This window comes from Onychomys torridus, chromosome 4 (genome assembly GCF_903995425.1).
Source record: "Onychomys torridus chromosome 4, mOncTor1.1, whole genome shotgun sequence".
Taxonomy (NCBI): Eukaryota; Metazoa; Chordata; class Mammalia; order Rodentia; family Cricetidae; genus Onychomys; species Onychomys torridus.
In genome coordinates this window covers 60,620,451-60,692,539 of record NC_050446.1, presented here as the reverse complement: position 1 = coordinate 60,692,539, position 72,089 = coordinate 60,620,451, and positions in this window count along the sequence as shown.

The following is a 72,089-nucleotide window of genomic DNA, read 5'->3' as shown; positions in this document are numbered from 1 at the left end:
TTTGTTAAACATATGATTAGAAGCATGGAATAAAAATGACATTTTATAGCCTGTCTGCTAGACATGGCATGTGATTAACTCCTAGCTAGTGCAATGTGAATGAAAATGGTGTGCAAAACATCAAATCACAGCCAGAACATGAGAAGCCTTTTCTTATGGCAGCACATAGGCTTGCTGATGAGCAATCTTGAGCATGGGGATGACAATGATAACCATGTTAAACTTAACTCACACAAACTTGTCAGAGGTGAGTTGGGTTCTAGGATATTTTCCAGGCCACTGACTATACCATGGGCATATTTTTTAAAAACAAATAATTAAACAAAATTATTTTACATCCTGAACGTCCCTCCTCTCCTCCCAGTACCTCCCCCAATCCTCACTCTGTTCCCACCGCCCAATCCACTCCTCCATCATCTATCAACTAATGGAAACAGATCCAGACCCACAGCCAAACACTAGGTGAAGTTTGGGGAATCCAACAGAAAAGGAGGAGAAAGGATTGTAGGAACCAGAAGGGTTAAGGACACCACAAGAAAACTCACAGGATCAACTATCTTGGGCTCATAGGAGCTCACGGAGACTGAATCAACAACCAGGGAGCCTGCACGGGACTGACCTAGGCACTCTGCATATATGTTACAGTTGTGTATCTTGGTCCTCTTGTGGGACTCCTAACAGTGGGAACAGGGGTTGTCTCAGACTCTTTTTCCATGAGTATCTTAAAACTGGCTGTGATTTGGAGTATTTGCCATAAAAATTTGCAAAATGGCTCAAATCAGGGCTCTGTTTTTTTTCTTTTCTTTCTGTGAGTCACTTGAACTGTATATCCACAGCAACAACATATAGGTAGAACAAAAGGACAAGAAATAATTTGGGTCCTTATATGACATTGACTCCTTGGACTTAATCCATTGTAGGAGTGAGATATAAATTGTAAGCTTTTCAAGCCATTTGTGGTGGTTTGAATAAGACTGGCTCCCATAGGCTCATATATTTGAATGTTTAGTGACCAGGGAGTGGAACTGTTTGAAAGGGTTACAAGGATTAGGAGGTGTGTGGCCTTGTAGGAAGTAGGAACTTCACTGGGAGTTGAAGTTTCCAAGGTTCATGCCTGCCTGGGCTGTCTCTGCCTCTCTCTGCCTAGCGATCAGGATGCAGCTCTGAGCTACTGCTCCAGAACCTGCCTGCATGCTGCCATGCTCCTTGCCATGATGATAATGAAGTAAATCTCTGAAACTGTAAGCAAGCCCCCAATTAATGCTTTCTTTCATAAGAGTTGCCTTGGCCATAGCAATAGAACAATGACTAAGACATCATTCCATTTGAACATTTCTTAGAGTTGTTGCTGAGTATATAAGAAGTAACAGTAAAGCCGGGCGGTGGTAGCACATGCCTTTAATCCCAGCACTCTGGAGGCAGAGGCAAGCGGATCTCTGTGAGTTCGAGGCCAGTCTGATCTACAGATCGAGATCCAGAATAGGCTCCAAAGCTACACAGAGAAACCCTGTCTCGAAAAACCAAAAAATGTAATTTGTGTAATTTAGCAAGAAAATTAATTTGAGATCTTTCTAGAACACTAAACAAAAATAAACCACAAGGTGGATATGTAATTGTAGCCATAAGAAAGATAAGACAGAATAAATTCATGAGAAACAAATTATTTGCACTGAAATGTTTCATTACTACAATGGAATACCTAAGGATGGGTAATATTTTATTTTTTGTTTTAATTTTAGTTTGAAATGCTGTCTTATTTATTTATGGAGATTATATTTACATAATTCTCCCTTCCCTTCCAATTCATGGACTCATTTTCCTTTAAGTGTTGTTAAATACACATATGTATGTGTATATACATATATATTCCTAAATATATAAATGCAACCTGCTGAGTCTGTATAACATTACTTGTACATACATGTTTTCAGGGATGGCCATTTGGTATTGGTAAGCCAATTAATGTACTCTTCCCTAAGGAAGACTGTTGCTCCCACTCAGCATTCTTCAGTTTCCTGTAGTTCTTTGTGTAGAGATAAGGCCTCTTAGGATTTTCTTGGCTATTTCAGTGAGGCTATCACTGTTTTCCTTGTTCAGTTCATATTTAGGCAGTCTTGTGGGTGAGACTTTAAGCGGGTAGCTTCTAACATTACTAGAAGACACAGTCTTGCTACAAACTCACTGGCACTCTGGCTCTTACAGTCTTTATGCCCACTCTTCTGCAATGTTCCCTGAGCCTTGGGTGTGGAATTTTTTTTGTAGAGGTATCATTGGGACTGGGCTTTACAACTATGCATTTTGATTGGTTGTTATTTTTATGTAATCTCCCTTTGTTGCCAAGAGAAATTTGAATTTAGCTCAGTGGTAGAGTGTTTGCCTAGCAAGCGCAAGACTCTGGGTTCGATCCTCAGCTCAAAAAAAAAAATTTCTTTGATGTGGTAGGGAGTGGAAACTACCCATCTGTGGGTGTAAGGACAAATATTTAGAGTGTATTTAGGGATTTTAATAAAGTAGTGGTTGTAGGTTCTCCTCTAAGATTCATGACTTCACTAGCCGTGAGTAGTTGGCTAGGTTTCCTGTACCAGGCATGATTACCTTCTTGTTGAAAAGTCTTTAAGTCCAATTGGAAAGCTGTTGGTTACTGCCATGGTATGCATGCCACTACTGTACTCTTAGCACCACCATGCTATGCTGGTCACTGTTTATGTGGCATAGGTATCATAGCCAGATAGGACCATTGGTTGTTTTCTCTCTCTTGGATACTTGCAGAATACCATGAAAGCTAGTCTTCAGGGAGAATGCTTTCAGGTCAGTTCCAGCTCAGGGGCCTCTGTACCCTGTGTCTGAAGAGTTTGGTGTCTTCAGCAGTAGGGGCTTACCTCCTACCTCTAGTGGGCAACCAAGAGAAATAGCAGTAATCTATAACATTTTGGGAACCTCTTGGACAACCTTGACCAACAACTCAAAAGGAGACTTTTCATGCCTGGTGTTGAGGCTTTTGTTAGATGGTCTTTGGCTCTTGGAGGGAGTATTGTTAGCCCAGATGATTTAAATATATGCATGTTTATTTATACACAGTATTAGGTATTGCAGTTTATTTTTTTAGGTAGATAGTTAACATGACTATGACTTTTTCAGACACCCTTACTATTCTTTCATCTCCTTTCTCCTTCCTCTGTATTTATGTCCTTCTCCTTCCTTAATTAGGTCCTCCCTCCCATTTTTCCCATTTCCTTCATCAGATTACTTGTATCCTGCTATTGCCTCTCTATCTCTAACATCCCAATAATGGTCTCTTTTTACTTTCTTTCCTGGTTTCTGTAGCTAATTGAGGATAAGTACCGACATCTTAAGATTTGGAGCTCCAAGCCTTAGGTGAGAGAAAACTTGACATTTGTCTTTCTGGGTATAAGTTACCTCACTCAACATGATGTTTTCTAATTCTAGGATGGATAATATTTTAAAAAGAGGTTTATTTTGGCTAATAGTTTGAGTCAAAGGACAAGGAGCCAAATTTGTTGACATCTTTCTTGCTATCAGAGTCTGGAGGTGGCTCATAATCTTATTACATGGCAAGAAATAGGAAAAAGGTATGTGTGCCTTTTCTGATTGCTCCCTCTGTGGCTCATTATAATGAAAACCTTGGGACTAATAAGATGTCTCAGTAGGTAAAAGCACTTGCCCCCAAGTCCTGAGGTTGAGTTTTCATCCCTAGAACCCATACAGTGGAAGGAAAGAACTGACTTCCTCAAGTTGTCCTCTGACCTCCACAGTCATATTGCAGTTTGTGTGGAGATGCACACTGTCTTAGGCTTTCTATTGCTATAATGAAACACCATGACCAAAAAGCAAGTTGAGGAAGACAGGATTTATTTGGCTTATACTTCAGTATTGCTATTCATTACTGAAGGAGGTCAGGACAGGAACTCAAACAGGGCAGGATCCTAGAGGCAGGAGCTAATGCACAGACCATGGAGGTGAGCTGCTTACTGACTTGCTCATTTTGGCTTGCTCAGCCTGCTTTCTTATAGAACCCAGGACAACCACCTCAGGGATGGCCCCATCCACCATGGGTTGGGTACCCCTCCCCACTGATCACTAAATGAGAAAGTATCTTACAGCTGGATCTCAAGGAGGCATTTCCTCAGCTGAGGCTCCTTCCTCTGATGACTCTCGCTTGTGTCAAGTTGACACATGAAAATGCCCAGCACACATGTGCACACAAAACAAATAATTTTTTTTTGTTAGAAAGTTAGCAATTACCCAAAGGAAAAGTGTCCATATCAAAAGATGTATAGTCCACATAAGCAGAGCTTTAATTAGTTGAATTTAAGAGAATTTGAATATCAAAATAAAGATCTAAACAGATTATAAATCACTGAATAAAAGACATTGTATCCTCCCAACTTTAATTCATTGATTTCCTTTAATTCATTTAATTCCTTTTCCTTATAATTTATAATGCCAACCCACACTTTAGAAGAAATGAGGGAATTAAAAGTCACACTGGGCAACATTCTAATGATCACTAATTCAGTTGAGAAGACTCAATGGTGCTAAAACAAATCTGCAAAATTTTCATGTGGAACCAACAATGTAACGTTTCACATAGTCTCGTTCCCCTAAAATAGTTCTAGATTACATGGAGAGAAACAATACAGAGAGAAATCTGGCAAACCTTTGCGCTAAGAAATGCTTGTATGACCCCAAACCCATGTGTTGAAATCCTGTGTGCCTGTGTGATTGTGGAGAAGGTAAGCTTCCAAAGGCCTCTCATATCATGAGACTAGAGCCTTTGGGAACACAGCTGATCCCCTTAGAGGAAGCCAGAGTCCTGGCATCACTGCTCTCCACCTTGTGAAGTTGCAACCAGAAGATGGCCATGTGCAAACAAGGAACTGGATCCATGCCAGCCACTTATCTGCCAGAAATTTTATCTTGGACTTCCCAGCCTCCAGGACTGAAAGGAAATAAAATATGTATGCAAATTTTTCAGTTGTGTTTCCCAGCTCACTCTGAAATAATTGAGTTATGGTTATCTAGAAAAATATTCCTTTAGTGGGAATCAGATGCCATACATTCTTAATGAGAAAGAATCTTGTTAGGCAACTTACAAATAGGTCAAAAAAGAGGGTTTATTTTATTCCTATTCTTTTTCTATAAGCTTGAAATTAGTCTTTAAAATAAGTAGAGAATATACATTCAAAATTTTTACAAGTAAAATGGAAATCTAGAAAATATGTTGCTGAATTATTGTCAAAATATCACACAAGAAATTTATTCCTAGTAACAGAGTCTTTTCTTGTTAAAAGGATCAGGGGCTTGCATTTTCCTGACATACATACATGGCTAACACAAACAGAGCTAATCTCTTTCAGAAGTGAGGATAGTAGTGACAGTTGTGGTGGGAGAAGGTGAAGTTAATTCAAAGGTACAGTGGAGATTGGCTCAGACTCAATACAATCACCATATAAATCCTAAGAATATTTTTCATAGAAAGAGAACAATGCATCAAATTCATACGGAATTACAAGGTCCTCAAACAGACAAGTCATTCTTGAAAAAAATGAAGTCAAAAGAGTCATAGTCCTCTACTTCATTCCTTAAAAGAAAGTGTTGATAATTTTTTTGTGTTTTCATTTTCTTACTATTGGCATGACAGACACCATTACCAAGATATCATGGAGGAAGGCTGCTTGCTCACAGGATCATGCTCAGCTAGCTGACATAGCATCATAAGCACCCACCTAGGGATGGCACCACTTACAGTGGGCTTAGCACTCTCACATCAAACTATGAAGACAATTCCCCACAGATATGCCTACAGGCCCATGGAATCGACACAATTTCTAAAAGAGATTCTCCTCTCAGTTGACTTTAGGTTGGGCCATGATAACAACTGAGTCACTTGACAACTATGCTGTAAGGACAGACATGTACACAAATACCACAGAGAGCCTCGTAATAAATAAACTCCATTTCTCCTACGCGCACACACACACACACACACACACACACACACACACACACACACACACATGAATATTCCCTATGTGCGGACATGTCATACCCTGAGACACCTCAGGATTCTGCCTGTAAGAAAGTCATGGCCATTGCGGGTTGGGGACTTAGCTCAGTGGTAGAGCACTTGCCTGGCAAGCGCAAGGCTCCAGGTTCGATCCTCAGCTCAAAAAAAAAAAAAAAGAAAAAAGAAAGGAGAGAAAGTTATGGCCACTAGTCCTTAAAGCACATTGTGAGCCAAATCAAGCTTCCTTTATTTTTAAAGTTATAAATAATGATGATGATGGTAGTAATAATAATGATAATGATAAATGGAGCATGGTGGGCTATCTATCACTTCTGAAACAGCCCGACACAGGGTGGTGAGAACCGCCCCATCTGTTTTAATACAGCAGTTGAAAGGCTTTTTATGCAATCAATGTGGTAAAGAGATAATCTCCAATAATCACTGCAAAGAATTCTAACACACATGCTAAATATATTACTTTGTAATAAACTATTTAAAAATTTATTCCTAAGGAGAAATCTAACTATTATGAAGGTCATGTGGTATTCTCAGAAAGAGTGTGAAATCTGTTTTGAAGTGAAGGCATATTGAAAAAAATCATTAATTGCTCTGATGATTTTTTTCTTTCAGTCCTCTCCCCAGAATACTTACTTTTTGATAAGAAAGATCAAGGATGTGTGTGTGTGTGTGTGTGTGTGTGTGTGTGTGTGTGTGTGTAAGAAAATCACAGTAACCATCTGTTGAGTTAAGTAACTATTTGGACTTCTTAACATGAGGATTTCTCCATATCTCAAACACATAAAAACATGGCTTAGAGAGAGACACTCCATTGTTGGAAAGCCAGCAGTGAAATAATGGAGTGTTCTTTCCTTTGGCATCCCAAGGAGCAGAGTGTCCTTCACACTTCTTCAAGAATGAGGCTTCTATGATCATTGTTCAAGGTCTGAGAGACATGAATACATAAATTTTCTCCCTGTTACTTAAGTACTCAGCAGCCAGGACCAATAGGACAGAAAGTCACCAGCTTTCTTCACAAAGTTTTCTAACAGAAATGTCCTGTCTGGCCATAAGTAATGCTTAAACTCCCAGTCAGAAACTCCCAGCATTTGAAAATGAAGATTGTTTCCAGTAAGCCACAATGAACTGGATTTGTACTGGTGTTTAAAAGCAATAAAACATTAACAGGGGTTGGTCAGCCACATTTTAATGCAGCTGTGGGAACACAGGAAATGAGGCTGGGGAGGTATATCCTGATGGATAATTAAGGAGGAAAAGCCCTGAGCACTCCATTCAAAAGGACAGATACGGGGTGGTGCTTCAGAGACAGTCGGGGTTCTGGGAACCTGGGGTGGCATTGTGCTTACAGAATGGTGGTGGTGCTTACAAAATAATGATAGAGAAAGGCAGAAGGAAGAGGCAGCAGCCATCTAACCAAGGTCTTCGAGTGCTTCAATTGGCCTAGAAGCAATTCTGTACAACATGTGGATCTCCAAAGTATACTTCCTTCATGAAAGGAGAGGTGTTCTATCCAAATTGTCCACACCTAGGAGGGATTTCCTCTGTGGATTCCATGAAGCTATCTATGTCAAGGCCAGGAAATTAGAAGAATAAAACTTGGAACGAATACAGATAAACTCTAGAGAGCTTATTTGTCATGAGAAACATTAAGTTTGAACATATCAAAACAAAAAAGTTTGCGTAGCATATTCTGCATTGAGCTGGAATTAAATACTCTGAACTAGAAAGAAAACAGGCCATGCCATGCAGACTTCAGTGCTCTGGTGGTCTTCTGTTGAATACTGCAAGACCTGAACATAACACATTCCCTGGGGGTTTATGTCAAACATGTGATCTCTGTGGGGGTGGCAAAAGAGTAAATACTGTGTTCTTGATATTTCAAGTGGGAACAAGGTCTCTATTGGAACTGAACTAGTGGCCATGAGTGCTGTATGCTGGTAAAGAGCCCATCTGTGAACAACCAACCTGTAATTCTCCCACACTTGGAAGCTAAGAAAGTTTGAGCCAGGTTAGTAATTGGATGAGAGATGGCATGGGTGCACTGGCTGCCATGATGCTGTTGTGCCGCCCAGGCCCTGCCTGTGATACTGAGATCAAAGCTCTGAAGATCACGAGCCAAAATAAATCTTTTTTTCCCCATTAGATTGTTTCTCCTAAGTATTTTATATCAGCAACATTAAGTTTGAAAAACACAAATATGAATGACTTCACATAAATATCACCACCAGAAACTCCATCTCTGAGACTATTACTGGGGATTAAGTTCCAAAACATGAGTGCTATCTGGACAGAGACTTTCATTCGCTAATAGGAAGAAATTAGGCTAAGTTTGTCCCAGCCCATGGACTGTAATAAAATCAGACAAATATCCTTGTGAGAAGAATTAGCAAGTGTTTCAGTTACTTTTCCCATTGCTATGCCAAAATAGGCTGACAAAGGAAGAAGCAGGGAGTGTACTGGACAGTTTCATGTCAGCTTGGCAGAAGCTAAAGTCATCTGTACAGGAGGGAACCTCAATTGAGAAGATGCCTCTGTAAGAGCAGACTGTAGGCAAGCCTGTAGGGCATTTTCTTGATAGTGATTGATAGAGGAGGGCCCAGACCATGGTGGGTGGTGCCATCCCTGGGCTGGTGGAAGAAAGCAGGCTGAGCAAGCCATAAGGTGCAAGCTAGTAAGTAGCACTCCTCCAGGACCTCTGAATCAGTTCCTTCCTCCAGGTTCCTGCCCTGTTTGAGTTCTGGTTCTAACTTCCACCATTGATGAACAGTGATGTGGAAGTGTAAGACAAATAAACCCTTTCCTCCTCAAGTTGCTTTGGTCATGGTGTTTCATCCCAGCAATAGTAACCCTAACTAGAGCAGGGAGAAAGGTTTGTTCTGGCTTATAGTTCCTGGGAGATACAGTTTATCATGGAGGGAAGGTATGGTGGTAGGAACAGAAAGCTAGATGGTCATATTGCATCTTTACTCAAGCAGAGAGTTAACAGGAAGCCAGGCCAGGCTATAAAGCCTCAAGGCCCACCCACCCCCAGTGAACCATTTCCTCTAGTGAGACTCCACCTAATAAAGATTCCAGAATGTTCCCAAACAATGCTGCCAGCAAGGGGCCAAGAGTGCAAACACATTCACCTATGATGGGCAATTCCTATTCAAACCGCAGCTTGAAGTCTACTGCAGATATATGTGCAAAAAGAAAAGGCCATTGTAAGGATATGGAGAAATACGGACAACTATAAGCCAACAGGAGAGGTCTGGGGAAAGATAACCCACAACTGTTTCAACCAGTAAGTTTGAAAAGTGCAAAGCAACTGGATATTTGAAGATACAGAGAACTGACATTACAATTTTTTTAAATTATTTTTTAAATTAAATTTTATTTTTTTTATGTGTTTTAATTTTATAAATCAGCCATGGGTTCCCCTGTCCTCCCACCTCCCATCCCCACCCCCACCTTCCCCCCATCCCCTTGCCTCCATTCCCATCTCCTCCAGGGCCAAGACTACCCTGGGAATTCATTTAAACCTGATGGATTCAGTACAGGCAGGTCCAGTCCCCTCCTTCCAGACTGAGCAAAGTGTCCCTGTGTAAGCCCAAGGTTCCAAACAGCCAGCTCATGCACTAAGGACAGGTCCTGGTCCCACTGCCTGGGTGCCTCCCAAACAGATCAAGCTATTCAATTGTCTCACTTATCCAGAGGGCCTGATCCAGCTGGGGGCTCCACAGCTGTTGGTTCATAATTCATGTGCTTCCATTCGTTTGGCTATTTGTCCCTGTAATTTTTGCAAAGAACTGACATTACAATTTGTGTCCCCAAACATCTGGAAGTGGAATTTTTTTTCTGTGAAGGACATCAGTGGATTCCCCACTTATGTCCTATTACTTCATGGATGTGGAAGACACAGGTTACAGATGACAACATGCTGTCCTCAAAATCTTCACAGACTACAAGGGAACACAAAAAATAAATAGGAAAAAACTTAGAGAAACGAGTGTCGGATAACTCTTTGACAATATCAAATGAAATAACATGTACAGTTTGCATCCCAGGATGAAAAATGACAAAAGAGAAAAAAATATTTGAAAATATAGTGGTTGAGGACATTCTCAAATTAGCAAAAAACAATATTTCATAGTCCAGAGAGATCTACAGAATTCTAATCAAAAGCTTGATATGACTTAAAAAGAATTCAGTAGTATAGAAACTAGAAATAAAACAGCCAATTATACCCCAAGCAAGATGAGGAGGTAGAGCTGACACACTTGAGAATCGCGAGAGAAAGACCCACGATTTTTGAGCCAAATTTAAAACGAAGTTTAATTACATACTGGCCAGGATGATGCACTCTGGCCAGGACCATTCTGGGGCTCTCAGGAAATAGCAACAAGTCACATTTTGCAGAGGCTTAAAAAGGGCACCGTATTTCCCATCAAATCCAATTGGAGGCAAGTATACATCTTGACTTGTTTCCTGACTATGCACCTCCTGCCCACATTCCATCAAGTGTGCATCAGGTGCAAATACACTTGCTTAGGGGAACGAAAACATGTGGCTTGTTATTTCCCAAGAACCACAGCCCCCAGTGCTGTGGATATCACTCTGTATGCTGTGAATGTGTTGCTCTGATTGGTTAATAAATAAAATGTTATTTGGCCAGTAGCCAGGCAGGAAGTATAGGTGGGACAAAGAGAGAGGAGAATTGTGGGAACAGGAAGGCAGAGTTAGGAGTTGCCAGCCAGACACAGAGGAAGCAAGATGTAAAAGTACCAGTGCACCACAAGCCATGTGGCAACTTATAGATTAATAGAAATGGGTTAATTTAAGATATAAGAACTAGATAGTAAGAAGCCTGCCATGGCCATACAGTTTATAAGTAATATAAGTCTCTGTGTGTTTACTTGGGTCTGAGTGGCTGCAGAAGGGACACAGGAAAACTCCAGCTACACCCCAGCATACCAGGAAGTTATCGGTTCTTGGGCAAGTGGGGCTTATAGGTTAACTTTGGTTCTTACAAAATAATAAGGGCATAAACTTACATATATGAGGTTGAAGCAGAAAAATAGTAAAAAGAACTAGTAAGACTAAAAGCTTATTTGAAAACCAAGTTAGAAAGAAAAAGAAAGAGGTCCCAAATTATCAGTCTCATAAATGAAAAAGACACATCTTGCATATTTCCACACATTAAAGAGGATAATTCAGGAATATTTTTAACATCTTTATGTCAATAACATTGATAATCTGTGTCCTTCAAAGACACCATCTACCAAAGCTCATTCATAAAGGAATATAAACCTTGCACCAACCCTTGACAGCAGGCACTAAAGCTTTTTAATGAAGGACCACATAGGTCATGTTCTGAGACTTTCAGACAACAGAATGTATTCCAGTTCTTGTCTGTGTTATTACAAAATAACACTACAGACAAAAATAAAGTAATGGGCATGGCAATGTTCCAATAAAATTTTATTTATTAGAGAAAATAAGTATTTAGAGTATTACATCTCTAGTTTTCAATTTGTCCTGTATTTATCAATTCTAATAAATGATTATTGAATACCTACAGTATATTAGCATAATAGTAGATGCTAAAGATACAACACTGGATCTTAGCTTTCAGGAAGTTTTACGTGTGTTCACTCTTTTGACACTGCAACAAAATGTAATCTATGGAGTTCATGCTCGAGAAGTGTGAAAGAGTTACCTGCAATATCACCAAAAATATCTCATAATGCTATCAGCAAGACTATGTTTTATATTGGGGTGTATTCACAGACATCCTGGGGCATATGTACCCTGAGGGTCTCCAGTTGGGCATACCTTGCAGCATCTAATATAAATAGGCAAGCAATTAAAACATAAATGTAACGAGGTAACTATTTCCAGTAGGTAGTGAAACATCGTGTATAGGTATGAATAAGAAATATCTAGCTTAGTTTTTAATATTCAGTAAATTGTCAAAAGTAACTATTTTTTAAGAAGGGATACTTAACAGAAGAAAAGAAATATCACATCTGAGGAACAAAAAGTACAAAAATATCATAAGGAAATGAAAATACAGGGAATTCTAGAAACTGAGGGGCAAGAGTATGTAGGAAGCTTAGAAGGATGCTGGAGAGTAGCACAGAAGGGATGCAGCAAGATGTAGCTGTAATTTAAGAGAAAAGTAATCCTGAAATAAGTTACAGTGCTTCAGCGACAATGACAAGACAATACATTTAACAAGTGGGTGGGTGCATCTGAGGATGATCCAGGGACAGGAAGGAATGCAGATAAAAGAATCCAGGGTCCTGTTAGACTGAGCCAGGTAGGGTGTCATTTTCTAGGATAAAGAAAACAAATTATAATTAAACCACCTGTCTTCAAAATGTTAGACTTTCTGACAAATACATGCAAATCAGAACTGTGTTTTGCCCATCTCTGCCGGTCCTCTCTGCCTTCTCACGAGTAAAATGGGCAGGGTTCACCTCACACTTTCTTCTCTAGTAGTGACTGATGATTGAAGGGTGTGTCTCCTGGGTTTCTTCACTACCATGAGTGATTGGCATCATGTTCAGCACCAGGAATAGAATGCTGCCAAATTAAATGAGTAGAAACTATTCAAATAATATCAATAAGCCTTTAAGCCTATTTGCATAAAGTTTTATTAAGTGCTTTGCATAACATTTTATAATTCACTACTTAACTTCCTTCATTCTCAGTATTCCTCTTGACATACCATGGATAAATATTTTTTAAAAACCTAGGAAATTGCAAATTATTTCACTCAGTATCTTCAGGCCACACAGAAGGACCTTGAGAGTGGTATCAATGTGGAATTTTCCAAATTTATTACTTCGAAGAGACTTTAACAGTGAATCTGATTAAGAGACCAGCCCTGCTGTAGCATTTACATATACTACATAAAATAAGGAAATGAGCATTGTTTTTGATAATGTTCTCTTTTTGTCCCTGTCTGTCTGTCTGTCTTTCTGTCTCTCTCTCTGTATATGTAGTTGTGTATAGTTAGGGGAGGGAAGGATAACAGAAATAATGTTAAGACTAAAATTCTCCTCTGTTTTTTTTTTGTTTTTTTTTTTTCCTGAGTGGCTTATTTTCCTTGTTTTGACTTGATTTTGGAAACAACTTTACATAATTTCATTTTCTGTGACAGGCTTTTAAAAGCTTGAAGAACATTTTCAAAATCCACTGCAGTCATATTATCTTTGTTAAAAAATTACCAAAACAAAACAGCATTCTATACATTTAAGCCTGTTCAAGCTGATTCAGCTACAGGCAAAGACTAGAGAAAAGCAGCCAATGTTATAAATGCCTAAGATTCTGTGCTGGCTGGATAGCAGCAAGGCTGTATTATTGGGTGATCTTTCAGACACATACAGACCAAGACATTTTAATCTACTCTCTTTCGACAACAAAAGGACATAGCTTCTGTTACAGCTTGGATAACAGATTCTGAAAATATGGTACTGAGTGATAATGGATGTGATCAGAAAGACCAGCATACCTTCACTACCTGAAAGGCTTTTACTGACCCTGAAAAGGTGGCTCCTGCCGCTGGGTGGGTGGCGGCAGAAACAAAGGTAGGACAGCTGACTCCTTTCAACAGGCAGAGTTTCATGGAGAGTTGGAGACATCCAAAGGCATGCTTATAAACAAGTCTAGGCTGTTCATAAACCAGACAGAGAATAATTATTTTATTTTCAGGATAATCTCATCCTCGATAATTATTGAGGAATAAATACAGGTTTGATCTGAAAACCAACATATTCAATGCAAAATTTGCATCCAGGCTCTCAGTAATCACATTCAATGGAAATTAGTTAGCATCTCCACTGAAGTATAACTTTAATGCCATAATGAAAAACAAGAAAGGAGTATGTTCCAGCTGTTCCTAAAGCGAATAAGGATAACTCCAACAGCAATCACTTCAGCGGGGCCATTTAACCAGCTTCATTCAAAAATTTTGAAGAAAAACATTTTTAAAAGAGACAACCTGACCTCAAAACCAAGTTCTGAATTGGACAATACATCAGTTGTACTTTCATTAGCTGAAGGTTTGCATGGGCTAATTTTGTCAAGTGGAAACTCAAATTTGAATGTCTCTAATTAATAGGAGTGGATATGCTGAAGTATGCTGCCCTTTTCCTAAGCTGAAACCTGAGCACCATTTCATTCCCAAACGGTATGAACTTCAAGAATCAGAAATTATAATGTTATAATATATCTTATGGGCCAAAGAATTATCTATTATATTATGCTATTCATTAATTAAACATGCTTCAATTTACTGCTCATTCAGAATCTCGCCTTCACATCGTACCCTGGGTGAATTGTTCATATTCTGTTTTTGAGGATACCATGAAAACTAATTTTTTCTTTTTCTTTTGTATTTAAATATATTTATTTATTTATTAATTTTTTTTCATTTTACATACCAACACCAATTCCCCCTCCCTACCCTTCTCCTGCCTCCTCACCTCCCTCCCACTCTATCCCCATGCACTCCTCAGAGTGGGTAAAGCCTCCCAAAGTAGTCAACAAAGTCTGGCATACCAAGTTGAAGGAGAGCCTCGCCCCTTCCCATTCTATCAAGGCGGAGCAAGGTATCCCACCACAGTGGTAGAATGATTGCCTAGCAAGCACAAGGCCTGGGGTTTGATCTTCAGCTCAAAAAAAAAATACATCAGAAGCGAACTTCTGCCCTCCAGGGTTCTCCCATTGTGCTGTAAGCCTGTATTTAAGACCTCCCTCCTTCAAATAAATGCATTTGGCATTAAGAAGAAGAAGGAGGAGGAGGAGGAGGAGGAGGAGGAGGAGGAGGAGGAGGAGGAGGAGGAGAAGGAGAAGGAGAAGGAGAAGGAGAAGAAGAAAAAGGAGAAGAAGAAGAAGAAGAGGATCAAGATCATGATGGGGAAACCCACAGAGAAAACAAATATTTGTTAGAATAGTGGAAATTATCATTAAGCATAGAAAGTATTCAACCTCCCCTAGACATAATAAGTGTCACAGTGGTAAGAGATACTTGGAGAAATAAAGGCTTGAAAAACACTCACAACAGATTTTATCAAGTGTGTGTATTATGTAACAAGAATTGTAAAACAGCAGCCACAATACAGTGAACAATTCTGTAAAAGAAAAGCTGTGTCTGCAGAGACCGACTGGCTGATTAGGATTTCAAAGGTTGGAATGTTGCATGTTCAAGGACTTTATCTAGCCCCCACAGAACAGCCATTCCTTGCTCACCCCAGTAAACTAACATCTTTTGAGATGAAATGTTTTAGTATCTATTAACAAAGTAAACAACCGGCTTCCACCAACCTAAAAGCTAAGAATATCATCAGGTAACATCTTAGCCTTAGAGAAAAGCTTCCCCCATCTCACTGTACCTGCCTTTCTGGTCTACCCACAGATGAATTTTAAACTTGCCTTCATCTATGACTTTCTTTGTTCTATAAAACTATAAAAACTCCATGAAACTGCTTCCATGTTGAAGCATGGGATGTGGGTAACCTAAATCTGTGTGGTCACTCCAAATGGCTCCAGAATAAACCATCTCTTACTCCTTTTAAGATGAGAGTTGGTGCTTTTTGCATTGACAATATAATTCTAAATTTTGTGATTCATTATTTAGTACAAGTTCTAAAATGACGGCTGTTCCTGGAAATGTAATTAATTTCTTTCCTGACTGCCTATAATTAGCCAAACATAGTTCGAAGACCCTCCACTTAAGTGTCTTCCTCATTTCCTTTGCCGTGTTGTTTCTCAGTTTATTTATTAACAAGTTGAAGGTTGGTGGAAACCCTGCAACATGTAAATCTATCAGCCCCACTTTCCTGACAGCTTTGTTCCTACTTAGTATCTGTGACACATTTTGGTATTTTTTACAGTATTTCAATCTATCCATTATTATCATGTGTTATGGTGATATGTGGTCTATCCTATTACTGCTTTAATTGGGGAAAACCAAACCATGCCAAAATCAGACTAGTGACTTAGGGGCTGGAGAGACAGCTCAGCAGTTAAGAGCAGTAGATGTTCTTCTAGGGCAGCAGCACCCAAATGGTGGCTCACAACTGCTCATCACTCCAGTTCCAAGGGATCTGAAGTCCTCTCCTGACCCCAGAAGGTACCAGGCATACATGTGGAACACAGATACACATGCAGGCACACCACTCATACATAGAAAAAATAAAGTAAAGTTAAAAGAGGAGAAACTTAATCCATAAAGACTGCATAATTTGATTGTTTCATTCACTGACTTGTTCTTCCACTGTCTCTCTCTTTCTCCTTGGGTCTCCCTTTACCCCCAAACACACAAAAAAATGTGTCATTTAATAACAGTAGTCACCTGTTAGTGTTCTACTGAAAGGGGAAATAGCATCTCTCACTTGAAAAAGAAAACCCTACAAATGATAAAAGATAGTGGGTGTGGTATGTCAGAAGCCAAGGTCAGCTGAAAACTAATAATCTGCTTGCACCAAAGAGTTTAGTCAAGTTGAGAATTCAAACAAAGCTTCCTGGAAGAAATTAAGTCTTTCTTGAAAGAACTTGAATGATAAGAAAGCTCAACAGCCTGATTATTAATTTGGGGGAAATTGTTCTGATTACAAAATCCTGTCAACTACAACATTCCCTTGGGGAAAGTTCAGCCCTGAGTAAGACCCTGTTTTTACCCAGTTCTATGAATTTTGAGAGAATAGAAGAAGTTTCAGATAAAACTTTTGAAGCCAGCCAAGGTCAACTGATGAGGCAAGAAATTGCCTCCATAGCATAAAGCTAAGCAGAAGTCCCACCAAGAACCCAGGAGACCTAATTCAAATCACTGAGAATAGTGGCTTACTGAAAGACAGATTTCAAAGCAGAAAAATGAAATCTTGTGCTAAATAAAGAGACCATCTAGGATTTTTTGTAGCTACAGGTCAATGTCTGATACCAAAGCCTCAAAGAATGGGCTTTCTGTCTTAGCCCCCATTGTAGTTGGTGACTTTAAATTGAAGCCAATATTCATTTACCATTCTGAAAATGTAAGAGCCCTTAAAAATAATACTAAATATACTTTACCCACTTTCTGAAACTGGAACAACAAAGTCTAAATAACAACACTTCTATTTATTGTATGCCAGGGTTACTTTGAAAATACTACTGCTCCTCACCAATATTTCCCATCATTTATGGATTCTCATGGAGATATAGAATGAGATTAATGTTATTTTTGCTTGTGTTAACACAATATCAATTATATAGCCCCTGGGTTAATATCAACTTTTAAGTTGTATTACTGAGTTTTATTCTCAATGTGTCAAAATATCAGACAGAAAAATTTAAGGGAGGAAAAATTAGTTTGGTAGACACTTTCAGAGGGTTTGTTCTGTTCTTGCTTGGCTTCATGTATTTGAGCAGAATGTTATGTTAGCAAAAGCCTGTGACAGAGGATGGCTATTCACATTATAGTATATGAGCACATAACAAGAAGGCCTTGTATTATATTTCCCAGGGACATGTCCCACTCGACCTCTTTCCCCAGATAGATCCTACATCCCAAAGTTTTCAGAGCCTCCCAAGATAGCACAGTCTACTGCTGTGGGATGTTCTGTATGTCAAATGTGTTGCTCTGATTGGTTAAAATAAATAAAGTGCTGATTGGCTAGTTGCCAGGCAGGGAGGATAGGGTAGGCGGGACAAGGAGGAGGAGAATTGTGGGAAGTGGAAGGCTGCGGGGGAGACATTGCCAGCTGCTGCTATGACAAGTGAGATGTAAGGTGCCGGTAAGCCATGAGCCACGTGGCAACTTATAGACTAATAGAAATGGGTTAATTTAAGATAGAAGTAGATAACAAAAAGCCTGCCACGGCCATACAGTTTGTAAACAATATAAGTCTCTGTGTGCTTACTTGTTTGAGTCTGAGCGACTGTGGGATTGGCGGGTAAGAGAGATTTGTACTGACTGTGGGCCAGGCAGGAAAACTCTAACTACAGTCCACTGGAGACCAGCAATTTTTTCTGTGGGAGTGGACAGGCCTTGCGAACTCAGGATGCATTATTTAGTAAGTATACTTGATAAAGTTGAGACTTTTGCAGGTTGCTGTTGCTCTGAAGGATCCTAACAAGATTTTTGAAGGTATTCCAGAAAGGAGTCACCATCTAAATGTCCTCAGTTCAGCTGTGGTCCGTGAGACAGGAGATGGATTGGATGCTCACTCTCAAAACATCAACAGTTAGCAGGAGTTGGGAAGAAACCAATTCCATCACTCACAGTGACTTTGATTGGTTCAATGCTTCAGTGACAGACACGTCTAAAGATAAGATGGGAATAACAAGAGACCTATAAGAAATGTCTGAAGATCTGACTGAATTGCTTCAATCTTGTGATAAGACTAAAGGTTGATGAGTTACTTTTCACGGCTGTACAAAGTGAACTTGAGATAGAATCTAATGTGCAAGAACAAATTTTATACATAAACTTAGGTAGCCTCAGGGAGAGGGATGATTGACTCCAGTTTCAAACAAAGCAAAACAAAACATAAGAAGCACAACTTAACACCATGAAAGGTGTTACAAAAGGATGTTACAATGTGGAAAATATATTTTTGTTTTGTTTTTTTTCTGTTTGTTGTTTGTTTGCTTTTTAGACAGTCTCATGTAGTCTAGTCTGGCCTCAAATTTACTGTTCAGCCAAAGGTAACCTTCAATTCTTGTCTTCCTGCTTGACCTCTCAAGTGCTGTGACTATAGTGTGTAAGACACACGGCGTCATTCCTCTTTTAAGAACTGTCACAATCACTTCAACCTTCAGCCACTCACACCTGCCAACATTTTTGCTTTGTTTGTACTGCAGCTTTTTTATAGTGTTAAAAAAAATCCCATTTAAGGATTTTTTGAATGCACAAAGTCAAAACTAACAGTAGGAATAAGCATGTAATACAAATTCTACAGGGTGTATTATTTACTGGTGAGTTATAATTGCTCGTAGTTCCTCATTTATATCACAAGTTCTAGGTCTTTAATTTTAGCATCTGTGATTCTTTTCTGACAGACAAGAAATATTATTATGTGATTAGAACAACTGCATTACATTTTACATTTTCCAGGAACATCTTAACATATATTCAGAAGTTACTAGTGGGAGATTATCTATAATTCTAAGAAAACCTAAGCAGTTCCCAAAATTAGGGAAATAACCTGGCAAATAATGATTTAGTTCATGTTTCCTCAGAATATGTGAACATGAATCATAGTGGAAGAAATTATGAGATTTTTATACATCAGAGACGAAATCATTTTGAATGGGATCCAGTACAGATTTGTTTTATGTCAAGTTTTTTTTCTAGAGAACAGCATGTTATAGAAGGATCACACAGAAACAATTCTAAAAATAAAATTGTCAACCCCATTTTAAGCTTGCAGTTTATTTATGTAAATGTAACTGTCTAGAAAGACTTTTGGTGGGTGTATTTTTAGTTATGAGATATCTATAAAATTTAAATGATAGACATTCTCTAACTTAAAACTGGCTATGTTTCAAAAGCTTTAGGTCAGTTTAGAACTTTAAAATATTTCTCCATGGTTACACTGCACTGAAGGCGTTTAGGATATCCTATCAACTGTTTTAAACCTTGAAAGTCTTAGACTATATAGAGATCAGTAGAGTGTTATTGCATAGCCCAAGAATCAAACTAAATTTGTTTTAATCCATTGAATGTTTTAGAAACACCATGATCCCTGCAACCATTACTGTAGGCCCTAGTCAGGCTTTCTTTTCTATTCAATAAGCTTCAATCTTATTACAAGATGGCTTTGAAGTACAGTGTGGACCTACATGAGAACTAACAAGAAGTCTTATAACTGCTCAGTAAACAATTGTTTTTTGCCACTTACACTATCCTATAATAACACTGTCCAATGAGAAATTCAAGGCACACTTTTGCCAGTTCAATACTAGGCATAGACACCAGCTAAGCAGGATCTGAGTGGTAATGTTTATTCTACATACATCAGCTAATCATAAAGCTATTACCTTTACAGGAATATGTTTAAAGTAGAGATGATAGGCATGATCATCATATTCTCTCAGCACTCTTAATTGCACATTACTCAAACATGTATATTTGCAGAACAAGACAATATTCCCCCCCAAAAAAAACCTTATATGTTTATATCATTGAACCTTATTTTATCTTCTCTGTATTATTTACTTTGCATAAGGAATTGTTGAAAGACCACAGCTGACTTAACTGGGTCTTCTGTAAACTTGCAGTTTGCAGTGTCTTGAGACTTGTGAAGACATAACATCTTCTCATCCTTTCTGTCCCTTCAGTCTAAATCTCCACACACAGCTCAAGCCACAGAATCCTACTTATTTTCACATTTTTCCTTATTTTCTCATTTTGACCTTCTATCTAATTTTGTTTATTCTTGTGGTTTTTAAAAAATATTTTGTTGACTGGGTAGTGGTGGCACATGCCTTTAATCCCAGCACTCCAGAAGCAGAGGCAGGTGGATCTCTGTGAGTTCAAGACCAGCCTGGTCTATAAAGCAAGTTCCAGGACAACCAGAGCAGTTACACAGAGAAATCCTCTCTCAAAAAACCAAAAAGAACAAACAAAACAATACAACAACTAACAACAACCCCCCCCCCAAATAACAAGAACAAAACTATCCAATATAACCATATTTATAAAAGCACTGTATTTGTTGCTCTTTGTATTTTTGGAAATTGGTATTTTTTGTACTCAACCTGTATATTCATTCATTATTATATGTTCACCTTTATACTATATGAAATGTTGTTTTCCAGTCTAAACATACAATAGAAAAGTCTAGAACTGTTAGAAACATCCATGATTATTGTTAATGAAAATATATTGTATTCTTGAGTAAGCGATATCGTTCATTTAGTAGAGTGCTTGCCTCACACACATGAAGCCTTGAGCTCTATTCCCAGTGCCACTTAGCAGCACATACCTGTAATTGACACACTTGGGAGGTGTGGGAAGGAAGATCAGTTCAGGGTCATCCTAGTCTTCACGGGGAGTTTACAAACCGTCTGGGTATATGAAATCCAGATTTTAAAAAACACAGGAAAACTAAGGAAAAGAAATGTATTTTCTTGAAATGAGTATTGAGTAGATTTAATGAGATTTCTTATCTCCACAATAACTATGTGACAATTCACACGTTAATTAGCTATGTTAATTATTTAATAGTTTATATAGATTTCAGAAAACCATGTTGTACATAATAAAGACAAGCAATTTTGACAGTTAAAAAGACCAAATGACACACAAAAATGAAATTATACAAAGCAAAAACAGGGTGATAGATATAGATCTATTTGCATTCTTCTACATGCTGATATTCAGTTATGCCAGCATCATTTGATGAAGATGCTTTTTTTATTCATTGTATAATTTTGGCCTCTTTGTAAAAAAAAAAAGTCACATGTCCATAGGTATACAGATTTATGTCTGTGTCTTTGATTCATTTCCACTGATCAATGTGTCTGTTTTTATGCCAATGTCATAGTGGTTTTATTATTATAGATCTGTAGTAGATCTTGAGATGAAGGATAATGATACCTCTAGCAGTTCTTTTATTGTACAGGATTATTTTAGCTATCCTGGGTTTACTGTTTTTCATATGAAATTGAGTCTTGTCCTTTGAAGGCCTGAAAAGAATTGTGTTGGAATTTTGATTGGGGTTGCATTGAATCTGTAGATTGTTTTTGGTGAAATGGCCATTTTTACTGTGTTACTCCTACCCACCCATTAGCATGGGAGATCTTTCCATCTTCTAATATTTTCTCGAGTTTCTTTCTTCAAAGACTTGACGTTCTTGTAATACAGTTTGCAGTGTCTTGAGACTTGTGAAGACATAACATCTTCTCATCCTTTCTGTCCCTTCAGTCTAAATCTCCACACACAGCTCAAGCCACAGAATCCTACTTATTTTCACATTTTTCCTTATTTTCTCATTTTGACCTTCTATCTAATTTTGTTTATTCTTGTGGCTATTGTGAAGGATGTTGTTTACATTATTTCCTCCTCAGCCCTTTTATCCTTTATATAAGAGGGCTACTGCTTTTTTTTTTTTTTGAGTTAATCTTTTATCCAGGTACTTTGCTATAGGTGTTTATCAGCCATAGGAGTTCCCTGGTAGAATTTTTGGGGTCACTTATGTATACTATTGTATCATCCGCAAATAATAAAAGTTTGACTTTTTCCTTTCCAATTTGTATCCCCTGTATCTTGTTGTTGTTGTTGTTGTTGTTTTTCTTTCTTATTGCTCTCGCTATAATTCCAGTAGTATATTGAACAAATGTGGAGAGAGTGGACAGCTTTGTCTTGTACCTGGTTTTAGAAGAATTGCTTTTGAGTTTCTCTTCATTTAATTTGATGTTGTCTGTTGGCTTGCTATGAAGTGCTTTTATTATATGTAGGTTTCTTCCTTATACCCCTGATCTCTATAAGACTTTTATATGAATTGGTGTCAGATTTTGTCAAAGACTTTTTCAGCTTCTAATTAAATTATTATGTTTTTTTTCTTTCCGTTTGTTTATATGGTGGGCCACATTGACAGATTTTCATATGTTGAACCATCCCTGCATCTCTGGGGTGTGCTCACTTGATCATGGTAAATAATCTTTTTGATGTGTTCTTGGATTTTGTTTGCCAGTATTACATTAAGTGTTCTTGCATCAATGTTCATGAGAGATATTGATATTGATCTGCAATTCTCTTTCTTTGTTGAGTCTTTGAGAGTAACAGAGTAACTGTGGCCTCAAAAAAGAATTTGGCAATGTTCTTTCTGTTTCTATTTTATGAAATAATTTGAGAGTACTAAAACTACACAGAGAAACCCTGTCTAAAAAAAAAACAAAAACAAACAAACAAATAGATAAATAAATAAACGTTGAGAAGCATTAAATCCAGGGCTGGAGATACAGCTCAGTGAATAATATAGTACTTGCTGCTCTTCCAGAGGACCTGAGTTCCTAGCACACACACTGGGTATCTCAGAATTGTCTGCAGCTCCAGCTCCAGAGAATTCAATACTCTTTTCCTCTTCTGCTGTACACAGGCACCCATGCATATGTAGCATATATACACATAGACAAAACACACACACACACACACACACACACACATATCACTTTTTAAAGAGGAGAAATATTAAATCCATGCTAGGCTGTACACTGAAATCTATGTCCTCTAATTTAATCCTCACCACAGCCTACAAAGAGTATCAGCCTCCATTAGAGACAGTTGTATGGAAGTACTGAGTTGTGCTATTTCCTCCAAAGTCTGGCATCTTCACACTTGAATTTTAAATAAACTTTATAAGTGGAAGGACTGCAAAATCATTAGTCATACTTGCATCAAGGGTATTTACGGTCAGTTCCAAATGTGGACAATAGTTTTAGCAATGTGTCTAGAAATCCCTAGAGATCTAGTATTAAAATGAGATTTTATTCTTTGCCTTTATAGTGAAAAATCAGTATTTTCTTTTTAAAGTTTGGATAATGAACAAATCATAGTGATGTCACTCTATGTGGCATATTCTGGAGAAAGTACTGTTAGTAAATAGTACCATATAGTATTATGTTGTGTAGGTTCTGTGAGCTGGGCCTACTGTAGGTAGTATAATGTACCTATACTATGTCATCAAGATTATAAAATTTTAAAAGATAAAGAGAATTATCAAAAATTCAAATACTATTTGCTCTAGGAAGAAAAATACTTCATAATTGATATCACCCTGTTCTCCAGATCATAACCTTTCTGAGAAACTATGAGCCAAATGGTCTTCACCTCTAATTTTGGTCCATTAAATATCAGTAATCCTTAGTCACAACAAAATTTAAGGTCTGATGTTTTAAAATAAAAGTTTAAGTAATCATCCTTTAGGAACAGAGAGTACACTGTACTTAAGAGACTGCTATGGAAGCTGAGGCAGGAGGATAACTAGTTCAAGTCCTTCCTGGGCGACAGAGTGAGAGCACGTCATAAGGACCTGAGTTTGGATCCCCAGAACTCTTGTAAATGTTCAGGTATGGAGGCACATGCCTATAATCCAGACAATGGAGAAGCAGAGGCAGGCTGGAGCTCTCTGGTCAGCCATCATGGCCCAAAAGGTGAAGCCCAGCATCGATGAGAGACTCCGCCTCAAAACATGGTGGAGAGCAACTAAAGACACATGACATTGACCCCTGACCTCCATACATTTGCACACATATGTGCCACATCCACTTCCTGATGTACACACATATGAACATATGCATGCCACATGCATATACACCACAGATACCTGAAAACCACTGACTTTTCCCTCTGCGACACCTCTGAACCTATAGTAAATATCACAGTGACAATCTTTCTCCTTCAAAGCATTTCCATCTATATTTGAATACTGTCTTCATTTACTTGATTCCTTATACCATTCTGAATAATAGCCACCCAAGAACATCAGGTTCTAATCCTAGGAGCCTGCAAGTGGTACTTTTGGAAAACAGGGCTGTATATATGTGATTAAATTAAGATCTTGAAGCTGAGCCATGATGGCACAGTCTTTAATCCCAGCACTTGGGAGGCAGAGGCAGGTGGGACCTCTGTGAGGTTGTGGTCAGCCTGGTCTATATATAGAGAGAGAGTTCCAGGACAGACAAGACTATCCAGAGAAACACTGTTTTGAAAAACAAAAAATGAAAAAAAAATTAAGATCTTGAGATGAGAAGTTATACTGGTAATCCAGGTAGGTCCTAAATGCAGTCACATATGTGGAGACAAGCCAAGGATTGCTGGCAGCCACCCGGTGCTGAAAGAGACAAGAAGGGGATTTTCTGTTATATCCTCCTGAGAGGGTATGGCCTACCATAACCCTGATTCCAGACTTCTGGCCTCCAGAGCTGTGAGAAAATTAATCTGTCATTTTAAGCCACCCAGTTTGTAGTAATTTGTTACGCTGGTCACAAGAATCAAATATAGTCCCCTAAGAGAGAAAAAAAGCTGTGTATTTTCATCTTGTAACCTTGCTGTCTAGAATAACAGTTTTAAATCTTGAATGCAATTCAAAATAATCCCAAACTTGTTTATAAAAATTAATGTCCAGGATAAATCTCACCAGTATAGAAACTGAGTCAACAGCAACAGGATAAAGCTTTGGTACTGATTATGTCTCCAGATTCCATGGTCTGTAACTGAAGTTACGATGCACACACCATGGATGACTGGAGAAGAGACAGTGGAGGGCAGTGATAAAGACCACCAGCCCTGGAATTAGGCTGCCCAGTGTCCAGACCAAAAGATAGTTCTGTAAGGCCAAAGTGCCTAACCTTCAATTCTTTCATTTTTTAAAATGTAATGATAAAATTACCTTCTGCACAAGATATTTCAAGGCTTAAAGTAGGTAATGCTGTTTCTTTTTTTAATATGATGCCAAGGCCAAGTCAATTACAAATTCTCCAAAAACATTATAGCATAATTCTTGAAAATAATTAATTTCAGAATTCTTCAAGAAATTATTTTAAATTAATTACTAAGACTGAAGATTTTAGTCAAAATTACATATTCAATATTTACATAAAATAACTTACACATTTTTATTCATTTAAATTTACTGAATTTTTGAGGTTCAAAGTCACAAACTCATACCCAGATATGCAGATCTGCCAAGCAGCTCCTTTAAATTGTACAGTTGGATCCCGTCTGTGGATTCATCAAACGGTTCACTTTCAATGTAATCTTATTAAAATGCCCTTAAGCTGTCATGCTTTGCATTGGCAGAGAATGAACTACATTTTGCATACAGTAGAATCATGCTAATCTTTCCAAAGTAGTTTTTTTCCCTTCAAAATTCCATCTGTTTTGCTGATGTGCCAATATCTGGGGTCTGTTTTTCATAATGTCATTTTGTTTGTGAGGATGTCTGTTCCTGAGGGTTCATGAATTGGCTGACAATGAGAAAGTGATCACAATGAAGCCAGGAAATGTCCTGAAAAATAAAGCAAAGTCTAGGAAAGACACTGCACCCTGCTGGCCAGCTGCACAGAGCCCCATGGGAGAGAAAGGACATCACTCTGCACTGTGTCTGTGGTGGGTGAAGAGACTTCCAGAATGTGACCACAGAAGAACCAAATCACAATGCAGCTGCTGGTGTCTCCTTCAGAATGGCCTGAAGAAAGGGAGCTCTCTGGAAAAGTGTTTCATTTACAAAGAAAGAGAAGAAATAAGAGAAATGGCCAGTGACATTTACTTTCCTATAACTCTTTTCAGAAACATCAAGAAAGGGGAAAGGATTTATACAAAGCCAAAAGTGCAAATAATTTGATAAAGTATGTGTTAGTTTTGTTTTGTTTTTGGACTAAAAGATGACAACTTTTATATCTGATATACAAGTTCTGTCTTATATTTTTTCATTCCTGAACATTTTACCCAATTTATTCAACATTGTGCAGATGACCATACCAAGAGGGAGGATCCCCCCCCCATATCTTCAATAGAGTCACAAAAGCTCTTGAAAATTCATAAAGTAATGTATCAATGTTATAGATACAATTTTCAGTGTTGCCTCTTGTAGATGCTCTGAAAATAAGCTCATAGCTAAACTTCTACGTGTGTGTGGATATTTCTCATGAAAAAAAGTTTTTTTTAAAGGATTTATCCTCCAGAATCCTCACTTGCCATGATGATCAACAGAAAATGGGTCACATCATGTTCTAATGTGAAGCTGAAGAAGCATGGGCATTATTCCTTACACTGACATGGGTCCAGAAACCTTTGGCTTTGAGCCTTTTTAGCCCGAGGGAGACCAGAATCTTTTTATCTTTGGAAACATGGTGATGTAGTTTCCTTACAGGCAGTGTGGTATGCAAATACCTGAAAGTTACTTACATAGCAGACTCAACATGGCAGATTACTTGAAAGAATCTATAAACTACGATGTTTAAAAACACAGAAAAAGTTCCATTTTTATCAACAAATAGAAAGAACAGCGAGTCCAGAGAATACTGTGAAAGGTTCTGCAATCAAATCTGTTCTGCACACTGTGGGCCATAAGCTGGGTGGCCATCTAGCTAGGTTCTCATTTGGCAATGAGACTCCAGAAAGAATGAACAATGAAAGTCCTCTGGGCCTCTTTCTAATTATTTTAATGAAGTAACCTAGCCATGATGAATAAGAAAAGTGCTATGGAGATAAAAAAAAAAATCATTTTGAGAAAAACACAAAATTCAACATTAGAAAGGCAACATTTTTCTGGTTACTTCCTTTGCTGTGTTAATGAAAGCATTCACTCGGGAATTAACTGGAAGTTTCTAAAACTTTTGTAAAATTCCATTTTTCAGTGGCGATGTTGTGGGGTGTAGTATCCCGTTCCCCTCCCTCTGGCTTTCATTCAGGTGATAGACAGGAAAAAAAGAGTTCCAAAATCCTGCCTTTTCCCAGCCAGGCAAGCTTTTTCAGCTTGAGGTATAACAATTGTAGGAAGTGGTGAATGATGGAAACATTTTCCTAGAAGAGGAGGTTGAAACCTAGGAGAACCACTCCTTTTTGTGCTGTAACTACTTACTGATGCATGAATCGGAGGAAGCTTGCCACACTGAGAAGGCCAGAACAGACCAACGTGACTGGGGACTAGACTGTCCCTTCCTGAATGTGATGGACTAGCACACTCCCGGGATGCAGCTTCCTCTGACATTTCCTGAGCTTTTCCTCATGACTGATCCCCTCCCAGGATTATAACTGCATTTTAAAACAGTCCGAACAGAGAGCAGCTGCTCTGACTGCAGGTCTTAAGTGTGTGTGTGTGTGTGTGTGTGTGTTTGTGCATGTGCGCCTCTGCTGTCCTTGCACTTCTGACGAGAGGTGTGATGCAAAGGAAGCCACAACTTGAAGATGGCCTTGCATTGAAAAGGCTAAAAGGAAATTCAGTTGCAGAGAGAGACCAGAAGAAAAATACGATTTCCTGAGTTTGAAAACAAACCACCCCCATGCTTCATACATGGCAGTTTCAGTGATCAGATAAGAGCAAATCACTCAGTTGTCAGGGTTTTGCTGGCGTTGCTCTTCATTAGCTCTGTTTCATAGTCACAGGAGAAGATCCTGTACGAGCCCTCTCTGGACAAAGTGGCACCATTACTAGATAAGGCAAGGATGTCAGTGATAGCCCAGAGAGAGGCCAAATTAAAAATTGTATTTTAAATAACCCAACAAACTGATAGATTTTACAATGAAGGAATAAGTCAATACACTCATTTTATAAATTGATTTTGTATAAAAAGATTTGGGATCACTCCCCTTCCCCCAGTGGATCTGTTGTCTGGAGTAGGGGAAGCACATGATGGCAGACAGTAGAAATATGCCACCTACTACTGAGGCCATTAGATTAATAATTAATTAAAGCTTAAGGAGGTCGTAGATTCAAAAAGGAACTTTCATTAAATGATGAGAATACAAGGCATTTCCTGGGGATTTGTCTTTGATTAGAAGAAGCAGTTCAAAGCACTGGCCTTTAATTTTAGCCAGTCCTTAATCCTCAGGAAGTCCCTGGTGTGTTCGCTTTATTGCTATTTTAAGATATACTGCAGAAAGCTCTAGGAGAAAAGCATCAGTCTCTTCAAACCCTGTGTCTCACAGATACTCAGAACTCATTAACCATTTCGTAGCAATCACACCATTCTCTGTAGCTTGCCTATGATACTGCTACTTACAATCCTAGGTCCACCATGCAGTGGACAAGAATGTCCACATAAAACACGGCTAAATCAGGGTTCTTGGAATATCATGTGACTGAACAAGTTAACTTCACCATATCTAAACTTCTGTATGGAGATAATCACTTCCTGATTAATGCTAACTAAATCAAATAGTAAAATAATATATTTGAAGAGTTTGGTACTTACCTTGCTACAGTTCACAGGCATTGCTAAGATTTCAGGAACGTTTAAACTCTAAAAAGCAGATTAATGTCTTCATTATTTGTAATTGCTTTCTTGTATGTTTTTCTTTAACTATTTTGTGAAATGATAACCTATTTAAGCTATTTTTATTATTAAGAACATACAGAAAATGTAATACAATTGAATATAAATAATCACAGAATGTACATAAAAACAATACATTGCTGTTGGTAAACTTGGCTATTTCCATCTCATAATAAAAATGTTCCTTATTTCAGGTCTATAACTACAGAATCTACAAGCTTGTAAAAACCTCAGTTTAATTTTGGCACGAATATCTGGAGGATAGTATGTGATTTTCCAAAGCCACACGCAAAGCCCAAAGAGAATTTCTCTCTTTACTATACACTTATTCTTGGAATTAGGGAGGCAGCTCAGTAGTTGAGCACTCACTAGTCACACAAGTATGAGAACAAGAGTTTAGATCCACAAGCATCCATGCAGAGAATGAACCCATGAAGTGCTGGGAGTCAGAGACAGGGGTCCCTAGGCAAGCTGTCTTGTCAAATGCAGCTAGCTCTGGGTCCGAGTGAAGGACCACACCTCAATACTTAAGGTAAAAGTGAGTGAGGAAAACACTTGACATCAGCGTCTGGCCTCCACATGCACACACACACACACACACGAGACCACATCCACAGAAAAACCCCTCTACTTATTATTTTCAGATAATAATAATAAATAAACATTAATAAGCTGTCAATTATAAACAATGAGGTAATTAATATTGAGAAACTACATTATAAGCATTTATAGTTTTTGTGACATACAGACATTGTGGTGTTAAGTATACTCTATGTTTTTGCTTGTTTGTTTGCTTTGTTTGGAGACAGGATCTCTCTAAGTATTCCTGGCTGTCCTGGAACTCTCTATGATCAGGCTGGCCTCCAACTGACAGAGATTCTTCTGCCTCTGCCTTCCAAGTGCTGGATTAAAGGCATGTGCCACCACGTCCAGTATTTTTTATGTTTATTGAGAAAGAGGACATTCCTCGAAAAGAAGATAGAAGCTAAAAGAAATAAGTAGAATCCTCTATTTAAACACGTTATAATGGGAGATAGAACAGATTGGGTGCCTACACAGAAGAGGGAAACACCATGTTCAGAAACTCTACCCAGATGTAAATCTGCATCTAGACAAACAAGTGAGTATATTTTGAAAGGCAGAAAGATGGTAAAGAGCCTCCAGAAACAGGGAAAACATCCATTTTTACACAAATAAATGTAGAGCATAATGCATAAAGAAAATTGTAAGAAGCTCAAAAGAAATGGGAAGGAAGTTTCTTGAGATTGAGGTTTAGGTAGGGGTCAAAAGATGAAGTTGATGCCTCCTGCAAAGTCCTTATGTATCTTGCCAAGAAGACTAGATGTTCTGTCCCTAATGAAAAGCTACTAGAAAGTGGTAAACAGAGACAGGGTTGTTTGGTTCAAGAACAGAGAGACAGACTAATTAGGGAATTGCAGCTTTTTCCAGAAATACCTGTCTCTAACATTTGTGAGACAGAGAAAGTATAAATACAGGCCTGGGGATTTTGTCTTCCCTTTCCTCCTCCAGTTCTTAATGTCTCAGCAAAGGACTTCCTACAAAGCATGGTCCATTACCACCACTTCCCATCCCTATAACATCTATAAAACAGAGAACGTTTGGTCATAACACAGTATCTAAGTTTCCACTCAACACCTCTAAGGTTTCTGGGTACTTGGAGACTATCTTGAAGGATGGAGTCCCAGGATTAGATGAGCAAATTTCTTTTGGGTCCCAGATTTCTAACCCATGAGGATTTGGCATAGAGAGGGCCAGGGCAACATTTCTTTAGAGTAAAGTTTATGTTTAGAGTAAAGTTTAAAGCCTCTTGTACTTGTGCAGGATTCCTGTAGAAGTACTTAGACCTGTACAAAGGAAAGGTTTAGAATGAGAGAGTTCTTTCAGCAAGTAATGCACTTTTAGTGTAAGCCCCATGACCTAATTTTGAGCCCTAAAACCATATAAAGATATAAGGAGAGAACCCCCCCCCCAAAGTTGTCATCTTGCCACCATACATGCATTATGAAAAATGTACCCCTTGACACACACATTACATACGCATACGCTAATAACCAATAAATTAACTCCACAAAGAAAAAGAGTAGCTGTATGTATAAACCTTTCAGTAGCAGAGGAATAGTAAAGAAAGAGACCCACCCACATCAGTATGACAACAGGTACTATACAGCAGAAGCATGGATATGAAATGTATATATGTCACAAAGGAGGAGGAGTGATTCCAGAGTTTCTTTGTTGTCAATATGGTAAATAGTACTAATAATAACTATTACAGTGATGACTGAACTCACACTATTACTGTTCCTGTGGCTACCATTACTACCACATTTCCATACACCAGCACCTAACTAAATAACTAAATAACTAATAACTAAAGTTTCACTAATCCAAGAAAAATGAAGAAAGATTGGAAGAGAATGTGAGAAAATGAGAAATAACAGAAAGGAAGATTACAAGCTCAGCAGTCACACTCTGATTTTGGTTGATTTAACTAGCCTCAGCAGACAAAAAAAAAAAAAAAAAAGATTAGTAACATAAGCACTGTTGCTAAATAAATGTTTGTTAGTAGCTAGTAACAAAAATAATTTATTTTAAACAATGTAACTAAAAAAGTAACTTCAAATGTATTTACTTATCCACGATTGCTTTGGTCTCAAATATATGACAAGACTCAGGACTATTCCTAAATCAAAGCATGCATAAGTCATCCAGGTGTAACATGGAATGATCTCATTTGACCATAACGTTTGCCAGCCATGTCTCCTAAGTTATCATTTCTTCTAAGCAGAAGAGTCCCATAAAGTTATGACAGTTAAATTTTATAAATTGTGCTGTAAAATTACACATGTTCTAGTCTTTTGGTCTTAGATCCCTTCATTTAAAAACTTGAATCTCATGGTCATTTCTTATGTTTTTCAAGTTAGTCATCACTGCTGGTCAATTTCTAACCCATAGACCATTGATGGTGGTATTTATCACCACAGATCTCACAAATTCAAAAGTTTCCATAAATGTTGGAGGTCATTGATAAAATGAGATCATAGCTCATAACCAATGCCCAGATTTAAACACCTTATGAATTCATTTCACATCCAAGAAGATTCTTTCTGTTCAACATATAATTTCTATAGAAATGGGCACAATCTATCTTCTATACATGTAGAAACCAGGAATTTAAGGGAAAAGTTGGATCTTGAATCACTCAATAAAGATGCATTCTCAGGTCCTTCAGGGTCTGTTCGGCTCTATCAGCATTGTTTACATGTGACTGTCATGGGGTCTTGTAATTTGGAAGCCATGGAATGATTACTATTTCCAAACTTGAGAATGTCCCAAAAGGTACCTTTATCTTCATATTTCTGGATGGAAAACTCTGCCATTATGAAGTGGTATCACTGAGAGATGTGGTGTGTCCTGTGTCTGGTTATGGGCCTTCTTTGATCTCACTTTTAGAGAAATTGGAAACATTATTCTCAGCACTTGTGCTGATCTTAGATTAAATCATTTCTGAAACATTTACCTGAGAAAAAGTAGTTAACCTCTTCATAGTTTGTAGCATTAAGATATCCCCTACTTGAACTATAGAGACAACAAAACTATCTACCATATGATACCATTGTGAGAGCTAACTGTAAACAGATAGGCATAGTTCATTTCCTTTTGTTCACCCAAATCCAATGAGTGTGGACATGAGGACATATATGCAGATCTAGATATTATTTAAATCAAGACTTCTATAAAAATTTCTCACTACTTGAATAATATGTCAAAAACCTACCTGTGTAGCAAAGACATTCATTGAAAATTTAGTTGCTAGGTATGTAACAAGATGGGGTAAAATGATAACTGAGAACTGGAGGTGGGAACTCACTGTACTAGAGAATCAAGACTAGCAAAATTAGGGAGCCAATCACCCCCTAAACATTTCACCTCCCAACATTCCTGTGATGGCAATCAAATTTCAATGTGATTTTTACTGGAGACAAAGAGCGACATCAAAACAAACAAACAAACAAAACAACAACAACAACAACAAAAAACCCCAGCATATATCATCCATATAATAAAATTCAAATGCAGGAAGAATTTGATCTGAAGGACTTCTGTTGATACATTTTTGCTGATCATATTCTAGAAGAAATACTGGACTTCTTAGTTCCTTGGCCACTCTATATTCATGAGCTTGCACTGTAATACTTCTTTGACCCCTTGCTGGGAAAGTTCCTCCCTAGGGCTCTATAGGACAGGATTATTTTCATCTGGATCTTACCAAATTTCAATCACGGAGCACACTGCTCTTGTCATGGCCGTTCTTTTCCTTGATTGCTGTTTTTATTACTGATATCTGGTCATTTTCTTATTTGCTCATTAGCTTCTTGATTATTCACTTTCCAGAATGTAAACACCCTCACTGGGAGAACTAAGTCTTCATTACTAGTCACCATAGGTGGTAAATTGCCTCAGACATAACAGAAATCAGGGACAGACTAAGCAGCCCATAAACTGTTAGTTGAAACCTGTTCAAGAAACAAACAAACCTCTTAAATTAAGCAGTTATCTATTTTATCATTCAGTTGTTGAAACTGAGATTGAGAGCAATTAAATTTTATTCCTAAAGATTTAATGTCTTATTGGTGACAAAATTTGTATGTAAGTCTACCTGCTCTAATTTCCATATAAAAATCATTTTCACTGAAAATATTTTTGTGTTCAACTTGAAAGAACATATGATGACAAAGAAATAAGATTTTATAAATTATAGAAGTTGGCACTTAATGTTAGAGAACTTTAGAAAATGCTTAAATACATTTAAAGTGTTCAGATATGTCAGCAGTCCATTTTAACAAAAACTCTACTTTGAACTTGAGATAATATCAAACACTGTGATTTCTTTGATATTACTCATGAGGATAATGGTCAAGGCCATCTGTCATGTGCTCCATGTTCCTCAGTAAACTGTCTATGTTCTTTACCAAGTCTCTACTACCCTACTTACAAAGACTCTTTAAACCTGGATTTCCACGACTGCATTTTCTTTTCTCCCCCTAGATTTGTTTAGTGTGGTGATTTTATATATGTACACATGATAAAACCATCATCACCTTTAAACCAATACAAAACCCAATTTTCATTGTATATGTAATATTAAAGACATGTAGAAATCTCTTCATAAACTTCAAGTGTGTAATACAGCATTACAATACAGAAACTGTATTGTATGTTAGATTTCTAGAACTTAGTATGTAGCTCAAAGTTGGTACCCTTTGGTAACTTTCCCACCACCTGCTCACTCCATATGCCATGAGTACTCCCTTTACCTTTCTATTCTGTGTTTGTGAGTTCAACATTTAAAATTATACATGTAGGGAATATCACTACATGGCATTTGGTTTACTCCACTTAGTGTAATGTCTTTAGGATTTGTCATGTTCTCATACTGACAGGATTTTGTTGTTTTATGATTGAATTATGACTAATAGTTTCCTATACTTTTATAAACATCAAAATAACCTCTATAAGAAAAACTTGGCTACTGCCAGCATAACTATTGTTACTTTTTTCTAGGTAGTTTTAAAAAATGTAATGCTTGTATGTACACAGTTTTCTCACGGGAATCACTATGCAAATGAAAGTTCCTGGCATGGCCACTGGGCATAAAAACTTTTCTCATAACTTAACTCAATCTGTTTAAATAGCCATCACCATGTTACTCCTGGCCATCAGGTTTACGTCAAAGTCATATTTAAATGTCATTCAAAGAGCATGAATATTTTTAGAAGAAAGTTAGTTCATATACTCTTACACATCATCTTGTTGATGTTAAGCATTAATACCATACAACATCTACTAGCTTTGTTTAAATGGTAAAATAAGAAAAATATTAGTTAATATACTCACACGTTATCTTGTTGATGTTAAACATTAATACCATACAACAATATGTACCAGTTTAGTTTAAATTATTTATCATAATAATAATAAAGAAAATATTTTACTACTGTATGAAACTAATTATGTTAAGAAAGACAAGACAGTGTGTGTGTGTGTGTGTGTGTGTGTGTGTGTGTGTGTGTGTGTGTATTGTAATATTATAGTATGTTTCTCCTCAGGGTATATCTTAGATGTAAATGATGCAGATAGTTATCATGTTTTCCATTCTATAATTCAGATATAAAATGAACATTTGTATATCCTATCTTCAGTTTATAAATGTTCAAAATCTTACAGTCAACTTTCTGCAAATAGAATTAACAAATGCCATACTTACAACATATCTAGAGGCAAAAAGCAATTACACTTTAGGATAAAAATGAAGAGATTGAACAATGTTTCTAGGTAACATATTTCTCTTTCTAAATACATTTTAAACACTGAATTTTGCTGTGAGAATTTTCCATAAGAAAAGACATAGTACTTCTCCATGCTCTGGGATATTTTAAGAATATAAAGCTTAAACGAGTACATCTGTTAGATACTAAAATAGCCCAAAGAAATCCCTAAAGACCCAGTTTGCTTTTTCAGGCAGCAACTTTTCCTATTCGCCAAAAGCTTATAATCAGAGAGGGTTACTCTGTCCAGGTGTGGCCTTGAATACCAAAATACAGCTGCAAAGAGTCTAATCTGGTTTCCCATCCTTTTCCTCTCCCTCCCCAAGCAGTGCCTTTTCCTCTCTTGAGGGGAATTCATGGATATACATTTTGAAAGATTTTCCTTTTTTGTTGCTTAGCAATCATGCTGTTGTGGCCAGATGGAAAAAATATATTCAAAGGAAAGCTAAGACAACTAAAAACATTTGATGTGTTTATTACATAGTAAAAAAACTTTAAAAAATTATGCGCATAATAATAATAATTTATTACTGTCATTCTGCCATGCATTTTGCAGGGACTACTGTTGTTTAGAGTTATGAATTATGCACGAGAAAGAGATGTTCAGCATATTTAAAGCATGCTGAAACAAGGTGGTTTGAAAAACATGTGGATTTTACTGTTCCTAATGCTACTCAGAGTTACCAAGATCAAGGTGTCAGCAAACTTAGTTTCTGGATCATAGGCAATGCCATCTTGCTATGTCCTGAATTAATGGGAAAAAAGAAGGATCTTTCTAGAACTTTTGTCCTAAGAATATTAATCCCAACTTTCCTCATATCCTAGTCACTTCCTACATTCCCCCAATTCCTGACACTAACATCTAAACCTTCCTATGCTTTGGAAATGGATGTGATATTGGCTGAAAAAGGACAACATCTTACCAGTATTCTCCTTCCTCAGTATTATAAAGCAAATAAAGAACAAGGAACAGCACCAACTCCTTACCATCTTATGTGTATTTAAAGCCTAGTATGGGGACAGTCCTTTGAGAATAACCAGGGGCAACTAGCTAAAAGGGTGTTTGTGATGTGTCTCTATTCAAATGGCATCTTTCAAAAATCACAGTCCTGACAACATCACATAAAATAACAGTTCATCCAGTCACTGTAGACAATGCTGTGGTTTTATGTCCTTTTACTTTGCCTTATTATTTTTTAAAAACCATTTTATTGGTTATTTGTGGATTTCAAATCATGCATATGGATCCCATTCATCTTTCCATCCATTTGTATTTTATGGCCCTCTGCCCTTGCAACTTCCCCTCAAAATATAATAAAATTTAAAAGAAAAACCAGAAAACAAAACAAAAACAAACAAACAAAAAACAAGCAAGCAAAAAACAGCATGGAAGCTATAGTGTGGCCAGTGTATCACACAGTATACCCTTTAGTCCATACACCTTTACTTACAAGAAGTGTGCATTGCAGTGAGCCATTGGTCTGGTTCAAGGTCTCTGGCTTCTGCTACACCCGCAATACTGAGCCCTTACTGGGACTACTCTTGGATATTCTGCTGTTGCCTTGTGTCAAGAATATCCTGCAGCTAGCCCGGCAGTGGTGGCGAATGGCTGTAATCCCAGCACTCGGGAGGCAGAGGCAGAGGCAGGTGGATCTCTGTGAGTTCGAGGCCAGCCTGGTCTACAAAGTGAGTTCGAGGACAGCCTCCAAAGCTACAGAGAAACTCTGTCTCAAAAAACAAAACAAAACAAAACCAAAAACAAACAAATGAATATTCTGCAGCTTTGGAGCTGTAGGTTTGTCCCCTTCACATACTCTAAGAAGTTCATAGATGATGTGGATGTTGGGGTGGGTGAACTCATAGCCCGGTTCTGGGCCTGGGTGGTATCTGGGTTGGTTAGCCTGCCAGCTTTCTGTCATCTTTACTACCTGGGTGAGCTCTACAGCACTGTCCTGGCTGTCTCATCAAATGCAGAAGGCAGCAAGGAGCTGGGTCAGTTCTCCTGCCCTCATGCTCTGAGGTCGGGCTCACCTGCACCCACATTACCAGGGCCAGCTCTACTGTTTTGCCCAGGAGAAGTGTAGGGCCTGCTTTACCAAGCTTCAACTGCTGAGGGGGAGGGTCAGTTCTCTTTGGTGCTGTAGCCAGTGAGGGGTGGGACCAACTCTGTACAGCCTATCCTCACTGCTTTTGGTGGTAACAGAAGCCATAGACATCAACACAGACAGCACTTTGGCAGGGTCACAGAACCAGACATGGCCTTTGGCAGCAACCCAGGCCCATATGACACCATGGCCCTGTGTGGTGGCACAGGCCACTCAGATCTGTGTGACCCTGGCAGTGGCACAGCTCTTGGACACTAACATGGCCCTAAGTGGTGGCCCAGACTCCTGATGTCGGCATGGCCCTTGGTGGCAACATGGGCCATGAATATCAACACAAACCCTAGCTGCAGCTGGACCATGGACCAAGATACAGTCCTTGACAGCAACCTGGGTCTGGATGTCAGCACGGCTCCAGTTAGCAGTGCAAATTCGCCTTATTCTTTATTGTAATGTTTATCAGCACCACCATCATAGCACTTAGCACATTTGTTTTTTAGTGTTTGTTCTTGTTGTTACCTTTCTCCATAAGACAAAAGCTTCATTAAAGCAGATAGTTCAGGTCTATATTCTGATAACTTAGGACACAGAGAATGGCACTTGGTACATAATCATTGAACAGTATGTAAAAATATTTGGATGAATAGATATCAGAAATCCATTTAAAATCCTATTTTTTGTATCTATGCAGAAAACGACACTCTTCGCCCTGAAGTTTCAAAGCATCTTTTGTTTGCAATATTTCTTTGGATGTCCACTCACTATTAGAATTTAATATCGTGATGGCTCTAACATCTACAGTTGATTGAACCTCTGAACATCTGATTTACAAACTGGAATAGGTTTGTGGCATGTGCTGACGCCATGCAAGGAGTTGGAGCGATCAAATGTCCTTTGGAAACTTAAGATGTAAAATCTGAAGGATGTTCTAGTTGTAGCCAGAGCTAAAGCCAGGAAAATGCTACAGTGAAGGCAAGACCATAAAAATTGATATGAAGTCGTCACCTTGAGGAATTATAAAAGACCCTTGTTACTAAACAGAAAAGAATTAATGAATGAATGAGTGAGTGAATGAACAATGAGACAGTTCAGGGGGTAAGGGGGCATGCTATCCTATTAGACAATCTTGAGTTGAAACCTCAAGAACCACATTATGGATGAAAAAAAAAAACTTCCTCAAGTTGTCTTCTGGCCTCCACATTGCACTGTGACATAATTTTGCCCACACATGCACACAGATAAATAAATGTAATTTTAAGAAACAACAGGAACTATGACTACCTTGAAGTAAAGAGATAAACAAAATTAAAGCTAGAGGCAAAAAAAATCAGTTCAATCTTTTAGTAATAATGAGAGAATGAAACACATAAATAGCAAAAATATTTAAAAGATACAAACAAAAGGGATTGATTGCTGCTCATGAGGCAGATATAGAGTTGTAGCCTCCAGATTGAATACAGTTTCTGATTACTTCAAGGCTCAAATTCTGTTTCTCCTAGATTCTCAATTCATTAAAAATGTAATAAAAGACAAGTACGTAAATGTCAATATGCACATATCTTATGAAGTAAAAGTTTAACATCCTAAAAAAAAAAACCCTAATAACTCATGCATCACTGTATTGAATTTTTAAAATTAATCTAGCAAAGCTCCTTAAAAACACCTTATGCTAGAATAAAGAGAAGAAAGAACAGTTTAGGAGGTATCCTGCCAGGTACATCTCCACTATCAATTCATCTTTAGCACGAATTCTTTTCTTCTCCTTTTGCTTCTATCCCATCTTCCCAATAAATCCTGAGGAAAATATTGGTTTTTTGTTATTGTTTAAGCATAATTCAAAAGGGAATTTAGGGGGAAAACTAAGTAAACTAAAGTTGATTTCTTTGTATTTCAGGTTTGTGCTGATTTGAACAAAAATGGTCCCCATAGGCTCATAGGGAGGGGCACTATTAGGAGATGTGACCTCATTGGAGTGGGTGTGGCCTTCTTGGAGGAAATGTGCCATTGGGGACAGGCTTTGAAATTTCAGAAGCTCAAGGTAGGTCTAGCTGTTACTGTCTTTTCCTTCTACTTGCAGATCCAGATGTAGACATCTTGGCTCCCTCTCCAGCATCATGTCTGCCTGTGGGCTTCCTTCCCTGATGATAATGGACTAAACTTCTGAACTGTAAGATGGCCCCAATGAAATACTTTCCATTTTAAGAGTAGCCATAGCCATAGTGTCTCTTCACAGCAACAAAATCCCTAAGAGGTTTCTGTAAGAATGCCTCTTCTGATAATTATGCTGTAAGAGTCAGATGTAGGTGGTCTTTTATTCAACAGATACTGCATATGGAAGTGGACACCAGCAAAACAGTCAGTGAAACTGAACCAAAATTTAGGATGCAGGAGCTGGAGAAGTGGCTCAGTGGTTAAGAGTACTGAACTCTCTTTCAGAGGACCCAGGTTTGAATTCTAGCACCCACATGATGGCTAAAGCTTTTTCTAACTCCAGTTTGGGGGAATCTGACGCCCTCTCTGGCATCAATGGACATTGCAGCCATGTGGTACACTTAGGCAAAGCACATGTAAAATAAAAATAAACTATCTTTTAAAATAATTTTGATGTAGACTACTGTGGAGACCCACACAGGTTTCCTAGTGAGATCTGAGCTTGCTTTACCCAGCAGGGCTGCATAGGGGAATGTTTGCACCACGGGTGTGGTTACCAGGTATTTGGAAGGGTCTGTACTTGGCTGTGGGGTTTGCTTTGATACAGTAATGGGGAGGTCTTTTGCCTCACCCCTTGGCATTGTTATAAAAGGCACTTTTGAAGGGACAGAAGGGGCCAGTGGATTTTGATCCAGGTCCTCCCAAAGCTATCCTGTGTTCTGTCTTTCTCCTCTCCACTATCTTTCTATCTAAAAGTTTCTTATCCCTCTCTCCTACTCATAGGAACCTTTTAAAAGGTGGGAGCTGGCCTCCCACAGACTACAGTCTCAAAGGCTGTTCTAAAATGTGCCCATTTATGGCTTTCATTAGCTATAGAATCTGATGGTCAAGTATAGTATTCCCTTAGTCTAATTATTAGGAAAAAATAGATTTTCCTGAGATTCTTTAGAAAATGATAAATTGTTTCATAGTTGAATCTTTGAAATGATTCTCTTCCATCTCAAAATTATAATTTTGTCTGATAAATTGTATAATTACTTGTTCATAGAAACTTTAAGCTAAAATCCCTTAGCATATATAAGATGGTGTTGGGGGCTAGTGGGATGAGTCAGAAGATAAAGATCTTTACTGCTAAGCCTGAGAACCTATTGAAATTCCCAGAACCTACATGGTGGAAGGAGAGAACTGACTCGTGCCAATTGTTCTCTGACTTCTACACATGTTGAGTGGCATGCATTTACACACACACACACACACACACACACACACACACACACAATTAACTAATTTAAAAATTATAGAATGACTTAGCAGCAAGCAAAGTGACTGTGGACTTTGATTTCAAATCTATTGAGCCAAGACAAAAAAATGAAAAAACATGCCAACTATTGAGAGACTGGACAAAAGTAAATGTGATAACTTGTGGGTTTTACTTTTGTGAGGTAGTAACGTCTTGATTCCTGATGTTACTTTGTTTGTACCCACTCATCCTTCCCTGCTCTTCTATCACTGATCCTCAGTGACTCCATGGAGAGTATGTTCTTTTTCTTAAGCAGATCTCCACTTCTAGTTTGTATATATGTGTGTAGCCATTTGGACATGAGCATGGGCATAGTTAAGGAGACCAGATGGATACCCAAGAGAGGGGGAATAGGCTTTATGGAAGCAGGGGAGGGTAATGAAGCATATATTACATGATGTTGGAAAGGAAATAGTGGAATCAGACAAGTGGGAAGGGGCAGTCAGAATGAACAAAACTAAGCCATATGAAAATGCCGTGTGAAAACCTGGTGTTCTGTGCTAATTTTAACAAATTTACCTGGAAAATCTTTGAGATCTCCTGGTATGGAGCTATGGAAATTGGAAGGAAGATGAAACAGAATAATATGTGGAAGCTAAAACTACTCACACATGGGGCTTTTTTTTAAATTAAAAAGTTCTTGTATTCAAATATTAAACTTACAAATTAAGCAATTCATTCCTGAAAAACAAACTTTTTCCAATAAAAGTAGAAATTTTATGGTTTTCAACTGAAACTGGATATTCAAAATTAAATATTGGCTTACATTTCTGAATAGAATAGTTAGAAGGAAAACCTACGGCATCTTATTAAAATGCTGTTTTAATAAGAACTACAAATTGGAGTCCGATTGTTCAGTAAATAACAATGAAGAGTTCACCACCAAACACTCAACTTTACTGAAGCCAGTCTTAATTCATGGATTGGGATATAGATTATGTTAACCAATCTGAACCTTTGGTCTTGTTTATCTGCTCTCACCCCAAATGCCAACACTTTTTTCAGTCCTTAGTTCCCACAGGCTGATCCAGGCATGTAGAAATGAACTGGAGTAAACTCACTGATGTCAGAGGTGAGCCTGGCTGATATCACTGGGTGTAACGAAAGACTTCTCAATGTGTAAAGCTTTAAATGTCATTCTCTTATGAAAAATGTGTGGACACAAAAAACATTTTCATGGTCCTGTTTTATATTCTAGGAGAAATGTTTGGAAAAAAGGTCAAAGATAATGCTAAGAGAAGTTTGGCAGAGTCAGAAGAGAGGAAGAAGCGACATGATGGAAGTGAAGGCACTGTGTTCATCTGGTTTTCCCAGTGCCAGCCCAACCCATCTGTAAAGAAAGGTTTTAGGAAAGGTGATTATGCACCAGATGCCTGATAGAGAAAGGGCTAGAGACCAAAGGCATCTTGTGTGTGTGTGGTGTTATGGGAGACATAGCATCTTATTGAAAATTATACAGTCCGTATAGGACTGTAGTTGCTCACAGTGGTATCTCCAGTGAGTGAATCCTAAAAACTGAGCTGTGAAAAAAAATAGAGGGACTAGCATTTTCAAGCAACAACAATAAGAAAGAAAGACTAGTTAAGAAAGTAGATAATCTAGATATGATTTTAAAAGCACAGGGAAGATATGGGAAGACACAAGAAGTCGGCAGTTACTAGTCCAAAGAACTTTTGGTTATTAAGGTAAGGAATTTCTATCTTATCTTGAAGTTGACGATTACTCAACTCCAATAACTACTCTGGAAAACTGAGGTCACACATAGTATCTTGTCTCAGAAAATAAATTTCAAATTCTTCTTTTTCTTTCTTTCTTCCTTTTTTTTTTTTTTTTTTTTTTTTTGGTTTTTTTGGAGACAGGGTTTCTCTGTGTAGCTTTCCACCCTTCCTGGTTCTCGCTCTGTAAACCAGGCTGGCCTCGAACTCACAAAGATCTGCCTGCCTCTGCCTCCCAAGTGCTGGGATTAAAGGCGTGTGCCATCACCGCCCAGCTTCAAATTCTTCTTTACAAATACTTTTATACAAATTTTTAGCAGGATGAGAAAAGTGCCTTCAATTGTATTTAGCTGTTTTATTTCTAGATACTATTTTATAAACAAAATCATTTAATTGGGCTTATGGTTACAGAGGGTTAGAGTCCATGATGGCAGAGCAAACGTGTGGTGGCAGGAAGAGCCGAGAATTCACATCTATATCTGCAAGTAGGAGGTAGAGAGGACAATGGAAAGAGCACAAGAATTTTAAAAACGCCTTTAATCCCAGCACTCGGGAGGCAGAGCCAGGCTGATCTCTGTGAGTTCGAGGCCAGCCTAGGCTACCAAGTGAATTCCAGGAAAGGTGCAAAGTTACACAGAGAAACCCTGCCTCAGAAAAAAAAAACAAACAAATAAACAAACAAACAAAACAAACAACAACAACAACAAATTTTTAAAACCTCAAAAACTGTTTGTTTTTCACTTTTTTCTTTTACTGAAATTAGATTCTTTTCTCATGCAATTGTAGTTGGGATTTTCTTTGGGCTGCCAACCAGCTCCCAAATAAAGACATAGAGACATATTATTAATTATGAATTGTAGCACAAATCGTAAAGGTCTTATTAATAAAAAACAAAATGGAGCCAGGTATTGAACTGAATGCTGAAAGATCAGATAAACTGAACCAGCCACAGCTAACTCACCTCACCAGTTCCTCAGCTGATTCTGTTTTCTCAGACTGGAAGTCTCTGAGTCCTCATCTGAATGGATCTCAGTTGAACTGCTATTCAAAGCCTAAAAGCTTAACCAGGCCTAGTTCCTTGTCCTCACACCTTAAATACCTATCTGCTTCCTGCCATCACTTCTTGGGATTAAAGGCTCTTGTTACCACAAAAGGCTGTTTCCAGTGTGTCCTTGAACTCACACCGATCCAGACCGATCTCTGCCTCTGAAATGCTAGGATTAAAGGTGTGTGTGCCACCGTTTTCTGGCCTCAATATCTAGAGGCTGCTCTGTTCTCTGACCCCAGATAAGTTTATTAGGATGCACAATATTTTGGGGGAACACACTATCACCACAATGAATGCTTGGGCTTAGCTTAGGCTTGTCCCACTAGCTCTTTTAACTTAATTTAACCTGTTTCTCTTCATCTATGTTTGCCTTGGGGCTTTTTATCTTTCTTTTATTCTGTGTGTCCTACTTTCCGGCTTCCTCTGTGTCTGGCTCGCTGGCCCTTGGAGTCTCCCTGGTGTCTCTTTTTCTTTTCTTTTCTGAGCCTAAATTCCTCTTTCTACTTACTCTCCTTGCTGGGGAGAGTTGCCTATACCTCCTCCATTGCTACTGACCATTCAGCTTTTTATTAGACCAATCAGGTGCCTTATACAGGCAAGGCGAAACAGCAACACATCTTTACATAGTTATACAAATGCAACACATCTTTGCATAATTAAAAATGTTCTGCAAAACATACAATATATCCTGATTATAGTTTCCCTTCCTCTAGTCCTCCCAGTTCCTCCCCACCTCCCTTCTCCTCTATATCCAGTCCCTTTTTGTCTGTCATTAGAAAAGAACAGGATTCTAAGAGATAACAACTAAACATAACAAAATAAAATATAGTAAGATGAAGCAAAAACTATCATATTGAAGTGGAACACAGTAACCTAACAGAAGGAAAAGAGTCCCAAGGGCAGGCACAAGAGTCAGAGACCCACTTGTTTTTACCGTCAGGAGTTCCATATAAATATAAGCTAATAGCTATAATATATACACAGATGACCTAGTGCAGACCTGTGCTGTATACTTGTTGTTCCAGTCTGTATGTGCTCATGTGTACCTTGCTTAGTTCTCCTGGTGTCCTCCATCCACTCTGGCTCTTACAATCTTTCTGCCTCATCTTCTGTGGGGTTTCCTGAGCTCTGGGGGGGGTGGGGATTTAGTGGAGACCTCTCATTTAGACTCTCTCTCTGCTTAATATCTGGCTATAGGTATCTGTATCTGTTCCCATCTGCTGCCTGAGGAAGTTTCTTTGATGAGGACTGGATAAGGCACTAATCTATGAGTACAGCAGAATATCATTAGCAATAATTTTATTGATCTTTTAAAAAAACTAGTAATGTTTGGTTTTACCCTAGGTCCCTGGGCTATCTAGTGTCTGGTTCAAAGAGGCCCTGGATATTCCCACATAGCTGGAACACAAGAAAAAGACCTTAAAACAGCCTTGAATTTGATAGAGATCCTTAAAGAGGAAAAGAATAAATAACTTAAAGAAATTCAGGCAAACACAAACAAACAGTTTAAGGAAGTAAGTAAAACTGTTCAAGACATGAAATTGGGAATAGAATCAATGAAGAAAATCAAAACTGAGGTGAATTCTGGAAATGAAAAATTTATTAATTCAAACAGGAATTACAGAGGCAAGCTTCACCAACAGAAGCCAAAAGATGGAAGAGAGAACCTCAGGTGTTGAAGATACAATAGAAGAAGTGGATATATTGTTCAAGAAAATGTTAAATCTATAAAGCTCCTGACACGGAACATCCAGGAAATCTGGGACACTATGAAAAGACCAAACTTAAGAATAATAGGAATAGAGGAAAAGAGAAGAAACATAAATCAAAAGCATAGAAAATATTTTCAACAAAATTATTGAAGAAAACTTCCCTAACCTAAAGAAGGGTAAGCCTATCAAAGTACAAGAACTACAGAGAATATCAAATAGAATGGACTAAAAAAGAATTTCCCCTCAGCACATTATAATCAAAACACGACACATCCAGGACAAAGAAAGTATGTTGAAAGCTACAAGAGAAAAAGACCAAGGGACATACAAAAGCAGACCTATTAGAATTATACCTGACTTCTCAATGGAGACTCTAAAAGCCAGAAGGGTTTTGTCAGATGTGCTACAGACTCTGAGACCACAGATGCCAATCCAGACTACGACACCCAGAAAAACTTTCAGCTACCACAGATGAAGAAAATAAGACATTCCATAATAAGAGCAAATTTAAATTTAGCCCTACAGAAGGTGCTAGAAGGAAAACTCCAACCTGAGGAGGTTAACTATACACCTTAAAACACAGGAAATGAATAATCTCATATCAGGAAAAGCAAGAGAAACACACACACACCACCAACAACAACAACAACAACAAGAATTAGCAGTCATTGTTCATTGATATCTCTCAATATCAATGGATTTAATTGCCCAATTTAAAGAAACAGACTAACAGAATGGATGCTAAAATGGGTTCCATTCTTCTGCTGCATGCAAGAAGCATACCTCAATATTAGAGATAGAATTTACCTCGAGTTAAAGGTTGGAAAAAGATTTTCTAAGAAAATGGGTGTAAGAAACAAACTTCTGTAGCCATTCTAGTATCCAACAAAATACATTTCAAACCAAAATTAATCAAAAGAGACAGGGAAGGGCCAGTCATACTCATCAAAGGAAAAGTCCACCAAGATGATCAATTTTTGTTTGTTTGTTTGTCGAGACAGTGTTTCTCTGGGTAGTTTTGGTGCCTGTCCTGGATCTTGCTCTGTAGATCAAGCTGGCCTCAAACTCACAGAGATCTGCCTGTCTCTGCCTTCTGAGTGCTGGGACTAAAGGTGTGTGCTGCCGCCACCTGGCTGATCTTTCAATTCTTAACATCTGTGCCCCAAATACAAGGGCACCCATGTCTGTAAAAGAAACACTACTACAGCTTAAATCACATTTTGATCCTCACACATGGATACTGGGAGATTTCAATACTTCACCCTCACTAGAGGACAAATCACCTAGACAAAAATTAAACAGAGAAATACTGGAACTAACAGACATTATAAGCCAACTGGACCTAACATATCTATAGAACATTTCACCCAAACACAAAAGAATATACCTTCTTCTCTATACCTCATAGAACATTCTCCAAAATTTACCTCATACTTGGTAGCAAAGCAAGTCTTAATAGATACAAGAAAAGTGAAATAACTCCCTGCATCCTATCCATGGATTAAAGCTGGATATTAATAACAGAAACAAAAGAAAGCCTACAAACTCATGGAAAGTTATCAACTTTCTATTGAATAAAAAAATGGCTTGTGACAGAAATAAAGAAAGAAATTAGAGGCTCTCTAGAATTCATTGAAAATAAATACATAGCATATCCAAACTTATGGGTCACAATGAAAGCACTGCTAAGAGGAAAGTTGATAGCATTAAGAACCTACATAAAGAAATGGGAGAAATATTATACTAAAAACTTAACAGCACACCTGAAAACTCTAGAACAAAAAGAAGAGGAGTAGATGGGAAGAAATAATCAAACTCAGAGCTGAAATAAATGATATAGAAACAAAGAGAACAATACAAAGAATCAATGAAACAAAAGGTTGGTTCTTTCAGAAAATTAACAAGATAGACAAACCCTCATTCAAATTAACTAGAAGGCAGAGAGAGAATATCCAAATTAACAAAATCAGAAATTAAGTGGGGACATAACAACAGATACCAAGGAAATCTAGAGAATTATAGGACACACTTTAAAAATCTGTATTCCACCAAATTGGAAAATCTAAAAGAATAGAAACCACTGACAAAAGTTAAATCAAGATCAGATGAATAATTTAAATATATTTATAGCTGGGTCTTGAGGGAGGTTGATTCCCAGTTTTCTAAGAAAGCGCCATATTGATTTCCAAAGTGGCTGTACAAGCTTACATTCCCAGCAGTGGAGGAGAGTTCCCCTTGCTCCACATCCTCTCCAGCATAAGCTGTCTTCAGTGTTTTTGATCTTAGCCATTCTGACAGGTGTAAGATGGTATCTCAGAGTTGTTTTGATTTGCATTTCCCTGATGATTAAGGATGTTGAGCAATTCCTTAAAGGTTTTTCAGCCATTTGAGCTTCTTCTGTTGAGAATTCTCTGTTTAGTTCTATGGCCCACTTTTTAATTTGACTGTTGGGTATTTTGATGTCTAATTTCTTGAGTTCTTTATATGTTCTGGATATCAGCCCTCTGGATCAGGAACAGATTGGGAGAACAAGGAAAGAGATACCATGATAAATGAAGACCCCAGGGGAATAGGAAGAAGCAGAGTACTAGAGAGGTCCCCAGAAATCTACAAAGATGACTCCACTATAAACTACTGGCAATGGTTGAGGGAGTGCCTGAGCTGACCTACTTTGGTGATAGGATGGCTGAATACCCTAACTGTCATGATAGAACTCTCATCCAGTAACTGATGGAAGCAGAAGCAGAGACCCACAGCCAAGCCCCAAGTGGAGTGCCAGGAGTCCAATTGGCTAGAGAGAGGAGGGCTTATATGAGCAAGAGATATTGAGACCTGGAAAAAGTACAGGGACAAATAGCCAAACTATTGGAAATACATGAACTGTGTGTGAACCAATAGCTGGGGAACCCCCATGGAACTGGACCAGGGCATCTGGATAAGTGAGACTGTTGATAAGCTTGAACTGTTTAGGAGGCCCCAGGCAGTGGGACCGGGACTTGTCCTTGGTGCATGAGCTGGCTTTTGGGAACCTAGGGCCTATGCTGAGACACTTTGTTCAGCCTAGGTGAAGGGAGGAGGGGACTGAACCTGCCCCAACTGAATCTACCAGTCTGGGCTGACTCCCCAGGGGAGACCTTGCCTTGGATGATGTGGGAATGGGAGAGTGGATTGGGGGCAGGTTGGGGGTGGGAGGAGGGAGGACAAGGGAATCCATAAATATATATATTTATAACCCCTAGTGAAATAGAAGCAGGCAATCAAGAACAAAAAGCCCAAGGTCAGATTGTTTTAGCTAAGAATTCTACAAGGCTTTCAAAGAAGAGCTAAAGTCAATACTCCTCAAATTATTCCACAAAAAATGAAATAGAAGGAACAGTGCCAAATTCATTCTATGAAGCCACAGTCACCCTGATGCCAAATACTTACAAAGATTCAGGAAAGAAAGAGAATTACAGACCAATTTCTCTCATGAACATAGATGCAAACATACTCAATAAAATACTCACAAATTAAATCCAAGAACACATCAAAAAGAACATCCACCATGATCAAGTAGGCTTCATTCCAGAGATGCATAGATGATTCAACATATGAAAATCAGTCAATGTAATCCATCATATAAACAAATTGGAAGACAAAAACCACATGATAATCTCATTAGATGCTGGAAAAGCCTTTGACAAAATCCAGCACCCCTTCTTGATGAAAATCTTGGAGAGATTGGGAATACAATGGACATACCTAAACATAGTAAACGCAATTTACAGCAAGCTGATAGCCAATATCAAATTAAATGGAGAGAAACTCAAAACAATTCTACTAAAATCAGGAACAAGACAAAGTTATCCACTTTCTCCATATTTATTCAATATCGTACTTGAGGTTTAACTATAGCAATAAGACAACAAAAGGAGATCAAGGGGATACAAATTGGAAAGGAAGAAGTCAAAGTACCATTATTTGCAGATGATATGACAGAGCATCCAAAAATTCTACCAGGGAACTCCTATAGCTAATAAACACCTTCAGTGATGTGGCTGGATACAAGATTAACTAAAAAAAAAATCAGTAGCTCTCCTATATTCAAATGACAAATAGACTGAGAAATCAAGGAAACAACACCTTTCACAACAATCACAAACAATATAAAATATGTTGGAGCCAATCCCAATGAAGCAAGTGAAAGACTTGTATGACAAAAACTTCAAGGTGAGAGGAATTGCAGATAGCAGAAGATGGAGCAATCTCTTGTGCTCATGGATTGGTAGGATGAACATAGTAAAAATGGCCATCTTACCAAAAGCTACCTACAAATTCAACACAATCCCCATCAAAATTCCAATACAATTCTTTATAGACCTTGAAAGAGCCATACTCAATTTCATATGGAATAACAAAAACCCAGGACAGCTAAAATAATCCTGTACAATAAAAGAACTTCTGGATGTATCCTTGATTTCAAGCTCTATTATAGAACTATAGTAATAAAAACCTCATAGTATTGGCATAAAAACAGACATGATGATCAACAGAGTTGAATCAAAGACACAGACAAATCCACACACCTGTGGACACCTGTTTTTTTGATAAAGAACCAGAAATATACAATGGGGGAAAAAGACAGCATCTTCAACAAATGATGCTAGGCAAACTGGATGTCTGTATGTCAAAGAATGCAAATAGATGCATATTTATCACCCTGCACAAAACTCAATTCCAAGTGGACCAAAGACCTCAACACACTGAACTTGATAGAAGAGAAAGTGGGGAGTAGCTTTGAACATGGTTGAACATGGTGGCACAAGAGAACAGAACACTAATAGCATAGGTACTAAGATCAATAATCAATAAATGAAACCTCATGAAATTGAAAAGCTTCTGTAAGGCAAAGGACACTGTCAATAGGACAAAATGGCAGCCTAAAGAATTGGAAAAGATTTTCACCAGTCCCATATCCCATAGAGGGCTAATATTCAAAATATTTAAAGAACTCACAAAACTAGACATCAACAAACCAAACCATTCAATTGAAAATAAGGTACAGATCTAAAAAGAGATTTTTCAAATGGGGAGTCTCAAATGGCTCAGGAACACTTAAAGAATATTCAATAATCCTTAGCCATCAGGGAAATGCAAATCAAAACAACTTTTAAAGTCCATCTTACACCAATCAGAATGGCTAAGATCAAAAGCCACAAGTGACAGCCCATGCTGTCAAGGATGTGGAGAAAAGAGAACCCTCCTCCATTGCTGGTAGGAATGCAAATTTGTACAGTGACTGTGGAAATCAATAAGTCTGTTTCTCATAAAACTGGGAATCGACCTACCTCAAGATCCAGCTATACCACTCTTGAGTATATACCCAAAAGATGTTCCGTCCTACCACTATTCATAGTGGCTTCATTCATAATAGCCAGAAACTGGAAACTAGATGTCTGTCACCTGAAGAATGGATAAAGAAAATGTGCTATGTTTGCACACTGGAGTATTACTCAGCTGTTAGAAAAAAAATGACATCATGAAATTTGCAGGTAAATGGATGGAATTTAGAAAAAAGCACTCAGAGTGAGGCAACCCAGACCCAGAAAGACATACATGATAAATACTCACTTATAAGTAGATACAAGCTGTTAAGTAAAGAATAATCACACTATAATTCACAGACTCAGAGAGGCTAAGAGACAGGGAGGGCTTTAGGTGCCTGGATTTCCCTGGAGAAGAGGAAATGGCATAGATTTTGCAAGTGGACAGTGGTGGTTGGTCATGGGAATAGGAGGGATCAGGTGGGGGAGGGAGTGAAGGAGTGAGAGAGGACTGGGAGAGATGAATGGAATTGAGGAGCATATAGAGGGTGATGTGGAAACCTAGTGCAGTGGAAACTTCCTGGAACCTATGATGGTGACCCTAGTGAGAACTCCTAGAAATGGAGGCTATAGAGCCTGAACTGGCCATCTTCTGTAACCAGGCAAAGCTTCCAGTGGTGGGACTAGACACCCACTCTGGGCTTGCCTGCAAGATGTGCTGAAGCAATTGTGGGAGTAGCCAAGCAATGACTGGTCTAGCCTGAGCCCAAAGCCACAAGCCATGAGAGGGAGCCCATGCCTGACACTGCCTGGATGGACAGGAATTGGAAGCTAGATGTCTCAGAATCAAACAAGACTGACTCTATACATATACATATACATATACATATACATATACATATACATATACATATACATACACATACACATACACATACACATACACATACATACACATACACGTACACATACATGTACACATGTATGTATATGTATCCTGCTATATTCATAGATTGGTGCCTACCCTCAGTAATCATCAGTGAGGCTTCCTCTGGCAGCTGATGGGAGTGGACACAGAGACATCCAAACACTAGGCAGAGCTCAGGGAATCTCACAGAAGTAGGGGAGGGAGAATTGTAGGAGCCAGAGGAGTCAAAGCTGGCTCAGCAAAAGGGAAACTATACCTGGCATTGGAAACCTTGCCAACTACTCAGGTCTTGTGAATTATGGATGTTGGAGGAGACCTACAAATGTCACTTTACATAACCAGCATAATCTCTGACTACATTCTAAACATTTGCCCTTATGTCCACAGATAAGTGTAGCCCTCAACAAGGAAAATTGTTTTTGTAGCAAATAGATTTAGACCATTGCAGAAGACCACTGCCAATCAAAATGCAGAGTTGTGGAGCCCAGTTTTGATGAATACATCTACAGAATGTCTCCTGCAGTCAAGGCTCAGGGAACATTGCAGAAGAGGAAGCAGAAAGATTGCAATGGGTAAAAGGTTCAGGAAATTTGCTGTGAGATTGTGTCTCCTAGTAATGTCAGAAGCTATATCCATAAAATCTTATTAACATGGTTTCCTAAACATAAGCTGAACAAGGAAAACAATATATATGCCAAAGGGGATGAGTAAAAGCCTATGAGGCCTCTACCCCCCCAAAACTATAGAAAACTGAGGAAAGCTTGAAGCAGAAGTGACCTCCCCTAGGAAAAAGCACACCACTAATTTGTTGTCCAGGGCCAAACTTTCAGTCCTGGAAGCATACATACAAGTAACATTATACAGACTGAGCAGGTTATATTTAGAACTATATACATACATATATACATACATACATACATGCATACATACATACACACATACATATATATACATACATACATACATGTAAGCATATAACAACAATCAATAAAAAAGGAGTCCATGAATTTGAAAGACAGTAATAGGGTATATGGGAAGGTTTGAAAGGAAGAAAGGAAGGAAGAAATAATTATAGTATAAAAAGAAATTATTTAAAAGAGATCAATCCGATCATGGTTACCAGTTCCTGTTTTTGCCTGTGCTGTCCATGGCTGACAAGAAGGAATTGAGAAATCTTTGCCTCCCTAGCCACATCATGAAAAGGTGTTCAGACATACCATTCAGAGATTAGGCAGGGAGTGTTAGGTGCCCACGGAAACCTGGATTGTTTCCCCAGGCACATACAGAACATTTCTTAAAGAAATTCTGGAAAACTTAGAGCTCTCAAACACTATATGTAATTACAGAGAGCAGCCAATAGAAGAAATGTGTATTTGTGACAAAGGGAAAAAAAGAACAGCATGTCAAAGCATGTATTTTTTATTCAGACTAACAATATTCATGAAAACTGAAAGAAATCCTAGTCACATATTTCTTTCCACACCTATTTATTATTAGGATAGAGCATAACTCCTGACTATAGTCCAGAAACTGGAAGCCTGCCTGAGGTTTTCCTCGATACTCAGAATATATCACTTTGGTGATATTTTGTTATTAGAACAGGTTATATTTATGTTTTTCCTTATAGTATTTACTTTTATAAAGAACATTGTGTGAACACATTATATTGTGCACTATGAGATAATTTTCTCATATAATCCTATTCAAGCATGGTGGGGTTTACTTTTTGGTTTTGCTTATTTTGAAGCAGGGTCTGTGTGCAGCTCAGGATAGCCTCAACCACTTTCGGTAGTCTAGCGTAGCCTGTGAGCTCTTAATCTAGGATCATGGTACTAGCTTTATAGATGTAAACCACCAAGCTGGGCTTCAAACATTGTTTTAAATTGCATAACCTCTTTTCTTAGTTTCAGAAAAATATAATGTATTATGTACATTTAATGTTATCCTCTCTGTCTAGCAAGACACTACATTCTTGTTCTGCTCCTTAGATTGTGTGTTCCTTAAATATTAGAATTACAAATCCAAACTGCATGATAAAAGTAAACATTTAGCCAAATATTGGTAGTTCTTTTGGCCCCAGTGTGCATATGATTAAGAAACATGCATGTCACCCCAGTACTTGGAATGAACTCTGCAGTTGTAGGAAAATTTGAATTCTTTCTCTTTTAGGTGCATTGTAGTCTAGCATTATATTATGTAGCCTTATTTTTTAAATACTATGTAAATTACTATATATACGGATCTGGTTGATCCAGAAAAAGTCAGTGGTGTGTCCTAAAATGCATTCCATTTTTTTTCCATCTCAACTCCTCCTTCCAGAAGCCCCAGATTGAGTGAGTATGAACCAAATTCTTTCCCCACTGTAAAAATGTGTAATCTCATTCTAACAATAACAATGTAATCATTTGAAACTTGAAAATAGGAGCCAAACATGAGGAAAGAGTCTGTTTTGGGTATAGGGTAAACTAATGAATGTTTTTCTTCTTGGAGGTTTGAGTTTTAGAATGCCATCCTTTAGAACCATTAGTCTGTTCTTTATATAATTAGAAGAGGCTATGTTAAACGGAGGCAAAAAGAAGTCAGGAAAGCTGAGAAGCCCTCAAAGAAAGCCACTAACACCATGGTGTATCAGTGAGCAAGTGAACTTGTTTGTGATAAGTAATAGGCAGCCATTGTGGCTTGGTGCAAACTGTCTCTGAATGCATGGCTCAGATTACTATGTTGACTCCTATACCCCTTTCAGGGAAGAAAGGTTAAAATTAACATTAGGATTTAAGAGCCTAATTAATTAAAAATTCACTGCTATTTATGTACCTGAAATAGGAATGTAGGTAATTAAAGGCTGTTTTGTGACTGTATTTTCTTATTGATTTTTTTCACTAGGTCTACTCAGTCACTGAATATTACAATGATCAGGTTTTGTGCACTACGTACTACAACTCCTCAGAGGTTTATATCATATATCGTTGGTATTTCTCCAGATTGGAAATGTAAGTTTCTAGTCTCCGCCATGTTCTTATATTCTGAAGATTGATTACTATAATGGATGTCTTGATAAATCACATGAAAGAAACAGTGGCATAAGGTGTGTCCTGTTCAACATTGCCCCTTTCCTGTTTCATGATCTTTTTTCTGCATAAGTGAGGAAATATATATAAACATCTGCCTCATCTAAAAACTATAAGCTATCCTTTGTTATTTTCCTACTGTGTTCCTGAAAAAAGGAAGTAAGGAGTTCTATATTTAAAAGATGTCCAGTAGTATAGATGGCAGATGTTTAGAGACAGGAAATGGAGGCAATGGAGAAAGGGGAATGCTTTTGACCACTGGGTTGGAATAAATGGATGAACTAAAAACGTACTAACCATAATATTCAGTGAAGAATGAGGAAACAGATTTTGGAAACTACTTACTTCAGTCTGTGATGTACTGAGATTGTTATAGTTGAGAAAATCAGATGAATACCTCTAGAACAAAGCTATGTAGGAGATTCTTGGGTAGCAAAATAAAAACTGTGCAATAATAAGTGGTGGTTGATCAGCAGTATGTGTATCAAAGAAAGAATGTGTGTGGTTGACACCATAAATAGTTTCAAAGTGTCACTGAAAATATATTGTCAGCATAGGAAAAAATAAAGGAACATAATATTTGGAGAGTCATGAATGACAGAAACATCTACAATTGAAAATAAGTTGATATTAGATTCAGTATTAGAACTAGGGATTTATATGTGGAGAGGAATCTGTAAGATCCAACACTTAAAACACTTCAGTGTCTTTAAAAAGATTACTACAATGGTGGCAGAATCTCAAGTGTGCTTTGAATGTTCCATCAACTAAATGTAATACATTTCTAACACATTCAGGGAAGCATATCATCATTTATCTTTCTTATTTTCCCTGCCTTTTTTTCTGTGCCAGAGAACAAGAACACATAGAGATACAGACAGTGGCTTAGTGTGGGCATTTTATCTCGTGTTACTTGCTTTAAAAGTAACAACACAAACTGGGACATAGCACCAGACTTCTACGTTCCCAGCCTTGAGCTAAGACTGTAACTTTCCTTTCTCTCTCCAAGGGGTCAATAAATCTCAAATGGACATGGAAGTGGAGCATAATGCATAGTTGTTTCTTTCTAACCAAATTCCAAATTAATTACTCTAACAAAAGGGCTATTTGACATTGTGACAACTTTGGATGACAGATTTTAAATAGAGTACTGTCCACTAAATAAAGTCAACATTAACTGTATAAAGAAGCAGAAATTAATGAGTGAAAAATGTTTATAAGAATTAAGAAAAATCCATGATCTAATTGTGAGAGCTTGGAAATAAAACATTTTCTTTGTCTAGTATAACATTGTTATATTTTAAACAAATGATATTTCAATTTTCTGGTTACTGTAGGTTTTTTTTTTTTCTTCCTCTTTGGTTATCTGCAACAGGGGGAAATCCCACAAGGCCTCAATGCAACACAAAGAATTGTAGGCAACTGAGGACAGCTGGAGGGGGAGAGAAGGCCCTCCCCAGAGAAGAGCACCCCAATCAGTTGTCTAGCATCAAGTAGTCAGCACTGAAAACATACATACCCATAACAACATACAAACTGAAAGGGTTATGTTTAGGAATAGATAACATATATACATATACATACCTGTTTGTACAATTAGTGAGAAAAGAGGCCATGGATTTGAAGGAGAGTAGAGAGAGAGATATGAAGAGTGGTGGGGAAGGAGAAAGAAGGGAGAAAGGTTGTAATTAAATTATAATCTCAAAATAAAATTAAAAATATTTTGAGAAATATTTTAATGGAATAATGAGCATTATTTTTCCTCTCTAAAATTTGGTTTCATGACCCTTCATGTCAACTTTCATTACAAATGTAAAACCCATTCATCATATTCCTCAGAATTTAATTTCTGACCCCCAGTGAACTTTAAAAGTTCAGGTTTTTGGGAAATTGTTCTGAATATCATTCAACAATCAAATTGTAAGTGTATAGTAAATTCTGGTGTAATTTCAATATGATTACTGAGAGATTGTATTCTATTTCCAAGTACAGTTCACATTTGAAAGTGAACAAGTGAAAAATTCTAAATATTTTGGATTCAGAGTAAAATGATGTTTATCATTGATCAGTAAAAATTCATTTCTTGGATCATAATGGATAATGGATGCACATTATTTATTGAAACTCAGAAGCAAACTAAATAAATAAAGGTTAAAAATATATACACCAGCAACATTTAAGATCAAAATACATACTCATGTATTTACAGTTTAGATTGAATTGTTTTATATTCTTGAAACATATTTGACTTTAAGTATTAGTCAGGTTGAATCCTTTTTAACATCACAGACAGACCAATCAATTCCCAATGCAATGCTTAATTCTTAACATAGCTAGTTTATTTGAAGGCATTAAAGACAGTAATGCATAGAAGAAAACTTGAACTTGAAATAAAACCAAAGTAATTACAAATTATTTTTTATTTCATTTTACCTGATTTTGTTTTACTCTCTCCTATGCAAGGTGTGCTGACGGCTTTAATACGTCTTGACATGGTAGCTGTATAGGTGTTAGTGTACAGGTGTTTCTACTTGCTTGCTATGTGCATGCAAAGCAAGCACCAAGTGGACTAAAAAAAACATGGAGAGTAGCCACGATCCAACAAAAGATATATTAAAATAAGGACATCTATCAAAGTCATGATATTTGCGAGTGTTACAGCTCTGAAGGGAAAGGTATCCAATCCTGATTTGTTGGGAAGTCAGGCTATACTTGGAGCTTCAATAGGGCGGCTCTGGAGGGAAAGGTATCCTGACTTGTTTGGAAGTCAGGGTATACCTGAAGCTGGGGTACAGTGGGGGATGGTCTCCACGCAGGATGCAGGAATCCTGCTCCTCTCCAAGAGAACGCCATTACAGCTGAACTTTTCTCCACAGTCCTCCTTAAGGGGGCTTCCCAGCAGAGCTCTGCTTCTTCTCTCTGGCCCAAGAAGCTCTGCTTCTTCTGCTTCACTCTGCTAAAGGGGAAACCCCTGCAGAAATGTAGCAGTCTTCTCCACTCCAGTGAAAAGTTGTTACTTTATTCTGCTCAGCCCCCTAAGGGAATGTGTCAGCAAAGGTTCTTTTCTGTGCCAGCGAAAGATCTTCACCCAAAACTCTTTTGAGAAAGACATTTATTTGGGAAGGAGGAGTCCAAGAGAGTGGCTGCCTCTGCCAGGGACGGAAAGACAGCCCCCAACTGAACAGGCAGAGAGGGGCTTATATGGGGCTTCTTAGGGACAGAGTTTTTCCAGGGAGAAGATTTTCTGCTCAGTAATTGGTTGGTTTTGTTGGTCAGGAGCAGATTTGGCTCTGATTTCAGGGCCAAACTGTGTTTTTCTCACTGGCTCTAGGGCCAGAGTGTGTTTCTTTGGTTCAGGACTTAAGTGTTTCTTTTACTGGCTTGAGTCTCAGGGCTAGGGTGGATTTCTTGACCTGTACCTTTTACTCTACAATATTATGTTCATATCAAAAGGTTCACTCTTCTTCTTACTAAGAAATTCACATCTCAAGTGGACATATTTCCGATGTAAAATGGCAGAAAGTGAATCACAGGATGTCATAGATCTTAGCTTCTGATGGCATTGGTGGATATTTCAGTTTAAATAAGAGATTTGGAGGATTTCTAGAAAAAGCTCCTTATGTGTCTATTTCAGTACTCCTTTGAAAAGGATATTAGATGAGAAAGAACCTCCCTCCACAGAAGATTCATCTGTATGCAGGGAACAAAACCCACAGTGAAATCAACTATTCTGCCAGTGCTGTCAATCAAACTCCGTCCACCTGCACTCAGAATTAGCAGCTTTCTCCTGCTGGAGGAGTTTAGACACAGATAATGTTGCCACAGGCCTGCTGTCTAATGAGAGAGCTAAAGGAAGAAAAGCCAAGGAACTTTCAACAGTGCTTACAGTTGTAAGCACAGCTTTTAACTTCTAAAAATGTACTCTTTACAATGATCTTGCTTATAGGTTCTTTTGTGAGAGATTTGTTGTTATAACAGGAGCTTGAGATGTGTAGCAAGTCCAGAGTAGGAAGGCTCAGGCTTCTTAGCTCCTGTTTATTGGCTTGTTTTTCCCCCACAAACTGTCCAAAGCACTCTCCCACCAGTAATAATGTTATTGTGTTTTACGCATCATGGGCTTATTATGAAATGCCTAGTGCTGTCCTCGGTTTGTTCATAAACCACAATTGTTGCTCAGAGTCAAGAGATCAAATTGTGTATTCATTGAAATGAATAAAAAGGAACATTATACGTCCTTAGAAGGTGTGTTCTTAATGAGACCAGAGAAGAAATAGAGGCTATCTAAATTTGATTAAAAGCAATAGAAAATAATTAGGTTATCTATCATGCCCAAAGTCTAGATATCAATCTTAAACCAAAATAGAGTTATTAAAAGGACTGAGCTGGCTGGGCGGTGGTGGCACAGGCTTTTAAACCCAGCACTCGGGAGGCAGAGCCAGGCAGATCTCTGTGAGTTCGAGGCCAGCCTGGTCTACCAAGTGAGTTCCAGGAAAGGCGCAAAGCTACACAGAGAAACCCTGTCTTGAAAAACCAAAAAAAAATAAAATAAAATAATAAAATAAAATAAAATAAAATAAAAAAAATAAAATAAAAGGACTGAGCTATTTCTCAGGATGCAAAAGAATTTTGAACTAAACTTTAGGAATAGTTGGACACCATCAGAGAAGAACGAGCTTTAAAAGTTCTAGCATGCTCTGGAGTCTCTAATGGAAGGGGCTCAGGCATGATTCTGGAGATAACATGACAGATCCCAATGCTTGTTAACATTTCTTGTTCAGCAGCTATCGTACTAGAATACCAGCAGGCTTTCTCAAGACATGGCTCCTTTCAGAGCTTCATCATTTTATTACTAAAATGTAAGGCATGTCAGAAAACAAAAGCAAAGAACAATCCCAGTGCCGACAGCAAACTGTCTAAACTACATGAGTAGCAGCTTCTTGGAGATGGGGTACATAGCCTACCCAAGAGAGCCCATTAAAGAGAGCATAACCATTGTTTCCAAGGCTTCCAAAGAATCCTTGGAATTAACCAATTTTTAATATCTCATTCCCAGGAAATGACATGGGATTATAGTTTAGAAGAGCCAGTTTGTGTTAGAGTTCAAATTAATGATTTTAAAACAACTTCATGTTTTGGGATGAGTGATAAATTCTCCATTGATTTTTTTTTTCTTTTTTCTTTTAATTTATTCTTCTCTCATAAAATACACCCCGACCACATCCTTCACTTCCCCCTCTCCTCCCAATTCCACAACTTCCTCTTTCCCCTGCTCCTCCATTTCCCTTCAGAAAAGAGAAGGCCAACTAGTGTTATCAGCCAAACATGACATGACAAGATACAGTAAGACTAGGCACAAACCTTCTTATCAAGGCTGGATGAGGCAGCCCAGCATGAGGAAAAAGGTCTCAAGAGCAGGCAAAAGAGTCAGAGACACCCTTAGTCCTCCTGTTAGGAGTCCCTCAAAAAACCCAAGCTAACCAACCACAGTATGTGTCCAGAGGACTTAGTGCAGAGCTATGCAGGCTCTGTGATTGCCACTTCAGTCCCTGAGCCCCTATGAGCTATTGGTTACAACCAAGGTATGCATACCACTACTAAACCCTTAGAGATACTGTGCCATGCTGGTCATTTTTGTGCTTTATAGACCTCATAGAATTATGGGAGTGTCATTTGCTTCCTCCTTTTGAGATCTTGAGTGGCACCACCTGGTCTTTAGGGCAAGAGACATTCATGTCAGATCCAGTTCAGGGTCCTCTGGGCCCTGTGTTTGAAGTGCATGGTGTCTTCAACAATATGTACCTACTTTCCTGAACCAAGGGCATTACCAATAGTCTGTAATGTTTGGGGAGTCTGTTAGATATAAATGACCAACAACTCAAAGAGAACTTTGCATGGCATGTTACTCTATTATTTTTCTCTCCTTGTTTATTTATTATATTTGTGTTTTAATTCTATACATCAGCCATGGGTTCCCCTGTCCTCCCCTCTCCCGCACCAGCTCCCACTTTCCCCCCAGCCCCTCCCCTCCATTCCCATCCTCTCCAGGGCTAACACTCCCCTGGGGATTCAATTCAACCTGGTGGATTCAGTACAGGCAGGTCCAGTCCCCTCCTTCCAGGCTGAGCAAAGTGTCCCTGTGTAAGCCCCAGGTTCCAAACAGCCAGCTCATGCAATAAGGACAGGTCTGGGCCCCACTGCCTGGGTGCCTCCCAAACAGTTCAAGCTATTCAGTTGCCTCACTGATCTAGAGGGCCTGATCCAGATGGGGGCTCCACAGCTTTTGGTTCATAATTCATGTGTTTCCATTAGTTTGGCTGTTTGTCCCTGTGCTTTTCCAATCTTGGTCTCAACAATTCACGCTCTTACAGTCCCTCCTCTTTCTGGACAATTGGACTCCTGGAGCTCCACCTGGGGCCTGGCTGAGGATCTCTGCATCCACTTCCATCAGTTATTGAATGAGAGTTCCAGCATAATCGTTAGGGTGTTTGGCCATCTGATCATCAGACTAGGTCAGATCAGGCTTTCTCTCAACCATTGCCAGTAGTCTACAGAGGATGTATCATTGTGGATTTCTGGGGACCTCTCCAACACTTTGATTCTTCCTGTTCTCATGTGGTCTTCATTTATCATGATCTGTTATTCCTTGTTCTCCCTTTCTGTTCTTGATCCAGCTGGAATCTCCTGCTCCCCTAAGCTCTCTTTCCCTCTAACCTTGCCCTTCATTACTCCCACTGTCGTCCAGGTTGTTCATGTAGATCTCATCCATTTCTCTGTCATTGGGCGATCCCTGTGTCTCTCGAATTGAAGACTCTGACATTAACCCGCATACCTATGAACATATAATTTTTGACAAAGAAGCCAAAAATGTACAATGGAAAAAAGAAAGCATCTTCAACAAATGGTGCTGGCATAACTGGATTCAACATGTAGAAGGCTGCAAATAGAGCTATATCTGTCACCATGCACAAAACTTAAGTCCAAGTGGATCAAAGGCCTCAACATAAATCCGGTTACTCTGAACCTGGTAGAAGAGAAAGTAGGAAGTACTCTTGAACTCATTGGCACCAGAGATCACTTTCTAAATATAACACCAGTAGCACAGACACTGAGAGAAATAATCAATCAATGGGACCTGTTGAAACTGAGAAGCTTTTGTAGAGCAAAGGACACCATCAACAAGACAAAGTGACATCCTACACAATGGGAAAAGGTCCTCACCAACCCCACATCTGACAGAGGACTGATATCCAGAATATATAAAGAACTCAAGAAATTAGACATCAAAGTGCCCAACAGTCCAATTAAGAAATGGGCTATAGAACTAAACAGAGAATTCTCAACAGAGGACGCTCAAATAGCTGAAAGACATTTAAGGAATTGCTCAACATCCCTAATTATCTAGGAAATGCAAATCAAAATGACTCTGAGATACCACCTGACGCCTGTTAGAATGGCAAAGATCAAAAACACAGAAGACAGCTTATGCTGGAGAAGATGTGGAGCAAGGGGAACTCTCCTCCACTGCTGGTAGGAATTCAAGCTTGTACAGCCACTTTGGAAATCAATATGGTGCTTCCTTAGAAAACTGGGAATCCATCTCCCCCAAGACCCAGACATACCACTCTTGGGCATATACCCAAGGAATGCTCAATCATACCACAAGGGCATTTGCTCAGCCATGTTCATATCAGCATAGTTTGTAATAGCTAGAACCTGGAAACAACCTAGATGCCTTTCAACTGAAGAATGGATAAAGAAAATATGGTACATATACACAATGGAGTACTCTACTCAGCAGGGAAAAACAATGACATCATGAGGTTTGCAGGCAAATGGATGGATCTAGAAAAAAATCATCCCGAGTGAGGTAACCCAGACTCAGAAAGACAAACATGTTATGTATTTACTCATAGTAGGATACTAGATGTAAAACAAAGATGACTAGACTGCTACAGAACTCCAAGGAGGCTACCTAGAAAATGCCTAGGAAAGGCATGTTACTCTTTATGTAAACACTGTGATAGGGTCTGCATTTTAGTGTTCTCAGCCTTAATTGCCTGTGGGTTCTTTTGTGTACCTTTGATACCTACCTTGTGAAGAAATTTTTCCAAGTGAAAATTCCACTCCACAATGGACAAAGAACAATTTCTAATCAGATAATAAAGATAATTTCTTACCTTTGCTTTTTCTACTGACGTTACTTGACAGTCATTAAAAGTCACACACAGCTAAGTAATAGCAATAAGGGAAATTTAGCTCTTACAGAGTAAGGTAGGCATTGCTGACCACAAGAAAGAAAGTGACTTTTCCATGAGGGTACAAAATGATTTATGTTGAGAATTTATCAGTATTTCAAATGTTAAGGAGATAATATGCTTCAAACAAACTTTCAAAAACAAGTAAGAATTTATTTTTGATTAATAGCTTGCTTATTTTTGAGACAGTGTCTTAGCTATGCAGCCAAGGATGACCTCAAGTTCACAATCTGAGTACTAGGATTATAGGCAAGCTCAAACAAATAAGAATTTAAACCCTAAATAATGAGAATACTTAAGCCTAAGAACAGTATGTTTAAAACTAAAATTACCTGAAGAATTGGTTGTCCAGGGTTAGATTTGGTCAGGCCTACTTTCTCTCAGGACATTCACAGAAAAAAAATACATAAAATAATGACAGAATGCTTTGGTGAGGAGAAGGGTAGTTGTGAAGAATCAGTCAATTCAAAATCACTCCATGCTTGACTTTTGGAGTGCATTGTCTCTGAGATTTAACCATGTCACCTCAGTGCCAGAGCACTTCAAACTGTGTGAAGCTATCACTTACTGTCAAGATCCACATGCCCCAAACAACATTGCTCTGTCTTTAAGATCTGGTGTTGTGTCCTATCTTAGTTGCAGTTTCTATTGTTGTGATGAAACACTATGACCAAAGAAACTCAGGAAGGAAAGGGTTTTATTTCATTTTATAACCTCTAGTCTATCATCCAGAGAAGTTAGGGAAGGAACTCAAGTCTAGAACATGGAGGCAGAAACTGAATCAGATGCCACGAAGGAATGTAGCTTACTGACTTGTTTGTTGTGGCTTGCTTAGTCTGCTTTCTTATAGCACCCAGGACCATCAACTCAGGAATGACACAACCCACAATGAGCTGCGACTCCCCACCCCATACACACACATCAATCATCATTGACTTTAATGTAGAGGCATTTTCTCAGTTGAGGTTCCCTCTTCCTATATGACTCTAGCTTGTGTCAATTTGACACAAGACTAGCGAGCAAACTTTATAGCTTCTAGGATTGGTATCAGGCACATGAACATTTTAGCATCCATTGATAGTATTGTAATTCAATATAGATAATAACTTATGGAATTGTCAATACTTCAATATTCAATAAAATGTAAGGGTGTCTCTTCTGTTGACTCCTTCCTTCCACTTATCAAATGCTAGCTACATTATGATTGTCCTCTGTTCGGAGGTAGCTATATTCTCAGGTGACATCAGTAAATTCTATCTGAGCCTACACTTGGATAGTCTAGTACTGTTAGGTCTTTGTCTCTTGTTTTGTCTTGGAATCAACTGAAAGAATAATAATGCATTACATCCAGAAACTGAGAATGAGTGAGAGCAGGAGTCTATTACACTTAACTGCGAGGCAATGACATACAGTTAAATATGTTCTTATTTTTCTTTGTTAAATACTGTCTGGGTATTTTCAGCTGCCTTCTTATGTCAGTACTTTCTGGAAAAATTCTCTTCTGCATACAAATTTTCTTCACACACCAATATCAGATTTCACTCTCTCCAATACTGATATGGGTTTGTTAAATCAAATCCAAATGCTTGCATGTGATTTCAGGATCTCTTCCAACTGACAAGACATGTTTCACAATTTTAAGTTCTGTCAGAATTCAGCTTCATGCTTGTTGCCTCAAAAAGCCAGATGATAATCAGTGAGAAATACTGTTTTTGTTAAGTATACACTGGAAGTTTATGTGGTATTATAATAACTAACTGAATTTAACTACTTCACAATATATATATATTTCAAGCCATATTGCACATTATATATATATATATGTGTGTGTCACTTTATTAGCTAAAGTAACTTAACTGAAAGAAAATATTATGATACTAGAGAAAGTCAAAACCAAAGACCAAGACAACAGCCTGAATAGTCACTATAACGGCTATAAAACTAGGTACTGGAATGAAAAAAATATCCAGAAAAGATAAGTAGTGTTTCTGTTTAATTACTTTATTTTACACATTGGTACCAATTGCCTGCTCTATGGCATATACTGATTTAGATGTTTTAAATAAGAAGCAGATGGCAATTAATATAGAGACTCATAACAACAGGCCAGTGTGTAAAGAAAAAAAGATGAAATGCTCAGCCTAATTTTGGCATACCCCTTTCCCCCAAGGCTCAGAGATCATCATGAAAGAGAAAGGAAAAAGATGTTTAAGAGCCAGAGGAACTTCAAAGACAGACGACATCTATTACATTTGAGGCACCGTCACATCTCTGGAAATTGATGTCCCAAGCATAGATTTGACATAATGTACTAATTTACATTAACTGGCCAAAATAAAATGAAAATTATACACCTCAAACATTTCATTTAAATTTTTAATGTGTATTATATGTTTCAATATATTTTATAAGATGAATTAATCTTAAAATCTGCATATCTTATAAGCAACTGAAAGAATCAGTAATCACGACAGTACATGCTCTGATTGCATCTTGATTTTTCTCTGGGATACTCAACAAGCTATAGCAAACCGATCTTTTGCAGAAATTATTTCAAACTCCTTTAACAATGGCCTAGGTGTTATATGGCTGTAAAAATTTTCTTAATGAGTAAAAGAATCACTCAAAACAAAATATTTCAGCCATCTGCAGTTTTTCCACTCAGTCTCCAAATATGACACTTTGAAACACAATGAGGGCGTGACATCTGTCCGTCACAGAACTGCCCACTGGGCATTCTCCAGTTCACAGCTTAGATATGAATACCTCCTGAGATATGTTAGGACTAAAAATAAAAGCTTTTGCAACACAAAAATAAAAGAGTTCTGGGTTGAAGAACAGTATTTTCTTCTGGAAAAAAAATCATTTTTCTCCTTCAAAATGGGTTAAGAGACCTCCCCTAATGCACAGTTGGCCCCCAAATCTTGCACAATTCACAACTTTCTATTCTTGCATCCATGCAAAACTTCACCACATTTGCATTCTTTCAAATATAGAGGAGCATGTTTCTTGTTGCTCTCTTGGCTAGTGAAGACTATATTCAATGCTGTGGACTGAGCAGATGCAGGGACATAGACATTTGTGGAAGAGCTGAAGCTAGGACCTTGAATCATTTCAAATACACGGACAGGTGTTGTTATTCATTATAGGAAACAACGTTATTGCAATGGATACAATAAACCAAAGATGACTGCCTAGGCATAGTCTCAGCATTTTCAATTCTTAGTTAAGCAATTGAGGACAGATTCCTTGATTTCTGGTCTTCAGGCTCTTTGTCTTTTTTTCTCCTCAGTTATACAAAGATGAGACTGACAGATAATAAACACTGTGTGTACTTAAGGAATACAATGTGACATTTTTGCATATCAGTATCTCATATGATAGTTATCACAGCCAAACTAATAAAACATATTTCACTATATATAATTACTACTGTGTATGTGTAAGGAAGGTCAAAGACACTTATTCTCTGTATTGGCATTATCCAAATAAGCAATAAAGAGTTTTAAACTACAGCCTACCATTGAAAAACTATTAAAATATAATTATTTTTCTGTGATGGAAAAGGGAATACTAATGACCAACAGCAATAACTATCTGTATACATGCCACCAATACACATTCAAATGATCATGGAAACACATATATGTGGCCCTCAGTCTTTTTGTTGTTGTTTACAAGTCTTTCCTATACTTCAAAGTTAAGTCCCTAGAAAAGCAATGTCTTTATTTATGATGATTTATGTAGGCTAACAATTATATTTATAGAATAAAATATACATTCTATCTCAAGCCTACTAAATAAGAAATTAAAGGAGGAAACACAAGACCATATTTTAAAATCTGTAGGACTATTTTCTTAACTATTTCTAACTATTATCTTAGATTTACTTTTTTTCCTATGGCACAGGAGGACAACCACTTTAAGATCTCTACATTGTCATTTTCTCAGACAAAATAGCAAGAATGGTTTTCTCTGACAAGTCATGTCTGTGTCTCATAATAAAACATCTTAAAACTTTGTGTAAATATCACAGACTAAAAGCACATAGCAAACCTCATGCCTGACTAAATCCAACTCATCGATGTCAAAATACATATTGTTGAAAGTCATAAATGTCCAAATTTGAAGAAAATAAGAGTTGAATTAATAATAAAATTCTGGTAGCTGAGAAGCAGGTCAAAAAGTGAATATTTTCCAACCACTAATCAAGTGAGTCAGCAGAGCCAAATAAGCTGTTTCCAACTTGGCAGCAGAGAGAATCAAGATCAGGTCCACATGCACTGAGGAGGCCCCAGTTCTAAACTTGTGGCAATCACTTCCTCTTGAAGTTGAAGGTAAAGAGTAGAGGGAATTATTAGGATTTTCAAGTCTATTTCAAAAGCAATAAAAATATTTTCTGTGTATGTCTATGTACGCCACTTTTGGGTGTGTATCTCCATGGGCCTGTACTTGAAGATAATTGTGAACCACTCAAGCAGTTGCTAAAATCTCAATGCTGATGCTCAGAAAGAATACAAGTGATGTCAGTTACACAGCCATCATCTCTCCATCCTCCAGAAATGTATTTGTTCAACCTAAAACAATTATCAGCTGTACATATATCCCCATACAGCCTTCAAAAATGTAAAACAAAAAGGACATATGAAACTACAGAAACCATCACATAACTAAATGGCCTAAATCAGCCAAGCTCTGAAGTGAATATAAAGAAGTTAGGAAACATGCACCAAATTATCTTGAGTGCTCTCTCATGCTTCTATCACTGGTCTCTGTAAGGAGCAAGGCCATTTGTGAGAAGTTTTCAGGAGGATTGTAACACTTACAAACGGTCTCAGGTTGATCCCAGTCTTGCCCAAAAGAACATCCATGCTAAGTGTGAAATATTGGAATGGTATTCAGAGATGTGCAAGCATTAATTAGCAAAGTGATGTGGATATACATATGGTTTCAATTTGCAGTCTTGAAAAGACTGTAGTTTCTAGAAAAGAAAACTACAAAAGGGAAAGAGATAAGCACATTTGGCATAATAAAGGAGGAAACATTACATAAAATTTAGGGATCTGCAGAATTAAGAAAATAAGGATGCACACAGAGCTAAAGGAAACAATATGTGTGCTCAGCATCAAATACAACATAAGTCGAAGAAACTTGATTCTGCTCCCATGAGAGAAAAGGACATCCAATTCATAGGAATATTATGACTCCAACTTGGTTACTAACAGAATCAGCCTTAAATGTCTGCTGATTAAAACCTCACCCCAGCCAACTTTGAAGTGGATGAAAACTTACAACAACATTCAAACTGAAGAAATAAAAAATAAAAAGAAGCATGCCATGAGTAAAAAAAAATTCAAACAAAAGCTCAATAATTGACACCAAAATGAATATTTTAGAGGAATGGGCAAAAAGAATAGTGATGAAATTCATAAAGACACTAAAGGAGAAAACCGTTTTCAGAAACGGAGGCTCAGTTACAAGGTTCCCGTGGGAAAGGAGGAAGTGTTGTCTAGCAGGTGGAAGGAAAGCCAGAACTACAAAGTGGTGAAAGCAGGCCCGGTGGTTCTCCCCAACTGCTAGGAATAGAAGGAAAAAAAGGGATGAATCAGTGTAACTGAAATCTCGGAAGAAGAGACACTCAATGCTTAAAATAGTAACATTTAAAATGTCCAGAAACAAAGGACAATTCTAACATAACCTGTAAAAGCCATTTCACTTAAAGATTAAGAGCCAATTTCCCTTACATGCTCAAGATGAAAGAAATTACAAATTTAAGATTAGTCATAATACAAAATAAATTTCAAAGGGTAAGAATAACTGGACCAAAGCAAAACGTCAGCCTTTATGTAAAAGGCATGTCCTTTTCTCTCTCACACTCCTGAATTTCCTAACACTAGGCTAACCCTGGGTTTCTTAATGATACCACTGTTGTGCAGTATTATTTTCTTAATGCTTGTTGAATTCTACTTGCTGATATTTATTTATTACTTTTGGAATGATCTTCTTCAGTGCATTTGTTTGTAATTCCTTTTTGCTCTGTTTCTTGGATTTGTACAATGGTAAAATTAATACATTCTAAAAATAAAATAGCAACACTGTAAAAATAATTGGGGAGCTTACCCTCATTTGTGGAGCAGTTGTCTAGCATTTTTGAGCTTGGTTTAATCCTCAGCATAGGAAAAAAGGTGGAAACTTCATCTGTTTGAAAGAAATTAACATTTGAGTGTTTGGGTTAGTTGGATTGAAAGTTTAGAAAAATCTCCAAGTATAGTTTCAAATCCCTTGGAAGAAATTTCCTGCATTTCAACTGGATTGTGTGAATTTCCTAACTCTGATGTAGTCATTTTTGATAGTCTGTATTTCCTTGAAAATTAGATATTTCATGCAAGTTTCCACATATGTTCACAGATTCCTGAAAATGTGACTTATAATTAAAAATATTTCTTTTACAATGTTTGTTTATTCTATAACTTTATATTTTATGTGTTTGTGTCTTCTACTTTTTTTTAGGAAATTAGTGATTAGATTTTTTTTTAAACAGAGCTTGGGTTAACTAGGTCTATTATTTTTCTATTCTTTGCCTTACTAACTTCTGTTTGTGATTTATTGCTTAGTTTCCTACACAGTTGCTTTGCAAGTGTGTCTCTTTATAGCCCAGGATGGCCTTGACCTCTCCTTCCACCAGCTTCAGCCTCCTCATTGTGGGGGGTCACAGGTGTGCGCCACTGTGCCTATGATTACCTTGGGTTTAATTTTTGTTTCACCTTTAGTCTTTGACATGGAAACTTAATAACCTGTTTAAGTTCATTTGCTTTGCTGAAACTATGTATTTAATTCACATTTTGATTACTGTATAAATATTCCTTTGTGTAGGTCATGTTTTATTTTTAATTATTTTAGTTTGTATTTTCTTTTTGAGTTATATAATAGAATTAAAAGCTCTTTAAATTGTGAAATACAGCAAAATAAGTTGTGTAGATCTTCAATATCCTCACCAGTGTTTGGGGGATTGTTTGTTGGTTTGTCTTTATGATAAATAAATGCAATTAAAATGTTTTGGTTTGGGGTTTGTTTTTGTTTTCTTAAATTTTCATAAAATATATTTTGATCATATTCTTTTCCATCCTCCAACTCCTCCCAGATCCTGTACTCCCTACCAACCCAACTTCACATTCTTTTTCTCTTTTTGAGAAATCCAAATTAATAGTGTTTTTATGGGATGTCCAAGTATGTGAATGAGAAGGTCTCTGTTTCTTGTGCCTTCTCTTGGGCTCTTTTCCTTCTATTTATTAGTTTTTGTCCACTTTTAATATGTTCATTTTAATTTTATTTTTTATTGTTTTATTATTATCTCTTAGAAGCATAGTTGTTTCCTAATGAGGGGCAGAAAGGGGGTAGATCTAGAGTAGAGGTTAAGTTGGGGAGGAACTGGGAAGAGTAAATGGAGGGGACACTGTAATCAGGACATACTATATAAGAAAAAATCTATTTTCAATAAAAGGGGGAAAAGAATTTACTTTTGAATTACTCCTAAAAACAAAAACGGGGGTTGGGGATTTAGCTCAGTGGTAGAGCACTTGCCTACCAAGCGCAAGGCCCTGGGTTCGGTCCTCAGCTCTGGCAAAACAACAACAACAACAACAACAAACAAACAAACAAAAAACATACTAAAAAGAGAGCACAAAAACAAATCACGTGGAGTCCATTTTGTGTTGATCAACTGTTCCTGAGCATGAGGCCTGCCCTGGAGTGTGGCTGATACACATGGTGTCTTTCCGTTGAAGAAAACTGGTATTTTCTTCTCCCAACAGCTATCAATTGCAGACAGGTTCTTGGTTAAGGGTGACACTTTGTGTCTGCTTCCCCTCCTTTGTACTGGGATTCTGTCTTGAACTTGTTATGTCTTGTGGGACTGTCACAGTCTGTATGTTCATATGTGTATCAGCTCTGTTGAACCCGAAGGATGTTGTTTCCTTAGAGTCATCCAATCCCTCTGGCTCTTACAATCTTTCCACCTCCTCTCCCTCATAGACTCATAGTCCTTGAAAGGAGGAGTTTGTTAAAGATATTCCACTTAGGACTGAATGCTTCCAAGTCTTTCTCTCTCTGCACATTGTATGCTGTGGATGTCTGTGTCAATTATCATCTTCTAGTTTGGGAATGGAACTTTGTACCGACTTCCCTTTCTCCTTATGGGATTTTTTTCTGGTTTGAACTTGTGTAGGTTTAGTGCTTGCTGCCAATCTTTTAAGTTCATATGTGCAGCAGTCCTCTTTTGTCTTGAAAACACGGGTTCACTGGAGTCATCCCTCATCTCTGGTTCTTAAAGTCTTTCTGCCTCCTACTTTACATAGATCTCTGAGCCTTGAGAGGAGGGGTATAATAAAGACATCCCATTTAGGACTGAGTGCTCCAAAGTATCTCACTCTACACATTGTCCAGTTGTGAGTCTCTGTGTTAATTATCACTATTGCAAAAAGAAGCTTCTCTGATGAAGGTTTGTGGGTGTAGCAATATGTCATTAGGAAGTTTGATTGCTATGTTCACTTAGAAGAATAGTTGTAGTCGGTTTTCCCTAGAGCCCAGGACCTATCTAGTCTCAGGTTCTTGGTCTCATTAACAGTGTTAGATGTGGGTTCTATCTCATGCAGTATACCTTGTACACAATGTTAAAAAGTGGCTGGTTATCGCCAAACCATTTGAGTCACTATTGCACCATGGGTATATCTTGAAGGAAGGTTGCTAGTGCAGCTTGCAGGGGTTGTAGCTGGGTGATATTGAAGATTGCTGTTTTCCTTTGGTTACATGTAAAGCACCTTCCAGCATGATGAACACAAGTCAGTGGGAGTAAAGTTTCTACAATGTCTCCATGTTTGATAACTTAAGTATATGAGGTCTTCAGAAATAGGAACTTACCATCAGGCTACGTGGAGTAACCAATAGCAATTGTAATATCCTGTATTTGGGAGAGTCTATGACACCCCTGTGGCCAATCTCTCGAAAGTATGTAACTCATTCCTGGTACTGGGGGTTTTTATTTGATTGCATATGATGTCTATGTGGGGCATTTTCTCCCACATTATATGGTAACTCTTTTAAATTTCATATTTTTATGAAGCTCCCAAAATAGTAGGTTTCCATATGAC